This window comes from Rana temporaria, chromosome 9 (assembly GCF_905171775.1).
Source record: "Rana temporaria chromosome 9, aRanTem1.1, whole genome shotgun sequence".
Taxonomy (NCBI): domain Eukaryota; kingdom Metazoa; phylum Chordata; class Amphibia; order Anura; family Ranidae; genus Rana; species Rana temporaria.
The window spans coordinates 132272823-132333770 of NC_053497.1; the positions used below are offsets into that span (position 1 = coordinate 132272823).

The 60948-nt window shown below is 46.6% G+C and overlaps 1 protein-coding gene across 1 annotated transcript; it reads left to right on the forward strand.

The window, feature by feature from the left end:
* The first annotated feature begins 19088 nt into the window (after window positions 1-19088).
* On the forward strand, window positions 19089-42146 carry CDK20 (cyclin dependent kinase 20). The gene is made up of 8 exons (XM_040324553.1): window positions 19089-19253; window positions 24883-24996; window positions 29627-29815; window positions 29898-30019; window positions 35966-36028; window positions 36105-36228; window positions 36312-36467; window positions 41410-42146. The coding sequence occupies exons 1-8, from the start codon at window positions 19179-19181 to the stop codon at window positions 41587-41589; spliced, it is 1023 nt and encodes a 340-aa protein (XP_040180487.1). The 5' UTR covers window positions 19089-19178; the 3' UTR covers window positions 41590-42146.
* The last annotated feature ends 18802 nt before the right edge of the window (window positions 42147-60948 follow it).

Sequence of the window (60948 nt, forward strand, 5' to 3'; positions counted from 1 at the left end):
CAGTACATGCAACTCGTCATATGTTGTATATTTGCTATGGTGCCCATGCGGGTTATTATATGTTGGGAGGACTAAAAGACTTCTAAGAATCCGCATATCAGAACACCTAGCAAATATTAAAAAAGGCTTTGAGGAACATAGCGTTTCCATGCATTTTAAAAAGGTACATAACCAGGACCCCACGCTTGCTCAATTTTGTGGCATAGATGTGGTTTACCCATCTTGGAGGGGGTCACACAGAGTCCGTGACCTTTCACAGCGCGAAACTCACTGGATATTCTTGCTAAAATGTCTTTTTCCGCGGGGGTTGAATATAGAGGTAGACTTGAATTGCTTCATCAATAATTCTTAGACATTTATCATACCCACACCTTTCCCTCCGTGGGTTTAGTATTACCCTTTCTGTCATCTTTTCAGTATATGTACTCTTTTATTCATTTATCTGATATTTTGCTATTAATTAATCCCTTCTCCAGTGGTGGTGTTATCGGTGACCATTTGCGATCAGCTCAGCGATCACTAATTCACCACTTGTATTTAGTTCCAGTTTTAGATTGATTTTATCGAGTTTCATTTTTAATGCATTTCTTACATATTTTAGATATATTTTAATTATATATATTTAATCATTTATATGAATTTGCAATTAGCGTTTGATACTAATATGTACTAATGCAAAATGTTATTAATTTATTTTAACTGACTATTGCCTTCATCCAGTGACAAATGTTTTTATATGTATTTGTTGATATACTCCAGCGCATGATTGATATATATCAGCTGATGACTTAATTAGGAACTGTTGTATGGCTATTCAATATAAACACAGTGTAATGATTGTGCTGTAGATGTGATTCGTGGTCACGGGGACACCCGGAAATCGGCTTTTTTATTATTTTTTTTCCTCTCATTTCCGCCGCCCACGTCTGCCTATACAACAGCTGATTTGCCCCTGTTGTGTTGTTAGAAGCCATTCCCCGCGGCGAGCCTATCATGAGCAGCGTCTGCTCGACCTATCAGGTCGGCTTACCGCTGTGGCTGCTGGGTAAGACAGCCAGCCAATGGAGGAGGCGCTGACTTCCTCCTAGCTTTGGCTGCATAAGCGTTCTAGGCCCGCCCATCGTTGTAGGCGGAGCGGGATGCGCTGTGCAGCACGTGATTGGCTCAGACTGCTGCTGTTGGGGGATGTGATTAACATACTCTCTCACCTATTGGTATCTGGGGACTGGCGCCACGCCTATCGCACTGGCTGATTGATTTATACACCAGCCAGTGGTGGTGGATGATGCTGTCAGCCCACAGCAGTTTGGGATTATCGTTTACTTCCGCCCACAGTTTTGGAGGAAGTGGGAAAACGCCCAGGACTGATAGGCTGATTGATCTGACTACATCAGATATAAGGTAACCATTTATGACTGTGTGGTTAGTCCCATGAATAAGTTTTTATAACGAAACATGTCGGGGTATTGCCATACAGTCTAATTTTACTAGTGAGTGCTGCGTTTTTGGATGCAGAGTGCGTTTGAAGTTTTTTATTTAAGTGGATGTGCAGCCGCTTCTGACAGAAGTCCATGGCACCGTGAGTAGGAGAATTGGTTTCACTTTTTCTCGCTGATCGGGGGTCCGCCGTGACCGCTTCTCACCATTTTGACGTTTGAAGGAGTTTCTTGATGTGATATTCTGCTGTTTTACAAGATTTTGTTTGTGAGTGCACTGTTTGAAGTTTTATTTTGGTGTGCTATTAAACCTTTGATGGTATCACACTATTTGCACTTCTTTTGTCTCTCTCTGACATATATGTGGAACTGATTGGATGTCATATTTGGATTACATCTTTATTGACGGGAACAACTACATCTGATAAGGTTTTTTGTGCCAAAACACGAGAGTGTGAGGCATACCTATCCGGTGAGTGTCCATTTGATGGGGGAGGAGTCACTGAGCACTGTCGGGTGTGGTGGAAGTTTTTGAAAAAATTTGAAGATCGCAGGATCCTTATACACATGAACTTTGCTTTGTTTGGCCACGTTCTAAATTATTTTTAAAGACTGTCTCTTGCACTTTCAGTGCGTTCACTTCACGTTTAAGTCAATCACGGGTGTTTATTATTACAGTCACAGTTTAGTGTTTATTTCTTAAACTGGATATATTTTGTTTATTATCACTGTATATCATTACATATGGGTTGTAGTAATGTATTTTATATAGTCAAATATGCACAGTTATTTGATAGCGCTGTTTTAATTTGTTGACACTCCTTAGAGAGTTTCATCATCTTACATTCTTTTTGTTCACTTATTATCTTCTAAACAGCAGCTAGGCATCATCCACTCCTCCATAGGCGCAACGGTGGGCGACTTTTTAGGGCGCATTCTATAGATCACCCATTGTTACTAAATACACCAACACCTTTATGCAGGAGACTCTATTTTCTGCCCGAAAAACTATTGCTAAACTTTGGATGAGACAGGCTCCCCCTAGATTATCTGACTGGAAAACTGACATTAAAGCAGAGGTCCCACTTAAAAAAATATATTAAAAGCCAGCAGCTACAAACACTGTAGCTGCTGACTTTTAATACATGGACACTTACCTGTCCAGGGTGCCCACGATGTTGCGGCTTCAGGGTGCCCACGATGTTGCGGCTTCACTTCCCGGTTCCCTACTGCGCATGTAGCGAGTAGCGCTGCACGTCTTCACTGGTCCCCGCTGTTTTCTGGGAGCTGTGTGTCTCCCAGAACACTGCGGGGGCACAGAGTAGGCGCTTGAAGTAGCGTAGATCACAGAGGTTATTTATGCCAGGAAGTGGGAGAAAAAACCTGAAAGGTGCCAAATGTGATGCCGCGTACACACGATAATTTTTCGGCTTGTAAAAAACAACGTTTTCAGCATGTAGAAAAAACTAAGTTTTTTTCCAACTTCGTCATTAAAACGACTTTGCCCACACACGGTCGTTTTAAAAAAATGCTCTAGCAAAGCGCGGTGATGTACAACACGTACGACGGCACTATAAAGGGGAAGTTCCATTCGGATCACGTCACCCTTTAGCTGATTTTGTGTTAGTAAAAGACGATTCGCGCTTTTTTGTCTGTTACAGCGTGATGAATGTGCTTACTCCATTATGAACGGTAGTTTTACCAGAACGAGCGCTCCCGTCTCATAACTTGCTTCTGAGGGTTTTTAACGTCGTTTTAGCCCCCACACGATCATTTTTTACAACCCGAAAAAACGACATAGTTTAAAACGACGTTAAAAAATGCAGCATGTTCGAATTTTTTTTTTTTTTTCGTTTTTCAGAACCCGAAAAATGATGTGAAGCTCACACACGATCATTTTAAATGACATTTTTTTAAAACGTTTTTTACATGCCAAAAAATGATCGTGTGTACGCGGCATGACTCCGGAGAGGGAGAGAGTTCCAAAAAGTGGAAGTTCCATTTTTGGGTGGAACTCCATTTTAACATCACATTGCCTTATAAAAAAAATCATCTACATCAATAGGGGGTGTTCTGCAAAATATAACAATGGCTTAATGCATCTGACACATGTGTGTAGCACTGTAGAGCATGGGGCAGATTCAGGTACCTGCGCGCCTAGTTACGGCGGCGCAGCGTATTGTATTTACGCTACGCCGACGCAACTTACAGGAGCAAGTGCAGTATTCACAAAGCACTTGCTCCGTAAGTTGCGGCGGCGTAGCGTAAATGGGGCTGGCGTAAGCCCACGTAAAGTGATGACCTGACGTGATTGACGTGTTTTACGAACGGCGCATGCGCCGTCCGTGTACATATCCCAGTGTGCATTGCTCTCAAGTTTCCTGCAACGGATGGATCCTCTCGTGTGTACGGGGCCTAAGGCGGCAATACCAAGTATAATGATGCTGCATCAGAAAGCAGACACCAACTAGATTAAAGTGGAGCTTACCTAAAAGGGAAAGCTCCGTTTGTCTGCACCCCCCCCCCTCCACTGCCACATTTGGCACCTTTTGGGGGAGAAGGGGGAGTGGGTACCTGGTTTCCACAGGTACCCACTTCCACCTCTGGCTTAGTTTGCTGCAGCCAGCCATTTGGCCCCCCTCCCCCTTTCCTCGCAGCCAGCGCATGCGCAGTAGGGAGCCAGCTGCAGCACCCTACAGTCGATTGAAAAATTGGCTCGGGTAAGGACACTGGATTCCTGGACAGGTAAAATTAAAAATAATAATAAAAATTAAAAATCGGCCGCGATGTCCGCCGGGTACACGCGATCATCGGTAAGACAGCAGGGACGTGGAGCTCTGTGTGTAAACACAGAGCTCCACGTGCTGTCAGAGGAGAGGAGACCGATCTGTGTCCCTTGTACATAGGGACACAGCATCAGTCACCTCCCCCAGTCACCCCCCTCCCCCCACACAGTTAGAACACACCTAGGATACACATTTAACCCCTTCCTCATCCCCTAGTGTTAACCCCTTCACTGCCAGTCACATTTATACAGTAATTAGTGCATTTTTATAGCACTGATCGCTGTATAAATGTGAATGGTCCCAAATTTGTGTCAAAAGTGTCCGATACGTCCGTCGCAATATCGCAGTCCCAATAAAATTCTGTCCCCTATTTTGTAGGCGCTATGACTTTTGCGCAAACCAGTCGCTTATTGCGATAATAGTTTTTTTTTTTTTTTAAATTGGGATATTTATTATAGCAACAAGTAAAAAATATATATATTTTTTTTAAATTGTCGCTGTTTTTTTGTTTATAGCGCAAAAAATGAAAACCGCAGATGTGTTTAAATACCACCAAAATAAAGCTCTACTTGTGGAGAAAAAAGGACGTCAATTTTGTTTGGGAGCCACGTCGCACGACCACGCAAATGTCAGTTAAAGCGACGCAGTGCCGGAAGCTGAAATTTCGCCTGGGCACGAAGGGGGTTTATGTGCCCAGTAAGCAAGTGGTTAAAGCAGTGGTTCTCAATCTTTTAGTGCCGTGGCCCCTTAATACAATTTCCCAAGTTGTGGGGACCCCTAACAGTAAAATTTTCGTAGCGTGCGTTGTCAGCACCCAAGGCAAAAAAAGTAATTTGCACCCCTAACCCACGGAAATTTTGCCCCTTCACTCGTACAGTATTAAAACCTCATATGGTACACTTACCTCATCCTTCGATTTTGCTTTTAAATGTCCTTATTTCTTCTAAAAAATTCTCACTTTCTGTTCTTCTGTCTGTAACTCCACGCAGTAATGCAAGGCTTTCTCCCTGGTGTGGAGTGTCGTGCTCGCCTCCTCCCTTGGACTACTGGAGAGTCAGGACGCTCTCTACGTTGCAGATAGAGAACGGAGCTGTGTACAGGCTGCAGTCGACTGTAGTCGGCTTCCGCTGTGTTTGATGGGCACAGTGGCTGCGTTTGATGGGCACAGTGGCTGCGCTTGATGGGCACAGTGGCTGCGTTTGATGGGCACAGTGTCTGCGCTTGATGGGCACAGTGTCTGCGTTTGATGGGCACAGTGGCTGAGTTTGATGGGCACAGTGGCTGCGCTTGATGGGCACAGTGGCTGCGCTTGATGGGCACAGTGGCTGCGTTTGATGCGCACAGTGGCTGCGTTTGATGGGCACAGTGGCTGCGTTTGATGGGCACAGTGGCTGCGTTTTATGGGCACAGTGGCTGTGTTTGATGGGCACAGTGGCTGTGTTTGATGGGCACAGTGGCTGTGTTTGATGGGCACAGTGGCTGTGTTTGATGGGCACAGTGGCTGAGTTTGATGGGCACAGTGGCTGCGCTTGATGGGCACAGTGGCTGCGTTTGATGGGCACAGTGGCTGTGTTTGATGGGCACAGTGGCTGCAATTTATGTTTTTTTTTCATATGTTTACTACCCTACAAAAAAATTTGAACACCAGCCCCCACTGCACACGTCTCAGAAAATATTGTGGCCACTCTTCTTTTTCAACATTTTCAAGCTTTTTTTTCGTTTATATACTACAAAATAAAAAACCCAGTGGTAAACAAATACCACCAAAAGAAAGTTTTTTTTACCAGTTAAAGTAGCGCAATGCTAAAAAGCGAAAAATGGCTTGGTCATGAACATGGTACATCTTCTGGAACTGCGGTGGTTAAACAGGTGAGATTTCATCAAGCAGTGTTTGCACGCGACCCTTTGGAGACAATAGGACAATTGCATAGTATTAGATACTGTGTGTACTTGTAAACTATTACATAAAAAAGAACACACGTTAGCAATTGTTCCTATTATGTTACAGGAAAGATAAACAGCCACCGCTAGAAGCTCAGCCTTGGTTTCCAGACAAGAGCACATATCTTCAATGATTAGAGACGCTTTTCAGAACAATAGTTTGACCTTTGTCATCTGTCTATACATTTATACAAAGGAACAAGCTGAAGATTTAATTTCAGAAATATGAATTCCTAGGAAAATTTCAAAAGTAAACTTCCATTACAGTATCTACTCTCAGGAATGATAGACTATATTACCAAAAGTATTGGGACGCCTGCCTTTACATACACATGAACTTTAATGGCATCCCATTCTTAGTCCGTAGGGTTCAATATTGGGTTGGCTCACCCTTTGCAGCTATAACAGCTTCAACTCTTCTAGGAAGGATGTCCACAAGGTTTAGGAGTGTCTATGGGAATGTTTGACCATTCTTCCAGAAGAGTATTTGTGAGGTCAGGTAATTGAACGAAAACGCCTGGTTGGCAGTCTCCGCTCTAATTAGTCCCAAAGGTGTTCTATCGGATTAAGGTCAGGACTCTGTGCAAGGCAGTCAAGTTCCTCCACCCCAAACTCGCTCATCCATGACGCCTTAAGAGTTCCCTTCACTGGAAATAAGGGGCAAAGCCCAGCCCCTAAAAAAAAAACCCTCAACCAAATGATTTGGACCAGTGCACAAAGCAAGGACCATAAAGACATGGATGAGCGAGTTTGGGGTGGAGGAACTTGACTGGCCTGCACAGAGTCCTGACCTCAACCTGATAGAACACCTTTAGGATGAATTTGAGCGGAGACTGTGAGCCAGGCCTTCTCGAAAATTCGGAATTTGGAAATGCAAACATTTTCGAATTTTTCGAATTTCCGATTTTCAAATTTTCGAAATTTCAAATTGTCAAATTCTGAATTTTTTAATTTCCGTATCTTCGAGTTTCGGAAATTCAAATTCACGAAATTTTGAACTTCCGCAAGTTTCGAATTTCCAAAATTTTCGAACTTTCAAAAATTCGGAAATTCGAAAATGCAGAAATTCGAAAATTTAAAAATTCGAAAATTCAGGAATTTTGGAATTAACAAATTTTGAAAAATTTGTTAAGAAACTAATTCGGAACTAAACGAATTGCACATGTCTATTGCCCTCTCCCCATGATGATAATGCCAGGGTGGCTCCATTGCTCCCTTACCCAGAGTGGAGCCACCACAAGGCAGGGATTGTGTTACTGGTGAAAATAAATAGAAAAAAGCCTAAAAAAAAAGAAAACAAATGCAGCCACCACATTTAAGGGTTGGTAAGGTGCAATATATTACCTTTATGTTTGGATACGCTTTAAAGCCTAGAGCCAATTTTACTTTCTTTCACCAGACTTAGGACCTTGTCAGATGGGCGAGTTACAAAGGAGAGACAACCATTTCCCATAATGGAGTTGCTCTGCCGCTGGTCTGGAATGCGAGGGAGTGACGCCAGGGCTCAAGTCATGCGGGAACGTGTGGGAACGGAGTTCCTGCACTTTTTTCACAGCAGGAACGCAGTTCCCTTTGCAGGACTAGAGCAGCCGAGCCGCCCGAGCCAATCCTTCACTAAGCGGTGATGCCCAGCTCGAGTCACTGTCAGGGGCAGGCGAACCTTAGTAATCCTTTATGTTACTGCCCGCTTCCTGCAGGGGCGGACTGACAACTCATGGGGCCCCCGGGCAACAGGACATCATGGGGCCCCATGTATCCCTGCCCACACTCAAGCTACACCCACACACATCATGGGGGCACACAGCAGGGCCTAGGGGAATGGAGCGGGGCATGGGAGCAGATAGCCGGGCATGGGGCACAGAGCAGGGTGTGGGGCAGACATCAGGGCATGGGGGCACAGAGCGGGGCAAGGGGGCACACAGAATATGAGGCAAAGAGCAGGGCATGTGGGCACAGAGCAGGGCATGGGCAGACATCAGGGCATGGGGCATATATCAGGGCATGTGGCAGAGAGCAAAGTATTGGCAGATAACAGGGCATGGGGCAGAGAACAGGGTATGGGCAGATAGCAGGGTATGGGAGAGAGAGAGCGCAGGGCATGGGGCAGAGGGGGAGAGAGCAGGGCATGGGGCAGAGGGAGAGAGAGCAGGGTATGGGGCAGAGGGAGAGAGAGCAGGGCATGGGGCAGAGGGAGAGCAGGGTATGGGGCAGAGAGAGAGAGAGAGAGAGCAGGGTATGGGGCAGAGAGAGAGAGAGCAGGGTAAGGGGCAGAGAGAGAGAGAGAGAGAGCAGGGTAAGGGGCAGAGAGAGAGAGAGAGAGAGAGCAGGGTATGGGGCAGAGAGAGAGAGAGCAGGGTATGGGGCAGAGAGAGAGAGAGAGCAGGGTATGGGGCAGAGAGATAGAGAGAGAGAGAGAGAGAGAGAGAGAGAGCAGGGTATGGGGCAGAGAGAGAGCAGGGTATGGGGCATAGAGAGAGCAGGATATGGGGCAGAGAGAGAGAGAGAGCAGGGTATGGGGCAGAGAGAGAGAGAGAGAGCAGGGTATGGGGCAGAGAGAGAGAGAGAGAGAGCAGGGTATGGGGCAGAGAGATAGAGAGAGAGCAGGGTATGGGGCAGAGAGAGAGCAGGGTATGGGGCAGAGAGAGAGAGAGCAAGCAGGGTATGGGGCAGAGAGAGAGAGAGAGAGCAGGGTTGGGGCAGAGAGAGAGAGAGAACAGGGTATGGGGCAGAGAGAGAGAGAGCAGGGTATGGGGCAGAGAGAGAGAGAGAGCAGGGTATGGGGCAGAGAGAGAGAGAGCAGGGTATGGGGCAGAGAGAGAGAGCAGGGTATGGGGCAGAGAGAGAGAGAGAGAGAGAGAGAGAGAGCAAGGTATGGGGCAGAGAGAGAGAGCAAGGTATGGGGCAGAGAGAGAGAGAGCAGGGTATGGGGCAGAGAGAGAGAGCAGGTTATGGGGCAGTGTGAGAGGAGGGTATGGGGCAGTGTGAGAGCAGGGTATGGGGGCAGTGTGAGAGCAGGGTGTAACGGCTACCCGTATGGAGCAGTGTGAGAGCAGGGTATGGAGCAGTGTGAGAGCAGGGTATGGGGCAGTGTGAGAGGAGGGTATGGGGCAGTGTGAGAGGAGGGTATGGGGCAGTGTGAGAGGAGGGTATGGGGCAGTGTGAGAGCAGGGTATAGGGCAGTGTGAGAGCAGGGTATGGGGCAGTGTGAGAGCAGGGTATGGGGCAGTGTGAGAGGAGGGTATGGGGCAGTGTGAGAGGAGGGTATGGGGCAGTGTGAGAGCAGAGTATGGGGCAGTTTGAGAGCAGAGTATGGGGCAGTGTGAGAGCAGGGTATGGGGCAGTGTGAGAGCAGGGTATGGGGCAGTGTGAGAGCAGGGTATGGGGCAGTGTGAGAGCAGGGTATGGGGCAGTGTGAGAGGAGGGTATGGGGCAGTGTGGGAGCAGGGTATGGGGCAGTGTGAGAGCAGGGTATGGGGCAGTGTGAGAGCAGGGTATGGGGCAGTGTGAGAGCAGGGTATGGGGCAGTGCGAGAGGAGGGTATGGGGCAGTGCGAGAGGAGGGTATGGGGCAGTCTGGGAGCAGGGTATGGGGCAGTGTGAGAGGAGGGTATGGGGCAGTGTGAAAGGAGGGTATGGGGCAGTGTGGGAGCAGGGTATGGGGCAGTGTGAGAGGAGGGTATGGGCCAGTGTGAGAGCAGGGTATGGGCCAGTGTGAGAGCAGAGTATGGAGCAGTGTGAGAGGAGGGTATGGGGCAGTGTGAGAGCAGGGTATGGGGCAGTGTGAGAGGAGGGTATGGGGCAGTGTGAGAGCAGGGTATGGAGCAGTGAGAGAGCAGGGTATGGGGCAGTGTGAGAGGAGGGTATGGAGCAGTGTGGGAGCAGGGTATGGGGCAGTGTGAGAGGAGGGTATGGGGCAGTGTGGGAGCAGGGTATGGGGCAGTGAGAGAGCAGGGTATGGGGCAGTGTGAGAGCAGGGTATGGGGCAGTGTGAGAGCAGGGTATGGGGCAGTGTGAGAGGAGGGTATGTGGCAGTGTGGGAGCAGGGTATGGGGCAGTGTGAGAGCAGGGTATGGAGCAGTGTGAGAGCAGGGTATGGGGCAGTGTGAGGGCAGTGTGAGAGGAGGGTATGGGGCAGTGTGAGAGGAGGGTATGGGGCAGTGTGAGAGGAGGGTATGGGGCAGTGTGGGAGCAGGGTATGGGGCAGTGTGAGAGCAGGGTATGGGGCAGTGTGAGAGGAGGGTATGGGGCAGTGTGAGAGCAGGGTATGGGGCAGTGTGGGAGCAGGGTATGGGGCAGTGTGAGAGGAGGGTATGGGGCAGTGTGAGAGCAGGGTATGGAGCAGTGTGAGAGGAGGGTATGGGGCAGTGTGGGAGCAGGGTATGGGGCAGTGTGGGAGGAGGGTATGGGGCAGTGTGAGAGGAGGGTATGTGGCAGTGTGGGAGCAGGGTATGGAGCAGTGTGAGAGGAGGGTATGGGGCAGTGTGAGAGCAGGGTATGGGGCAGTGTTCAGGATGCTGGGCACATGTACAGGGACACAGCAGGTCAGGACAAGCTTTCCTTCAGTTCAGATGCAGAGTAGTGCGGGAAGCGGCTGTAAACATACCTCTCGTGATGCGCTCCTCCCCGCCGGCCCCTCCTCTCTTCTTGTCCGTCCGAGGTGATGACAAATAGAAGCACCTGGGGGTGGACGGAAGGGGAGGAGGGGCCGGCCAGAGGAGCGAATCACAAGAGGTCTGTTTACACTGCAGTCTTACCAGGACGCAGTGATTCAGGACCCGATCTACCTGTCAGCTAGTTGTGATTGACGGGTAGATCGAAGGGGAAGCTCAGCTGTCATGGGGCCCCCTACTGGTCACGGGCCCTCGGTCCGTGCCCGAACTGCCCTATGGTCAGTCCGCCCCTGGCTTCCTGTAGACATTGCGGCATCGAGGAAGTGACGGAATACCCGCACACTACCCGATGAATCCATATACAGGAAGTGGCCAGTAACATAAAGGATTACATGCTGTTTAGTAATTATGCATATTATCTCTTTTTTTTTTGGTGGGGGAGTGGATCTTGGGTGGGAGTTCCCACACTTTTTTCCCCAGGACATGACCCCTGAGCGACGCCATAGGAAAAGGTCATTGCTGGCCAGTCGCCTCGCCTGACATGGCTTCTACCTTTCCGCAGAGTACTTCTGAGAAGAGACAGAAGTGGGACGTTGTGAACATCAGGCCAGAGAGGAGTTACATTTCTCACCGTTGGTGTCAGGTGAACGCTTCATTCACACTTCGCCCTGAGTGGGATGTCTGTTCTCTCTGCTGACGTCCTGACATTAAATATTCTTAGTCTGTCGCTGCTTTTCTATTATATAATCCTTTCTCAAGCCTAACAGCTAAAGAAAACCCTGCCACATCTGACAGACACTGAAGATAAAATAAAAGGATAAAAGTGGGAACCCAGCGGCAGCTGTATGCGTCTTCCATTATCTTCCTGAGCACCCCCAGCTCCAATGCTTCCACCTCCAATGTCCGGACCCCCCTGTCATGTTCTCCTCTGTATTGCCTAGAGTGCATTGTACTGAGGGGTGCTCGGGCTCGGAGTAGGGACTTTAAAACAGTCCTTTTTTGATCCGTGATTACATGGACCATAAACAGACCTCAATATATCCCTATTAAAGGCTGGATGTAAACTGACATGTGTCCACCTATATCCTCCCACATCCGGGTCTGTAATGCCGCATACACACGTTTGGAAATTCCGACAAGAAAACCGTGGATTTTTTTCCGACTGAATTTTGGCTCAAACTTGTGTTGCATACACACAGTCACACAAATGTTGTCTGAAATTCTGACCGTCAAGAATGCGGTGCCTTACGACACTACGATAAGCCAAGAAAGATGATGCTCGATGATTCCGAGAATGCGTCAAATTGATTCTGAGCATGCGTAGGATTTTTGAGTGTCGAATTGCATACAGACAATCGGAATTTTCATCAGAAAAATTGAGAACCAGCTCTAAATTTTTTGCTGTCGGAAATTCCGACAGCAAAAGTCAGATGGGGCCTACACACGGTCGGAATTTCCGACCAAAAGCCTCACATCGAACTTTTGTTGTCAGAAATTCCGATTGTGTGTACACGGCATAAGCTTTATCAGAGCGAATGGAAAAAGTCTGAATCCAGGTCCACTTTTACTGACCTAACCGGATGTGTGCGGATATAGGCGAATGCGCATCTGTTTAAATTAGTCACCTTTAAGGATTATATGGGTCCCTTCCATTGCATGAAAACAGACACGAATGTCACATGTTCTTCTGTTCTGATCCAACCCAGCAGGGGATCAGTCCAGGATTCTCTGCTAAGAAGTAGTAGAGGTGTTAGAAGCACTAGTGCCAAACCAGCCGCCGCTCCTCCTGTCTCCTTCCTGGTTTTCGCTGCTCAGCCATTCTCCCTTCCAAGGTTGGGGCGTCCCTGTAGTGTTGCAAGGCCCCTTTTCCTATAGGCCAAGGGCACTCCCCTAAAGTGGTGGCTTTGTTGCTAATTCAACCTCTGGGTCTTGCACCTGTGTCTTGTATTGCTACTGTTTCTTTACCAATTGCCTGGACATAGATTATAGAGTCTCTGGTCCCAGTCGATGCCTCTTATGGGGAAACGCGTTGGGTGAAGAAGCATTCCTTGACATCATCACGTATTAGCCTAAAAAAAGAATAAAAAGAAAATAAATCAGCGCAAAAATGACAAATGAACCCCTGTACAGCAGCTTAACACCAGGGTCAATAATCACAAAATCCCTGTAGAGAAACAAATACAGATGGTGCAGCGCTCAAATAAAATAATAAAAGATGAATAGAAAGTCCATAAAATCACAAGTACACCTCCAGTGAGTGCCAATGTAGACAGACAGATGACTGTGTAGGTAACTTCACACGTGTTAGACACACATCCACCACCACATGAAATGGCCTCTCATCTCACCACCTGGACCCTTTGATTATGGAGGGTCAAATGCGCTTTATGTGTAAATATCAGCAAATCCAGCAGTAGTAGAGACGTCACAGAGAAACCGATAGGTCATCCCAGGTCATGTAATAAACAAATGCCAAAACATAGTGCTCTCCGTTTGGATAAACGATTTAATCTTAATAAAGTTAAAAAAACACTCACAATGAAGGCACCATGATCGGTGCCGATGTATACAGCGTGTATATTGAGCAAAGTGATAGCCGCGGGTGACGACACAAACCTCCCTCCGTACGCGTTACGTCCTCTATGGGCAGGGACTTCTTCAGCGGTGAAGGAGCATGCTGGCAAGATCTGCAGCTGTGTGTCACTTCAATAGTCTACCATTTTTTTAAATCTGAGTGCCTACATATTTTTTTTAAAAAAGCAACTTTGGAATACTACACTATGAAGCCTCTTCCTTGCATTATCCCATATGTCTGAGACAACCTAGAAAAGGATGATCCGTGTCCATGAAAGATCCATTTAATTAGACAGCCCATTTTACTGGAGAGTAAAAGTACTGTTTAGAGGAGTTAGAGGAGTGGATTAACTTTGTCGGTGAAGTTATCACTGGAAACATATAAACCATCACTAAAAAAATGCATTAAAATGAGTGGTGTGTATAAAACACTTTTACCGGAACCGTTGGACCCAAGTGTCAGCGACAACGGATCAATCAGACATGGGTGTTCCCAATCAGGGGGTGAACCGGATATCCAAAAGATCCAGAGGAAGTCAGAATATTCTCGGCAGGAATCTGGATTGAAAAAAACACGGAAGGGACCGATGGATTCAGTTGTTAACAACCAGTCCCCCGTGATGATGCCTTGGGCCTGGTACACCGTTCCCCATATTGCTTTAACTCTATACTAGTGATCACTTTATATTGTATGTTGGTTTTTGGTTTGACCTTCACCATTGGAAGCCCTTCCCTTTTTTCTCTCTTTCATGGTCTGTGGATGTGAGTTTTTGTGGGCCCTTCCATTTGGTCATTGTTACCCAAGTTGGGGGCTACTGTCAATAGGAACCATTTGAAATTCTTCCGGATGCATCTTGGATCCTTAGGGTTGTTTGGTCTTCCCTCACCTTGAATATCCACGTCCGACTGAGCACTGGTCGTTAACAACTGGATCCATCGGTCCCTTTCGTGGTTTCTTCGATCCAGATTCCTGCCGGGAATATTCTGAGTTCCTCTGGATCCCTTGGTTCACCCCCTGATTGGGAACACCCATGTCTGATTGGTTCCGGTAAGAGTGTTTTATACACACCACTCATTTGAAGGCATTTTTCCAGTGATGGTTTATGGTTTATATGTTTCCAGAGATAACTTCACCGTGAGGTTCTTCATCCATTAGAGATGGACATTGTTATTATATCAGTTCTTTTATGTGGACTTGTTTACTTCATATCACCATCCACTGGTTTTATGTTTCACTTTACCTAATGGGTTCATACTGTTAGTGATTCATATATGTTTCACTTTTTGTCACTTTTAGCGCTATATATTCATTCCCATTTACTTTTGAATTTTTGTCATATTCTTGCTTAGCTGCTTTTTCTTTCCTTCACTGTAGGATACTGCAATAATCACCTTTATTTAACTTTGTCGCCTGATATTTGTGTGAGCACTTACGATCTCTATAATCTTAGATCCAACTGATCTGGTAAGCGGCGCTGATTACATATGAAAAGAAGCACCGGGTACAACACTGTGTTCACTAACTATCTTGCATCCCTTGGAGCACTTGTTGGACTTTTATACGGTCACACAATTTGTGTCTTTATGGTTTCTATTTATTTCATGGAAATGTATTGATCTTGAATCTACACTTATAATTCTTTCCACTATAGTACTTTTAGCTTGCCTACTCTGACCATTGCCTCGATAATGGATATGCTATTGATCCCTCCCGTCTTGACTTTTACCTGGATAATGCATATGCTACTGATCATCACTGCCTGTTCTGACCCATGCCTGGATAACGAGTATGTTACTGATCCCCCCCTGTCCTGACCTTTTCCTTGGGTAACTGATATGCTGCTGATTGCGGCCTGCTCTGACCCTTGCTTGGAGAACAAATATGCTACTGATCCCCCTGTCTTGTCCTTTGGCTGGATAATACATATGTTACTACTGATTGATGTGTGTTCCCTCATGTCTTGACCTTTACCTGGATAATGCATATGCTACTGAGCGATGTCTGCTCTTCTGACCCATGCCTGGAAAACGAGTTTGCTACTGATCCCCCCTGTCCTGACCTTTTTCTTGGATAACAGATATGCTGCTGATTGCTGCCTGGATAAGAATATGCTACTACCCCCCCCCCCCCATTCGATCCTGACCTTTGCCTGGATAGTACATATGCTACTGATTGCTGCCTGCTCTGACCCTTACTTGGATAATTGATTACTTTATTGATTCCTGCCTGCCCTGACCCATGCCTGGATAATAGATGTGCTACTGATCCCCACCTGCCCTGACCCTTGCCTTGATAACAGATATGCTACTGAGTGCTGTCTACTTGCTTGGAAAACTTGACACGGAGTGCTGCCTGCTCTGACCCTTGTTTGGATCCTGAATAGGCTACTGAGCCCTACCTTCTCAAATCCTTGCTTGGATAACAGCTATGCTACTGATCACTGCCTTCTAAGACCCTTGCTTGAATAACTGACTTTGCCTCTCCCTGCTGGTAGCAAGCCCAGACCAGTGCACGCTTGGTGTCCAACCATCCCCTAGTCCTAGTTGCTCCTGCATAGTGATGTACCGAGTCTCCCGTGGGTCTGGTATGGATTTTAAGGGGAACCCCACGCCAAAATCCATACCAGACCCTTATCCGAGCATGCATCCCTGCAGGTCAGGAAAAGGAGGGGATGAGTGAGTGCCCCCCCTCCTTCTGAACCTTACTAGGCCACATGCCTTCAACATGGGGGGGGGTGAGTGCTTTGAGCAGGGGGGGCTCTGCCCCCCACCCTAAAGCACCTTGTCCCCTTGTCTGTGGTTGTCTGGGTTTGTGGGTGGGGGGCTTATTAGAATCTGGCCAGATCCTGGGCCCCCCCTCTATGTGAATGGGGTACATCGTCCTTTATTAAAAAGAAAAAAAAATAGTGTCCCTCGATGTAGATCCATCTGGACACCCGCGATTGCTCTTCACAGAGCAGGGACGTGGATCTGTGTGTGTAAACACACACAGATCCACCTCCTGTCAGGGGAGAGGAGAACTGGTCGTATGTTCCTTGTATATAGGAACAACGATCGGTCACCTCCTCTCATCAGTCCCCTCCCCCACAGTTAGAATCACTCCCTAGGACAAACAATTAACCCCTTGAGCGCCCCCTGGTGTTAACCCCTTCCCTGACAGTTACATTTATACAGTAATTAGTGCATTTTTATTTTAATTTATTGCCTCCTATCCCTGTTGATGCCTCGTTTGGAGAAACACAGCGTTGGGCGGAGCAATACAATCTGACGTCACCACGCCCCAGCTGACTGGCCGAGCCGCGGCTGGAAGATTGCATTTTTTTTTGTTTTTTTAAACTGTTTTGCTACAAAGCTTTTAACCACTTGAGACCCGCGCTATTGACAAAAGACGTCAACAGCGCGGCTCTCAAGTGCCAACTGGACGTCTTTGGACGTCATTTGAAAGCATTACCCGCGCGCATCACTGGGGGGCGTGCAGCGGGTAAACACTGTCCCGGCGCATCGCTCGGGAGCCGATGCGTGTACCTGGCGGCCGCAATGTCCGCCGGGTACACGCGATCGTCGGTAAGACAGCAGGGACGTGGAGCTCTGTGTGTAAACACAGAGCTCCACGTGCTGTCAGAGGAGAGGAGACCGATCTGTGTCCCTTGTACATAGGGACACAGCATCGGTCACCTCCCTCCCCCCACACAGTTAGAACACACCCAGGCTACACATTTAACCCCTTCCTCACCCCCTAGTGTTAACCCCTTCCCTGCCAGTCACATTTACTCAGTAATTAGTGCATTTTTATAGCACTGATCGCTGTATAAATGTGAATGGCGGCAAATTTGTGTCAAAAGTGTCTGATGTGTCCGCCATAACGTCGCAATCCCAATAAAAATCGCAGATCGCCGCCATTACTAGTAAAAAAAAAAATAATAAAAAAAAATCATAATTCTGTCCCCTATTTTATAGGCGCTATAACTTTTGCGCAAACCAGTCGCTTATTGCGATTTTTTTTTTTTTTTTTTTACAGAAACGTTGAAAAGTACGTATCTGCCTTAAAAATTGGGATATTTATTATAGCAACAAGTAAAATATATATATATTTTTTTTAAATTGTCGCTCTTTTTTTTGTTTATAGCGCAAAAAATAAAAACCGCAGAGGTGATCAAATACCACCAAAATAAAGCTCTATTTGTGGGGAAAAAAGGACGTCAATTTTGTTTGGGAGCCACGTCGCAGGACCGCGCAAATGTCAGTTAAAGCGACGCAGTGCCGTAAGCTGAAATTTCGCCTGGGAACGAAGGGGGTTTATGTGCCCAGTAAGCAAGTGGTTAATGATGTCGGTAACCCTGTATTTTGGAATAAAGGGACTTTATTATTTTTAAAGTACTACACCATGAAGCTTTTTATTTTCCTCTTTTAAATTATCCTCGTCCATCACGTTTTTTTTGTTGGGAGTGAATCCTGTCTATGGTAAGACCGGCTGCAGTTCTCAGACATTTGTTGGAGGAGAGGATCTGTTTGGAGACGTGACCGGCTGCCGTGGATTTCCTTGGGTGATCCCTTGGGTGCTGAGGTCTCATGATCTCCGTGATAGAGATCCAACAGATTCGGTAAGCGGCACCTCTGTATATTATTTTTCGTCTGCTTGGCTGAAACATTGGATGAAGATTTGGTCCTGTGCACCTCGGATTGCAGCAAGCTGGTTTACAGCTGTCTTGAATTGGACATTGTTTGGCATAAGTCATATTGAACTGGTTTAGGTCAATAATATTTTACCCGCTTGCACTTTATTTGCATCTATTACTGGTTGTGCATTTTTACCTATTTTTTAACACTTTCATTTTTAGCTGTTTATTCCAGCTATCTTGTAATTGCAGCACCTGTCATATTATCTATCAAGATTGAGTTATTTTTTCCTTTTTTTTATACATTTATTTAATTCATCAACTTTGCACTTTTATGCATCAGTTTTTATTTATACGCGCATTTTTGCACACATTGGCACTTTTTGCATATATTAGCACTTTTTGCACAGTGGGGGTAGCGCGGATTGTCCATGCTAAACAGGAAAGGCCGATAAACAGCACTTCCTGGTTACCATGTGATCACCTATGATTGGACATAATGCACGTATTGATTTTTGTTTGAAAATTTTACATTGGTTCTCTTTTCTAACACAGTCAAATCAGAAAGGGTGACAACATATTCAGACTTTTAAATGATTGTTTCTCTTAAAGGAAAGTTTCCCGGTGTTGTCACCAGCACAGGAAGTGAGCAGAAATCATGCATTGGGGACACAGGAACAATACAATAAAATAATGTTGTCAGAAACAATTAGAATGTGTGTCCCTGTCAGGGAGATTCTCCTCACTTCCTGTGCAGTCCCCAAACCAGGGAGCATGGCCATAAGCATCTGACAGAGGTTCTAGGTCTTCCTTGTCTTGTAACATAAATCCATTGAGGATCTCCTCAGACACACAGGACTCTATGTGGTGAGGGAGTCATGTGACCAGAAATAATCTGCACTGTTCTCACACATTTTACTCCAGCACTTCCCTACCCCCAACCCACGTGACGCTCCGGTATGTGGCAAAACAAAGGGGCGGTCCCAGCAGAGAAAGAGGCGTTGTTTATCGATAGCGGAGAGGCGGTCCCAACAGAGAAAGGGGCGGTGCTGTCCAGAGCGGAGGGGCGGCCCCAGCAGAGAATGAGGCGCTGTGGTCCACAGCGGAGGGGCGGTCCCAGTACAGAAAAGGGCGGTGCCACACCGGCTGGGCTCGCTGTCACCTGGAAGTGCTTTGTGTTGCTAGGTAACGCCGGGCAGCGTCTCGGGCCGGGAAGATGGAGCAGTACAGCCTGCTGGGCCGGATCGGGGAAGGAGCTCATGGGATCGTCTTCAAAGCCAAACACATCGAGGTGACCGGCTGGGGGAATAAGGAGGGCGGTGTTGGTCTCACTGGAGGATCATTGTGTGTGTTGTGTTGTATTCCAGCAGTGGCTGCATCATGCACCCTCCTTGTATACAGCCTCTCCCTTACCCCTTAGCTGTCCTAGGATCGCTGCCCCTCCTCCCTCTTCTCAGGTGTCCCCTGTGCCTTGTGGAGACACCCTCCCTCGTACCTTGCCAGGCTTCTTTCAGACAGGTGGTAAGCTTACCACCCTCTGAATGGCAATCCACAATGGATCTCTTTTCAGAGGGTGGTAGCAGCTGGCATTGTGGGACTGTGCCACAACTGTTTGTGGGGGTTGCAGCCCCATTGATCTCTGGTGGTGCGGCCTGTCATACTCTGCAGTGTGTATACAGATCTGTCTGTTAGAATGTTGTTTGTACCCCTGATGTGGGTGGACCTGGAGAATGCCCAGTCAGTGTTGCCAACCGTCCGTATTTTTACGGACAGTTCGTAAAAACAGGCACTTTTTTCCCCCGTTCGTAGATGTCCGTGGTTGCGGAAATGTGCCAGTAAAAATAGCCAAGATCGGTTCGGCTTGGAACTGCGCATGGAGATTGGAGGCAGGGGGTGATAGTGGCTGCGGTGGCACCGCAGAGGGGGATGGAGGCAGGGGGCAATGAAGGGAGGGGGTGATGGAGGCAGGGGCCAATGGAGGCAGGAGGTGTTAGTAGCAGGGGGTGTTGGTGGCACCGCAGAGGGGGATGGTGGCATCGCAGAGGGCGGGGGATGGAGACAGGGGTTGTTGGTGGCAACGCAGAGGGGGATGGAGGCAGGGGGCCTAGGGTAGTTTGGAGGCAGAGGGAGTTTGGAGGCAGGGGGAGACTGTGGCACCGCAGAGGGGGGTGGAGGCAGGGGGTGATGTGACTAAATAATTTGCCTTTTTTATATCGAAAATAACAAAAATATGTTTTTTTACCTTAATATTTACCTTAAATCACATTGCTATTTGCCTAGCGTACTTCTTTGTAGCCTAAATACTGAAATTTGCACCTAAAAAATGCCAGTAAAAACGTGGCTGCGCCAGTAAATTTCGGGTGTCGTGCCAGTAAATTTCAATCTGGTAGGTTGGCAACACTGTGCCCAGTGCTGTTCGCTGGATGAAGGATTTGTTAATAGTTTACTGACAAGTCCTCATGCACACACAGTTTAAAGCGGGGGTTCACCCTAAAAACGAATTTCTAACATTAGAGGCAGCATACTAAGGACTATTACTTTCCGCAGGTCATCTTTTTTTCCTCCGTACTTACCTTTATATTCTGATTTGGTCCAGGGCTTCCGCGTTCTGATGACTCCGGGACTGGGCGTTCCTATCCCTGCCTCAGGGTTCCGATGACTGCGGGACTGGGCGTTCCTATCCTTCGGTTCAATGATTTCCGGCTTGTGAAACAGGTCCCCTGTCGCACAACGCGCGTCACCAGATTTCCGGAAATAGCCAAGCTGCGAGTCGGCACTATATGGCGCCTGCGCCCGCCGTGTAGAGCTGACTGCGCAGGCGCCGAAATCTGGTGACGTGCGTTGTGCGACAGGGGACCTGTTTCACAAGCCGTCAATCATCGAACCGAAGGATAGGAACGCCCAGTCCCGCAGTCATCGGAACCCGGAAGCCCTGGACAAAATCAGAATATAAAGGTATGTATGGAGAAAAAAAAAAAATTACCTGCCCAAAGCAAATGTCCTTAGTATGCTTAGTAAGGATGAGCTCTGGCGTGTTTGCATAGAACACGTGCAGAGCCCGCCAGGAAGTGAGCACGGCGCTGTGCTAATCACAGCCAGGGAGACATTGTCCCGATGCTGTTATTAGCGCAGCGCCTTGCACACTTCCTGGCGAGCTCTGCACGTGTTCTATGCAAACAAGCCAGAGCTCATCCTTGGTGCTTAGTATGCTAGATGTAATGTTAAAAATTGTTTTTTTGGGGTGAACCCCCGCTTTAAAGCAGTAGTAACCCCTTGGTGCCGGCCGCAAGGAGAGCCAATAATGGGCAACTCTGTTTACATTGTGATCGACTGTGATTGGACACAGCTGATCACATGGTAAAGGTCTGCTGTGATTGGCCCTTTACCACAATCTGTGTTTAAAGGACACAAGGACCACAGATGGGTGACACCCAGGGCCGGCCGCTGGATTGCCTTCAGCGCTTACTACCGGACCACCTAGCAACCAATCACCTGCTGGTTAACTTGGAACGTTATCTCCGACAGCTCCCGCTGTCTATTCTGAGCTGCTGTTCTCTCTCCCTTTCTGCTCCCTGCTTCGCTCTCCCACTCTGCATGGACAAATAAGGTAGGAAGGGACATAGCTGCAGGGGGTGGGGGTGTGGTGTGTAATGTAAAGGGGTCCAGAGGAGCAGGGTGCTGTGTAATGTAAAGGGGTCCAGAGGTGCAGGGTGCTGTGTAATGTAAAGGGGTCCAGAGGTGCAGGGGCTGTGTAATGTAAAGGGGTCCAGAGGTGCAGGGGCTGTGTAATGTAAAGGGGTCCAGAGGCACAGAGGCTGTGTAATGTAAAGGGGTCCAGAGGTGCAGGGGCTGTGTAATGTAAAGGGGTCCAGAGGTGCAGAGCCTGTGTAATGTAAAGGGGTCCAGAGGTACAAAGGCTGTGTAATGTAAAGGGGTCCAGAGGTGCGGGGGCTCTGTAATGTAAAGGGGTCCAGAGGCGTGGGCGCTGTGTAATGTAAAGGGGTCCAGAGGTGCAGGGTGCTGTGTAATGTAAAGGAGGGGAAGGGGGCTGTGTGATGTAAAGGGGGTCTTCGTACATTTTACCCGCAGTTATAGCTGCAGTTCTATAGATTTCTATTAAAGCGGGGGTTCACCCGTACATGACACTTTTTCCCCTTAGATTGATGCTCGTTTTGTCTAGGGGAATCGGCTATTTGTTTTAAAATATGATCCGTACTTACCGTTTACGAGATGCATCTTCTCCGTCGCTTCCGGGTATGGGCTGCGGGAATGGGCGTTCCTATCTTGATTGACAGTCTTCCGAGAGGCTTCCGACGGTCGCATCCATCGCGTCACGATTTTCCGAAAGAAGCCGAACGTCGGTGCGCAGGCGCAGTATAGAGCCGCACCGACGTTCGGCTTCTTTCGGCTACGAGTGACGCGATGGATGCGACCGTCGGAAGCCTCTCGGAAGACTGACAATCAAGAAGGAACGCCCGCTCCCGAAGACCCATACCCGGAAGCGACGGAAGAAGATGCATCTCGAAAACGGTAAGTACGGCTCATATTTTAAAACAAATAGCCGATTCCCCTAGACAAAACGAGCAGGAATCTAAGGCTAAAATAGAAACAAAAACCGAATTGGGTGAACTCCCGCTTTAAGGTGCACATATTTTTTTCAAAAGTCCAGCATGCTGCATCTTTGGCGCACTTTTAGAAAACGGCAAAAACATTTTTTAATGTGGGGGGGGGGGGGGGGGGGGGGTTTGACTCCATATTTTACTGAACCAGGTGACACCAACCCTAGTGACGGCACTGGCAGTAGCACATAGTAAGTGTGCCACTACCTGTTACATGTATTTCTGTCTGGCGCCCGATAACTATCCTCGGGTCGGTTGGTGCCTTTTTGCAGAGACGAAGGAGGGGCCTGGCCGCCCGGGGGAGGAGGATTCTCCTAGGTTCCAGGCCGCAGTGCGCGGAGGCGCTACACGTGACGTCAGTACGCCACCTTCCCACCTGGGGGATGTCGGATTTAGGATCAGCCTGGGTGCCAAATGCTCTAGGTACGCCCCTGGGTGGGAGCGTGGATGGAGGAGGATTTCACCTAACATCAGCACAAGGGATACATCCTATACATCCTCATACCGATTTCTTGTGTTTATTTTAGCCGCACTTAGGCTTTAAGGATGTGGATTACAGAGCTGCATTATCTGTGTCTTGTATGTCTGCCTTCAGTTCAACTTTAGGAAGATTTTGTAAAGTGTCATACTGTCATATACCACTATGTGGCACTGTAGCTCCAAATGTGCAGGCAGCTTTTTGTGACTGTCCTGGGCAGTTCCTCTTGATGTCGCATGCAAGGGTTGCTAAACAGAGAAGTTTATCTGTCCAGAGGGGGCATATTCAGTGTGCGCCATTGCCGCTTTATTGTCGCGTTTCTTTTGATCAAGCAAATAATCACACACCCGGTATACATATATGTGACCTTTTTTCTTCTACATATTTGTAACTGTTCAGCCACTAATGTGAATGACAAAACCTTGTCATCTATACAGCCAAAGGGCCATGACTATTCAGGGTCTACACGTCTGCATCACCACTACTCACCTAGGCACCGCGGCGAGAAGACGGGGGAGGAGGGTGGGGTAGGGTAAGTATGAAATCTCCCCGCTAGTGCCCTAAAATCACAGCAAACACGACGGTAAAACGCTGATAAAAATAGCGGCGCTTTACTGCCAGCGCACCAAGCGCCTCAGTCCCTTTACTACAAGTTTCACTTTTAAATGTGTGTTGAGCTCAAATCATTCCCTTACCCTACCCTCCTCCGCCTGTCTCTCCAGTTTTGGATAGAGTGTGGAAGGATTAGAGCCCCTGCCATGTTTTTACTGAAGCCCCTGTCTGGTTTTTATACAGCGCAGCCATTTTTGTTCATGCAAATTGCGTTTCCTGCTTAGGAGTGCTGCAGAGAAGTATTCTCCTGTTCTCCTCTACTACGGATCTGACTGAATAAAAACAAAACGCTTTCAATGTGGCTTAGATTTTGTCTCAGCCGTTGCAGATCAGGGAGGCTGCATGAAATACAGTTACAGATAAGAGACTCTACACATCTCTGTAATGAAATATGGTACAGCAAACATGTAAAAATAGCTTTAGATAAAGATTATTAGCCAGATTCAGGTAGAGTTACGCCGGCGTATCAGTAGATACGCCGTCGTAACTCCGAATCTGCGCCGTCGTATATTTAAGCCTATTCTCAAATTGAGATACGCTTAAATGTTGCTAAGATACGACCGCCTGCGCCGTCGTATCTTAGCTGTCTATTTACGCTGGCCGCTAGGGGCGTGTATGCTGATTTACGCCTAGAATGTGTAAATCAGCGAGATACGCTTATTCACGAACGTACGCTTGCCCGTCGCAGTAAAGATGCGCCGTTTACGTAAGGCGTTAAGATAAACCACCAAAAAGATGGCGCAGCCAATGTTAAGTATGGACGTCGGAACCGCGTCAAATTTTTACATTTTTGCTAAGTTGTCCGTGAATGGGGCTGGCCGTAATTTACGTACACGTCGAAAGCAATGAGTCTTTGCGGCGTAATTTGGAGCATGCGCACTGGGTTGCGTCCACGGATGGCGCATGCCCCGTTCGTTAAAAACTTCATTTACGTAGGGTCATGCTTTGTTTGCATAAAACACGCCCACCTCTTCACAATTTGAATTAGGCGCGCTTATGCCGGCACATTTACGCTACGCCGCCGCAACTTACGGAGCAAGTGCTTTGTGAATACTGCACTTGCCTCTCTAACTTGCAGCGGTGTAACGTAAATGACATACGCTACGCCCGCACAAAGTTAAGCCGGCGTACGTGAATCTGGCTATATGGCAGTAACTTAACACGTGTGTGTGTGTTCCAGCTTTAGATTTTTTTTTGTTGTTGTTTTCCAGACGGGTGAAGCTGTTGCTCTGAAGAAGGTGGCACTGAGAAAACTGGAGGAGGGTATTCCCAATCAGGCCCTACGAGAGATTAAAGCTCTACGGGAGATAGAAGACAATCCATATGTGAGTGACCAGACAGAGTACTAACCTATAGCAGATGATCAAAACTTCATTTTTTGACTGCAGTAAACTGACATTTGAGTGAAATTTTGCACCTTGGACGAACTTCTTGCTCTGGTGAATTAGCCATGTTTTCAGTTTTGTAAAGTCCATTTCCATTTTTTTTTTTTACCTATAGCCCAGCCCTCAACATTTCCACTCGCATTAAGCAAGTGGAAATCGACTGAGAGTGAGTGTGGAGCAGGAGCGGACTGGGCTGGGGGGCAGGGAGGCAGTGCCCCCCCAGGCTGCTTTGATGCCCTGTAAAAAAAAAAAAAATGCATGTGGCAGAAGAAGCGCAACAATCAGCCAGCCAACTGTCGGGAGGAGAGCCGGCCGGATCACACAGAGAGAGGATCTCCCACTGTGACACAGCTTGGATCTGAAATGCCGGCCGCTGTCGAACAAAGTCCCGCCTCCTATGATAGACGGCACACTGGTCCAATGCCGGGAAACTTAATCAGTGTGCTGTCTACCATAAGAGGCGGGACTTTGTTTGGCATCGGCCGGCGTTTCAGATCCAAGCTGTTTTACAGCAGGTAATCTTTTCTCTGTGTGATCTGGCCAGCTCTCCTCCCGATTCCTCCCTGTGATCCCTATGCAGTGATGTGCTGCACTGATGGTCACTGATATGCTTCATGTTAATATTGTTAAAGTTGTTATTTTTTAACTTCTGAATAAAACCTTTAACAGTGTAATTTCATGACATCATTTACGAGGGTGTGTTTAGGGGCAGGGTAGGGTAGGTGTTGGGTGGTGCAACTGGTGGCAAGTAACTCTTAGGCCCCGTACACACGACCAAACATGTATGCTGAAACTGGTCCGCGGGCCAGTTTCAGCAGACATGTTTGGTCGTGTGTGGGCGCGAGCGGGCCGAATTCCAGCAAACATTTGCCCGCCGGGCCTTTTCCCAGCGGACAAATATTCCTGGACGTGTTTTAAAACCGTCCGCTGGAATCCTGCCCGCTCGGACATGTACGGTCGTCAGTACAGACCTACCGTACATGTCCAGGCGCCCGCCGTCCCTCGCATGCGTCGAATGACTTCGACGCATGCGTGGAAGCCTTTAAATGGCAGGCCCGCCCACGTCTCCGCGTCATCGCCGCGTCATCGCCGCGTCGACGACGCGGACACGCCCCGCGTATTGTTTACGCGCGGACTTCTGTACGATGGTGTGTACAACCATCGTACAGAAGCCCTCTGGCAGGCATGTACGGTGAAAACGGTCCGACGGACCGCTTTCACCGTACATGTTTGTCCGTGAGTACCCGGCCTTAAAGGGGTGGTTCACCCTAAAAACTACTTTTTTTTTATTACACTGGCCCCCCACATTACAATACGATTAAGGCTATTATTTTTTTTTTTTTTTATGCTGTACATACCTTTTGTACAGCATATTCACCCGTGCATCCGGGTTGCGAGTCCCGCGGGAGCCCAAAAACGAGCTCCCCCCGTCGCGTAAGCCGCGTCACGATTGGCAAAAGGAGCCGCACGGCGATGCGCATGCGCAGTATAGCGCCGACTCGCCGTTCGGCTACTTTCGCCAACCGTGACGCGGCTTACGCGACGGGGGGAGCTCGTTTTTGGGCAAAACGTCAATCACCAGCATGTGAGGAACGCCCACTCCCGCGGGACTCGCAACCCGGATGCACGGGTGAATATGCTGTACAAAGGTATGTACAGCATAAAAAAAAAAATAATAGCCTTAATCGTATTGTAATGTGGGGGGCCAGTGTAATAAAAAAAAGTAGTTTTTAGGGTGAACCTCCCCTTTAAGGCCTGGCTAGTAGCTCAGGACTTGATAACTTGAGCCCTGGAGTAATCCATCCCTTAGAGCCATTGGGCCAGATTCAGAAAGAGATACGACGGTGTATCTCCTGATACGCCGTCGTATCTCTGAGTGCGCTCGGTCGTATCTATGCGCCTGATTCAGAGAATCAATTGCGCATAGATATCCCTAAGATCCGACAGGTTTAAGTGTCTTACACCGTCGTATCTTAGGCTGCATTATCAGGCTGGCCGCTAGGTGGCGCTTCCGTTTGTTTACGCGAGGAATATGCAAATTACTATTTACGTCGATTCAGAAACGAACGACCGCCCGGCCCTTTTTTTTTTTTTTTACGTCGTTTGCGTTCGCCTTTTTCCGGCGTAAAGTTACCCCTGCTATATAAGGGGTATGTGCGGCGTATCCTATGTTAAGTATGGCCGTCGGTCCCGCGCCGAGTTTTGAAATTTTTACGTCGTTTGCGTAAGTCGTTCGCGAATACAGCTGGACGTAATTTACGTTCACGTCGAAAGCAATGACGTTTTGCGGCGGATTTTCGAGCATGCGCACTGGGATGTCTTCACGAACGGTGCATGCGCCGTTAAAAAAAAAACGTAAAATAAGCGGGGTCAAGACAAATTTTAATAAAACACGCCCCCAACATCCCCATTTGAATTAGGCGGGCTTACGCCGGCCCACATACGTTACACCGCCGTAACTTAGGGCGCAAGTTCTTTCTGAATAAGGAAATTGCGCCCAAAGTTACGGCAGCGTAACGTATCTAAGATACGTTACGCCGGCCTGACAGATACACCATTGTATCTGAATCCGGCCTATTGTGTTCTCCTGGCGGGGGGTGTTCACGGGGACCTGTCCCTGCCGGGAGAACACAATGGTTATTGCTAGTGGCTGTAGCTGAAAATCTGACATGCTGCCTGCCCATAGATAGATTGAATTTCGGCTGGTCCCTGGTAAATAGATCCATCTATTCCATCTATGACCGGCTATACTCTCTGCCTTTGATCACCGTTATTCCAGCTATCCCTGTAGACCTTAAAACTCTTCCACTCTTATGGAGAAGTGTAGGATAGGGCATGTTCTGTAGTTCTAACACCTTTCTTTCTAGTTTGACACTGCTGCTCATAAATAAATAAATACCATACATAGAGTGAGTGAGCATTCTAAGAGTCGGTTCACACAGGGGCGCCTTGGGATCCGACTTAAAGTCGCGCGACATGTCAAATTCTATTGAAGTGAATGGAGGTGTCTTAATGTACACTTCTGAAGTCGCTCCGACTTCAGAAAAGGTTCCTGTACTACTTCAATCCGACTTCTATCCGACTTGTACCCATAGATTTCAATGGAAGTCACCTCCAAGTCGGATCCCCTGTCTTAACTGAAGCAACTTTCCAGGAAGAGAAAATAGTTTTCTCGGCAAACCCCTCCCTCCCACAGAGCTGATTACTCTTTGATTGGCCACTGGCAAAGTCCCCTGTCCTGGAGGGGACTTCAAGTCGCGCTGTGGTTCACGCTCAAGTCGTGTTGAGGTCGCCTCGCAAAGTCGCGTTGCGCCTGTGTGAACCGGCTTTCACACTAGGACAGGAAGTGTATTGCAGGATCACCAGATGGAAATATAGGGAAGGGGCCGGGGGGGGGGCGAACTAATGCAGCCACCACATCTAATGCCACGTATACATGATCCGAAAATCGGACGACAGATCGTCGCAAGTAGAAATTGAATAGGTTGCTAAAGTCACGAAAATTCTCGTACGACAGAAAAAAAATCGGAAGTGATGTCGTGTTGTAATGTATTTGTGTTGTATTTTCGGACGACAACTAGGGGTGCAACGGATCGTCACCGATCCGTGCTCCGAACGGGTCACCCCGTTTGGATCGGCACACCACGCGATCCGCGGAGCGCTCCGGAGCCTCGGCCGTAGGAAAGTCCCCGGCTTAGGCCTAGCTCCGGAGCGGTGGCCATCTTGCTCCACCCCCGTGTGCTTGTCAGAGCACAGCGTGACACGCCTCCCCGCCTCGGCGCGCTCACTACAGACCCGGAACTGCCTGCAGACATGTGGAGACCACATCAGTGAGCTCTGCACCTGCAGGTAGGAGCTACACCATCACCTGGGGAGCATGTCTGTACACCAGGGTGGAGGGAGGTGACACCAGGGTGGAGAGGGATGGATAGTGATTAGGTGGGTGTAACAAGATTTTTTATTTTTTTAGTTTTTTTGCTGATCCGAAAATGATCCGATCCGTGACTCCTGACCTGAGGATCGATCCGATCCGTGATTTTTTTTGATCCGTTGCACCCCTAACGACAACTGTACTGACCAAACGAAAATCGTACGATCTGGTATCGTACAAGGAAAATTTGTCTGATAAAATAATATTGGATGAACCGTCATGATCGGCTCACAGAAGCCCTGTACCAACGATCCGATTATCGGACGATTCTTCCACCGACGTCATTTTTTCGTACAATATTTGGATCGTGTGTACGTGGCATTAGGACTGGCAATCTGCAATATATTACGATGGGGTTTAATTTACTAAAACTGGAGAGTGCAAAACCTGATGTAGCTGTGCATGGTAGCCAATCGGCTTCTAACTTCAGCTTGTTCAATTAGGCTTTAACAAAAATAACTGGAAGCTGATTGGTTTCTCTGCAGATCTGCACCTGATATTGCACTATCCGGTTTTAGTAAATCGGCCCCATTGTGTTTAAGGTGGAATTGGGCTTTCGGAAAATGACTGAGCTTATTACCCACAATGCCATCTACCAGTTTGTTTTTTAGTTACCTTCCACCCTCTATCCTATTTCAGGTAGTTAAACTGAGAGATATGTTTCCACATGGCACAGGGTTTGTGTTGGTCTTTGAGTACATGCTCTCCGACCTTTCTGAGGTCATCAGGAACTCTGACCAGCCGCTGACTGAGGCCCAGGTTAAAGGCTATATGATGATGCTGCTGAAAGGGGTCAAGTTCTGCCATGAGAATTCCATCATGCATCGGGTAGGTACTTATCAGCTTGTTTTATACATTAAATATTTCAGCGTTGTCTTACGCCTACTCAGCAGCTTCTGCTTCCTTTCAGGACCTAAAACCAGCAAATCTTCTGATCAGCTCCACCGGCATTCTGAAGATTGCCGACTTTGGCCTAGCCCGGGTTTTCTCCAATGACCGGGGACGCTTGTACAGTCATCAAGTAGCCACCCGGTCAGTAGAGATTTTTATCTGCATTTAATTATTCTACTCCTTGTGGTAAGTGTCTATTCCAGCGATCACGTCTGGCAGGAGGAACTGTTTAAAAATGTAAATTAACAATGGCATTCAGCGAGCTTTACTCCCAGTTCGGGGGCGTCTTAAAGTAACAACTTAAGGACCTTGCCTGTTTTTCAGATTTGGTGTTTACAAGATTAAAACAGTTCTTTTGCTAGAAATTTACTTAAAACCCCCCAAACATTATAAATGTTTTATTTCTAACACCCTAGAGAATAAAATGGCGGTCATTGCAATACTTTTTGTCACACCGTATTTGCGCAGCGGTCTTACAAGTGCACTTTTTTTGGAAAAAATTAACTTTTTTTCATTAAAAAATAAGACAACAGTAAAGTTAAACATTCCTTGTAATAGAAAAAAGCACGACAGGTCCCCTTAAATATGAGATCTGGGGTCAAAAATACCTCAGATCCCATGTTTAAAATGCAAAAAAAAAAAATCATTTGAAAAAATGACAACAAGAAAATGTCCCTTTAAGAAGCATGCGCCTTTGCCGCTGCCGACGGCTCCGGTAAGCGGCAGAGGGCTCGGGAGAGCGGCGGGAGGGGGGGGCCCTCTCCCGCCGCTGGTAACGGTGATCTTGCGGGGAATCTGCCACGGAGACCACTGTTCTCGTTTAGAGGACCGCTCACTGAAAAGATGGATATCTCGGTTGTGGCAGCAGCTGCTGCCGTTACCGAGATATCCATCTTTAAAAAAATGACGTGTATATACAGTGAGGGGTCCTTAAGTGGTTAAAGAGCAGCTTATCTGGTTTCTTTATAGTTTAAAGCTGATCTCCAGCCAAACGGATACAGCGCCTTGGAAAAGTGAAATTCTCCTTGTGTTGTCATAAATGTATTTTATTGGTATTTTATGCGATAGACACAAAGTGGCACATAATTGTGAAGTGGAAGGAAAATGATAAATGGTTTTCACATATTTATTTATAAACAAAACTGAAAAGTGTGGCTGCATTTGTATTCATCCCCCTTTACTCTGATTCCCCTAACTAAAAATCTAGTTCTAGTAGAACCAATTGCCTTCAGAAGTCACCTAATTAGTAAAAAGAGTCCACCTGTGTGTATTTAACCTCTTGACCACCGCCCCATGTCAAAAAGACGTCCTCTTTTTAAAGTTGAATATCTCGATAACGGCAGCAGCTGCTGCCACAACCGAGATATTCATCTTTTCAGGGGGCGGTGGTGTACACGATAACGGCGGTCTCCGCGGCGGATTCGCCGCGAGATCGCCGTTATCGGTGGCGGGAGAGGGGCCCCCCCCCTCCCGCCGCTCTCCCGCGCCCTCCGCCGCTTACCGGAGCCGTCGGTAGCGGCGGAGGGGATCGGATGTGTCCGGCAGCTGAGCGGGGACGGGACTGAAGGAGAAATCTCCTTCACCCGTCCTCATAGCTCTGCTGGGCGGAAGTGACGTCAAAACGTCAGTCCCGCCCAGCCTCTTAAAGAAACATTTTTTTTTTTGTCATTTGAAAAAATGACTTTTTTTTTTATTTATTTTTTTGCATTTAAGTCTAATTATGAGATCTGAGGTCTTTTTGACCCCAGATCTCATATTTAAGAGGACCTGTCATGCTTTTTTCTATTACAAGGGATGTTTACATTCCTTGTAATAGGAATAAAAGTGATCAATTTTTTTTTTTTTTTTTTTTTTTTCAGTGTAAAAAATTATAAAACTAAATAAAAATAAATAAGAAAACCAAAAAAATTTTTTTTAAAGCGCCCCGTCCCGACGAGCTCGCGCGCAGAAGCAAACGCATACGCGAGTAGCGCCCGCATATGAAAACGGTATTCAAACCACACAAGTGAGGTATCGCCGCGATCGTTAGAGTGAGAGCAATAATTCTAGCCCTAGACCTACTCTGCAACTCAAAAAATGCAACCTGTAGAATTTTTTAAACGTCGCCTATCGAGATTTTTAAGGGTAAAAGTTTGACGCCATGCCACGAGCGGGCGCAATTTTTAAGCGTGACATGTTGGGTATCATTTTACTCGGCGTAACATTATCTTTCACAATATATAAAATTTGGGCAAAATGTATTGTTGTCTTATTTTTTAATTCAAAAAAGTGATTTTTATCCAAAAAAAGTGCGCTTGTAAGACCGCTGCGCAAATACGGTGTGACAAAAAGTATTGCAATGACTGCCATTTTATTCCCTAGGATGTCTGCTAAAAAAAAATATATAATGTTTGGGGGTTCTGATTAATTTTCTAGCAAAAAAATTGTGATTTTCACATGAAGGAGAGAAGTGCCAGAATTCACCTGGTGGGCAAGTGGTTAATTTCAGTATAAATACAGCTGTTCTGTGAAGCCCTCATAGGTTTGTTAGAGAAACTTGGTGAACAAACAGAATCATGAAGGCCAAGGAACCCCTCAGACAGGTCAGGGATAAGGTTGTGGAGAAGTTAAAAGCAGGGTTAGGTTAAAAAAAAATATCCCAAGCTTTGAACATCTCACAAAGCACTGTTCAAACAGGGTCAGGCTCGGCAACTGTCGCGCTGACGTCCTGTACGCTCAGGACGTCAGTGAGAGAGGCGCCGAGACCGCCCGAAGATTCACGAGTGTACTGCGCTCGGTATATGCCGGCGCAGTATTCAAACTCGTGGCGGGTATCGGCGTATATCGCGCACCCACGATTTTGCCCTGATTTTCAGGGCAAAATAGTGCGCGGTATACGCCGATAAATACGGTATATCATAGTTCCCTTTTTTTTTTTTTTTTTTTTTACATTCTTCTATTTTCATCTGATGATTCAGCCAGTGCGTCTGTTGTTTTGCAAAAGAACAAGCTCCCCAGCAGAATGCATCAGTTTACAGGGACGCGCCAAGCAGGGCCAGCCTTAGATGTTCAGGCGCCCTGTGCAAGCTAATTCTGTGGCGCCCCCCATCGCCCCCAAGACATTGTGCTGCCTGGTACCAAGAATGAAATGCTGCCCCCCCCTCCAAAAAAAAATCACGCCCACCAAAATGCCTCAACATCCAGATAGAGGCTGCGGATACGATTGTGTCCTCCTCACCCCCTTACAGTGGCCTCCTCCTCTGTCCACCATCAGGGCAGCTCTGACCTGTGGAGAGGTGAAAGGGGCATAGGAGGAGGACACAGCATACTGATGATGTGGAGGAGAAGTTATATGATGGTGGACTGTGGACAGAGCACATCAGTCTCTGTCCCTCCCCTGCATGCCATGGCCAGTTTACCCTCCAGGCTCCCAGTCCCAGCGCAGTCTATCTCTCACTTCATATCCCCCCCAGTTTTACTCGCCGCCTCCTCCTCCTCCTCACCCCTGCTCGGCCGAGTCCTTCTATGGCGAGTGCACTACACGAGACACTGTCCCGATCATCTATTCAAAAATGGCGGCGGGCGGCGCCATTACGTTACTGCGCATGTGCCGCCCGGCCGAGCGCATACAAGTTTTCCCGCGCCCGGCCGGCGCATGCGCAGTTGCATGGTCGGCTCGCAGCCATCTTTTTACGGACTTTCACGGACGGTTGGCAACACTGCCAGCAATTTGCCGGCTCAGTGGAGAAGGCGGAACGGGATGGCGGGCGGACCGCAATTTGCCGCCCCCCTGAAAGTGCCGCCTGGTACATTGGTACCATCGGGTTCCATGTGGTCGTTTGAGTTGCTCACTGCGACTCACATTCTGCGAGCTGTGATGGCCACATGGCGCCCCTGTTGCCCATGGTGCCCTGTGCTGCCGCACAGCTCGCACACCCCAAAGGCTGGCCCTGGCGCCAAGCCATTTACCACTGTCAGGGGTGCTTACATTAGTCAGCTTTTATTTATGTAAAACCTTTATCCCAAAAGGAAAAAAACAAACAGTTTTCTCTGTAACTGCCTATAAATTGTGATCTGGATTTGGCTTCAATTTTTTTAATGTATCATCTGCTAGTCCAGCTAAAACTCCTCTCCACCCAGACTGACAATGCTGCTGTCCAAATAAGCCCCTGTGCTTCTTCATCCAGAGTGAGGGCACAGGAGGTTTGTTACTGGCCAGATCATCATGTGAAAACCGAGAGGAGAAAGAGGCCTAAAAAAGGAAAACGAATGCAGCCAACACGTGTGATGATTGGTATGATGCAATATAGTATATTTTGGGTTTAATACGGCTTTAAACAATATTTGCAAACAAAAAAGGCAAAAAATTGGCCAATTGTATTGTTATCTAGAGAACATTGTAACTATCAAACTCTACTACTTTTTTGATGCATTTCATATATTCCAATACTGGCAGACTTGGCACACTTTTCACAGTGCTTTGGGGCTGGACTGCAGCCTCTTGTAATATAATGGTGTGCTGTACCTCCATCCCTTTCTGCCAATCAGCTAGCCCTTGCTATATGCATATACAGCTTACCTATTGTGGGGCGGGTACACTTGTGGTTCTGGATTGGCTCTGTTTATCAAGAGAGAACTACAAGGACTGTCACTGCCTCCTAATGAAAATGCCAATTGCCTGGCTATTATGCTGACTTTCTGTTTTTGATCTTGTGACAGATCTTTTACCTGCTTGCCGCCCGCCCACCGTCAAATGACAGTGGAGCGGTGCGGCTTTCGTTCTGGGTGGACGCCATATGACGTCGCTCCAGAACGTCCACTCTCGCGCGCCCACGCTGTGTTGCTAGGACACGGCACGACCCCCGATCTCTGTAAAGAGCTGCATCCGCGGCTCTTCTACCATATGATCAGCTGTGTCCAATCACAGCCGGTCACATGTAAACACGGAGATGCCGGTAATTGGCTCTCCTCGCCTCACACTGGCAGAGTGTGCGGCGAGGAGAGCTGATCAGTGGCATCTCCTCACAGGGGGACATGTAGGAATGTAATCGGGGGGGAATGATCATCAGTGCCCTGATTACAGTATAAAAATTTGTCACGAATCGGTGCCCACCATTGCTTACCAGTGGCAGTAATCGGTGGCACCAATCAGTGCCCACCACTGCTCACAAGTGCCACCAATCAGTACCCATTAGCAATGCCAGTCAGCTCTGGCTATCGGTGACGCCTATCAATGCTACCCATCAATGCCCAGCACTGCTGTCAATCAATGCCCATCAGTGCCACCCATCAATGGCCATCAGTGCCCATCAGTACTGCCTATCCATGCCACCTATTAGTGCCCATAAGTGCCGCCTCATCAGTGCCCATAAGTGCAACCTCATCAATGCCCACCAGCTCAGCCTATCAGTGCCGCCTCATCAGCTCACATCAGTGAAGGCGGAAAATTACTTAGTTACAAAATTTACTGACAACCCACTCCTCGCCCCCTTACATGCCACATTTGGCATGTAATTTTTTGGGGGGGGAGTGGGGGCTTCAGGAGAAGGGGACTTCCTGTCCCACTTCCTCCTTCCGCCGAGGGGCTGGACAGGCTTAATCGCCTTTTCACAGCCCCTCCCTGTAGGCGAGCGCCTGTCCAATCGGACGGCGCCACGCCACTCGCGCATGCGCACTGCCGCTCGCGCATGCGCACTGCCGCTCGCGCATGCGCAGTGGGTGCCCGGCCGTGAAGCCGAAAGCTGTCACTGCCGGGTGCCCACACTAAGAATGAAGACGCCGGCCGGCGAGGGGGGGGCGAGGAGTGGAGCCCCGGCCGGCGCGTCGCTGGAGCCGTGGAGCAGGTGAGTGTCTGTTTATTAAAAGCCAGCAGCTACACTTTTTGTAGCTGCTGACTTTTAATAAACTTAAAAAAAAAAGGTGGAAAACCCCTTTAAATACCACCCAAAGAAAGCTCTATTTGTGTAAAGAAAATGATAAAAAATGTGTCATTCAAAGTGTGACAGCGCTGAAAGCTGAAAAGTGTGTGTCTTGGGCAGGAATGCGTGGAAAGTGCCTGGTAGGCAAGTGGTTAATCGGGGTCCTGGTGCGATTTATGTCTCCCTACAGATGGTACAGAGCCCCTGAACTGCTATATGGAGCCCGCAAGTACGAGGAAGGAGTGGACTTATGGTGAGTGTTCTCTTTCTTCATCCAGAGATCAAGGCTCTGATGCCTACAAGTCTAATAACATTGTCCTTCCTATCAGGGCGGTCGGCTGCATATTTGGGGAGCTCCTGAATGGCTCTCCTCTCTTCCCCGGAGAGAATGACATTGAACAGTTGTGTTGCGTCCTGCGGACTTTGGGGACACCCACCGCTAAAACCTGGCCTGTGAGTAAAATGTCAGTGTTTCTTCTTCACACCTTCCTGCTTTTCCTCCGCTAATTTGTTTTGTAATTTATTTATTTTTTTAGGAAATTACCGAACTGCCAGATTATAACAAGATCTCATTCAAGGAACACCGGCCTCTTCCTCCTGAGCGGATCGTACCGGACACTTCCCCCGAAGCCCTGCAGCTTCTCATGCGATTCCTGGTGTATCCGTCCAGCCACCGGATCCGAGCGACTGAGGTGAGTCCTGCCGGGAGGAACCCGAGAATACAAACAAATGGCCACGGCCCTCACCTAGAACTGGCCTTTGCATCAACCTTCCATGTTCTCCTTAACGCATGTAAAACAAAAACCAAAGAAAATTCCCAGGTCAACTTACCGACCAGCCTGCAACCAACCCAATTGTCCTGTCTAAGGCTGGATTCACACCTATGTATTTTTAGTGCTGTTTGCATTTTGCAGATTTGGACTACAGTCCAATTAAAGTGGAGTTCCACCCAGGAAAAAAATATTTGCCCAAAAATCATTAAAAAAAATGTGAAAAAAAAAAAAAAATTATACTCACCCGAAATACCTGTTGCTATGTGGAAGTTCGTAATCTGCCTCTTCCGTAGCCGCGGTCTGTCTTCTTCTTCATCTTCTCCTAGTGAATGGGGCGCGCTGCTTTCTGGGAACTGTGTGTGTTCTCAGAGAGCAGCTGCCCATTCACAAGTCGGCGCGAGACTCGCGCATGCGTGATAGGAAATGGGCAGTGAAGCCGTAAGGCTTTACTGCCTGTTTCCCCTAGTGTGAATGGCGGCGTGGGACCTGCATCGATCGTGGGATCGGCATCGGGGGGGGCCATCAGCGCGGGCAAGTAGGACAGGTAAGTGTCCTTATTAAAAGTCAGCAGCTACACTGTTAGTAGCTGCTGACTTTTCAAAAAAAAATTGCGGGTGTAATCCCGCTTTAACATGGTTTTCTTATGGAACACGTTCTGTAGTGCAAATATGCAAAATGCAAAAAGCACTAAAAATGCATAGGTGTGAATCCAGGCCTTACAGTATGCGTTAAAAACAGGGGTTTGGGTTGGGTTCACACTTATGCCAATTGGATGTGGGTTTTCCTTGCATCTAATTCGCATGTCAGGAGAGTGTGAACGGCTCACAATGGAGCTGGTTCACGCATCTCCGGGGGGCGGCTGCGGAGCAAATTGCACAGGTGTCCTGTGTGTCTTTGGCTCTGCTTCAGGTCCAAATTCAGGAAAAAATTGGGGCCCAATTCGTCCCTGAAACAGAGAACAGGGACACACCGGACCCCTGCTGTGTGCCTGTCTTGGGCATGGCTTGACGAATTTGCTTGGAATTTAGGAGCCAGCTAAAAAATTAGGAGCCAGGAACGCGCCCCGTGCCGCCCCACCGAGCTCGCATGCAGAAGCGAACGCATACATGAGTAGCGCCCGCATATGAAAGCGGTGTTCAAACCACACGTGAGGAATTCTAGCTCTAGACCTCCTCTGTAACTAAAAACATGCAACTTGTAGAATTTTTTAAACGTCGCCTATGGAGATTTTAAAGGGTAAAAGTTTGTCGCCATTCCATGAGTGGACACAATTTTGAAGCGTGACATGGGTATCAATTTACTTGGCGTATTGTTGTTTTTCACAATATAAAAAAAATTGGGCTAACTTTACTGTTGTCTTATTTTTTTAATTAAAAAAAGTGTATTTTCTCCCAAAAAAGTGCGCTTATAAGACCGCTGCGCAAATACGGTGTGACAGAGTATTGCAACGACTGACAATTTATTCTCTAGGGTGTTGGAATAAAAAAAAATATATATATATATTTTTGGGGGTTCTAGGAGAAGTAGATTGTCGGGCAATGAAAACGGGCAGGGAAGCTCCATTAGCATTGCTGGTTGTCTTGTCATACCAATGGCCACCGCAAGAGGGTGCCAGATTCCAGAAAGAAGCATAGTGCTGCAGAAGGCAGCAAATCCACGGCCTCAATTAGCATCCGGTGCGGCCCGTCGCGATCGGGGGGGGGGGTGTGCCCACGGAGACAAGGTACCCCAGCTGTGCCGCCCCAGGTCGCTAATTCTAGTCGCAATTGCGAACTGGCGCCCGGGGTTTGTCGAGCCCTGGTCTTAGGTGTGGACCCAGCCTTAGTTTGCACACATTTGCAAATACATGCGTAAGCTACAGGCCCCATTAAGGCACCCCAGTATCTGTAGTCCTAACTCATAGTCCTAATGCATATTCTTCCACTGTGGAGGCTCTCAGGATTTAGAGTTGGGACTACAGAAAATGGGGTGCCTTGATGGGGCTCTGTAGCTTACGCATATGTGTGCAAACTAAACTCTTGTTTTTTTAACTCCTATTGTTAGACAGGACAATTTGGTTGGTTGGTAAGTTGGGCCAAAAAACATTTAGAAGGGAAATCGAAGGAAAAGGTAAGTGAACCAACAATGTACTAACTTAAAGGAACCTATTTAGAAAATAAAAAACAAACCTTTACAACCCCTTTAAGAAAGGCCTGGACTCTTTCCTAAATGTACATAATATAGATGAGTACTGACATTTATAGGTAAAATTAATCCAGGGAAAATCCAATTGCCTCTCGGGGGATCAGGAAGGAATTGTTTCCTGCTGTAGCAAATTGAATCATGCTCTGCTGGGGTTTTTGCCTTCCTCTGGATCAACTGAGGGTGAAGGATTGTATATATGGGATTGTATTTATTTATTTTTTGGTTGAACTAGATGGACGTGTGTCTTTTTTCAACCTAACTATGTAACTATGTCTGTTGCTCAAAAAAGTACATGAGCTACTTTTCAGGCAGAATTTGGCACTTTTGTCTCCATAGACTTTAATGAAAACACCTGAAAGGCGTAACAAGCGTGAGTTTTTTTTTTTTCAGGTGTTTTGTTGTGCGTTTTCCGTCTAACCTCTTTACTACCGCCCGCCGTCAATAGGTGATAGTGCTTTCGTTCTGAGATGACGTCATATGACGTCCTCGCCTTGCCGAGCCACCAGGGGGCGCACCCGCCACGTTACTGGGAACACGATGCGCATGCCCGGTGGTCGCGATGTCCGCCGGGAACCTGCGATTTCCCAGTAACTGAGCAGGACCGTGGATCTGTGTGTGTAAACACAGAGTTCCACGTCCTGTCAGGGAGAGTAGACAGATGCTGTGTCCCTTGTACATAGGGACACAGATCGGTCACCTCCCCCAGTCAGTCCCCTCCCCCTACAGTTAGAATCACTCACTAGGCTACACATTTAACCCCTTGATCGCCCCCTAGTGTTAACCTCTTCCCTGCCAGTCACATTTACACAGTAATCAGTGCATATTTATAGCACTGTTCGCTGTATAATTGTGAATGGTCCCAAAATTGTTTCAAAAGTGTCCGATGTGTCCGCCACAATATCGCAGTCACGATAAAAATCAGTGATCGCCGCCATTACTAGTAAAAAAGAAAAAAAATGCTATAAATCTATCCCCTATTTTGTAGCCGCTATAACTTTAGCGCAAACCAATCAATATATGCTTTTATTGCGTTTTTTTTTTTTTTAACAAAAATAAGTAGAAGAATAGGTGTCGGCCAAAACTGAGGAAAAAATTGTTTTTTTTATATATTTTTGGGGATATTTATTATAGCAAAAAGTGATAAAATGTAGCTTATTTCTCAAAATTGTCGCTCTTCTTTTGTTTATAGCGAAAAATATAAAAACCGCAGAGGTGATCAAATACCACCAAAAGTAAGCTCTATTTGTGGGAAAAAAAATTATAAACATTTCATTTGGGTAAAGTGTTGCATTACCGCGCAATTTTCATGCAAATTGTGACAGCTGAAAGCTTAAAAATGGCTTGTGCAGGAAGGGGGTGAAAGTGCCCGGTATTGAGGTGGTTAAACGGCACCTCTCTGGCCATTTTATCAGCAACATTTCACACTTTTTAGTTGAAAAACACCAAAAAAAAAAAAACTCTCAAAAGCTGCAAAAACATGCAATTCTGCTTCAAAATGTTTAAAAAATGCTTATAAAAGACACTTGAAAACGTGACACTTAGTGGGGCTGAGCAAATAGCTTTCCTATATATTTCTAGCTGCTGGATTTGTGATCAGCAGATGTTGGCATAAATTGGCAATTCCTTTTGGAGTGGGACAAGAGCCAACCTAACTGGTTTCATGATTAATGAGCATACACATAACTTATTAGCTGAGTTTATGGTTATATGGGGTCCATGAATCCAATATATTTCACCTCATGTGGAGTCCTCATCAAGGCCGGGACAAGGGGTGGGCAGGAGGGACGGTTGCCCCTGGTGCAATGGTTTATTGCAGGGGTGGGGGGCACCTTAACCCTAAGGGAAAGGACGGGGGCACAGTTTGGCACCTTTGCCCTGGGCGCTGGATGACCTTGTCCTGGCACTGGTCCCTCATCCATGTCGTCTTGTCTTTCCTCTTTCTTATCCTTTTATTTTTTTTCCGGTTTTGTACCTTCCTGTGAAATTTGTTGTACTATGGTTGAAATAATTGTGCTATAAGCTACGGATATTCTTCGATCGTGTCTTGGACATCACCAGGTGGTGCCTTGGTCTGAGAAATGTGGTGGTGTTGGAGATCATAAGGTCTAGTTTTCCCTTTTGGGCTTTTCATGTTAACTGTTGAAATTTTGAGGTCAGAGAACTACAGAGACCACTCCGCTGGGTGTTAGGAAAGCGATTATACATTCATTTTCTCAACACTGAACCACCACTCCGCCAATCAGGTGCTCGGGTCTGTTACCAGGCGCTGTGATTGGACACCTATCAGGCGTCCAATCATAGCAGAGAACGGGATAAGACATCGAGGAGTGCAGAGGACACCGCCGCCGCGACCCGCTGCCCCACCGAGACAGGTAAGTGGCGGGCAGGGGATGCACAGTGGCTGCGTTTGATGGGCACAGTGGCTGCAATTGATGGGTTTATTTGTTTTTTTAGTTTGTTTGCGCCCCCCCCCCCCCCCCCCCCAAAAAAAAAAATATTTGAGCACCAGCCACCACTGGACTTGTCACGCTACTTTTCAGTCCTTAGTCTGACTTGCTCAGCAAGTTGGCAGACAGGAGTCCTCTGTATTAACTGCATTGTATGTAATGGCTGGCAGAAGTCCACCAGCTCACCTGACATTGCCATGTTACTGATTCTTTGTTTTTCTTCCATACAGGCCCTCGTTCACCCATATTTCTTCCTTGAACCCCTTCCCGCACACCATTCTGAGTTGCCCATCCCCCAGAGAGGTGGCAGAAGAAACCGGCAGCTCCAGAGGGAGTTTCATACAGAACAGCCTGTGGGTGACAGTTTGCTGGACCCCGCACTGGTCAGTGATTACCTCCAAGGACTCTGACCTATGGTGGCCACACAAGCCTTTTATAGTATGGACCAACCCGAGACTGACATTCATTGTAAATGACTCAGAAGACTTGTTGTGTTGGCCGTACTCCATGATCTGAGTCTTCCAGAACTCGTGGCACCAGCACACAACAAAACATGTTATCATTTTATCACACAACTGTGTATATGTATATATTTCTTAGAGGGGGTTGTTGATCTACAAGTATGTTCTTCAATGTAATGGGTCGGATCTACTGAGATTTGTGCTCACCTTAATGTACACCCTTCAGGGGAAAATGATGGAGGCTGCCATTGCTAACCTGCCCTCTGAGAATGCTAGTTGCCTGTCCTAGAGATACTTTGTATACTTTTCTGTCACACTGCATGGTTGCTCGGGATCAAGTTTTGAAGCCAGAGCCATGCAATTATCATTTTTTGTTTTAAGGTGGCCCTTGTACTCCTCACATGACAGGTAGGGAGAGAATATAGTAGATGCAATTGCTGCCCTCTTTAAAGCGGAGTTCCGCCGTAAAAAAAAAAGTGTTTTAAGTCAGCAACTACAAATACTGCAGCAGTCAGGGCTCAAGTCCTGCGGGAACGTGTGGGAATGGAGTTCCTGCACTTTTTTCACAGCAGGAACTCAGTTCCCTTTGCAGGACTAGAGCAGCCGAGAGCAGCCGAGCCACCCGAGCCGATCCTTCACTAAGTGGCGATGCCCAGCTCGAGTCACTGTCAGGGGCAGGCGAACCTTAGTAATCCTTTGTTATTGGCCGCTTCCTGTATATGGATTCATCGGGTAGTGTGCGGGTATTCCGTCACTTCCTCAATGCCGCAATGTCTCCTGGGAGCTTTTGTCATTGTTCCCAGGAGACATTGCGGAGGTCTGCCGCGAGTTATCGCGGGATTTAGAAAAAACATGCGTTTAGTAATTATGCATATGAGCGTATCATTTATTTATTTTTTGGTGTGGGAGTGGATCTTGGGTGGGAGTTCCCACACTTTTTTCCCCAGGACTTGACCCCTGCTGCAGCTACTGACTTTCAATATTAGGACACTTACCTGTCCAGGGCGCCCACGATGTCCTCGGCTCTCGGGTGGAGGCACCGGCATCTTTAGTAAGGGAACCAGGAAGTGCCTGGTTCCCTACATGCGCGAGTCGCGCTGCACAATCTCACTGGTCTCTGCTGTCTTCTGGGACCTGTGTGTCTCCCAGAAGACATCGGGGGGAGGAGGGGCCAGACATAGCGTAGGTCACCGCGGAATCTGCTGCGATCTATTGCCGGAAGTGGGAGCAAATATCTGGATTAAAAATGTATCCCCCCCCCCCCCCCGAAAGGTGCCAAATGTGATGAAGAGGGGGAGGAACCCGGAAAAGCGGAAGTTCCATTTTTGGGTGAAAGTGTTAAGTAAATGGTAGCTGCCTGGCTGTTAAAGCATATGTAAACCCTCGCCTTGTAGAACAACCCATTCAGTTTGAAATAGAAATGAAAGGCAAAACATTTGTGCTTCTATACGCTTTCACTCATTTGTGCTTCTATCTATATATATATATATATATATATATATATATATATATATATATATATATATATATATATATATATATATACATATACATACATACACATTTCCCCCCCCCCACCCCTTTTTTTTTTTTATTATCGCTTAACCACTTGCCCACCAGGTTAATTCTGGCACTTCTCTCCTTCATGTGAAAATCACAATTTTTTTGCTAGAAAATTAATCAGAACCCCCAAACATTATATATTTTTTTTAGCAGACATCCTAGGGAATAAAATGGCAGTCATTGCAATACTTTTTGTCACACCGTATTTGCGCAGCGGTCTTACAAGCGCACTTTTTTTGGATAAAAATCACTTTTTTGAATTAAAAAATAAGACAACAATACATTTTGCCCAATTTTTTTATATATTGTGAAAGATAATGTTACGCCGAGTAAAATGATACCCAACATGTCACGCTTAAAAATTGCGCCCGCTCGTGGCATGGCGTCAAACTTTTACCCTTAAAAATCTCGAAAGGCGACGTTTAAAAAATTCTACAGGTTGCATTTTTTGAGTTGCAGAGTAGGTCTAGGGCTAGAATTATTGCTCTCACTCTAACGATCGCGGCGATACCTCACTTGTGTGGTTTGAATACCGTTTTCATATGCGGGCGCTACTCGCGTATGCGTTTGCTTCTGCGCGCGAGCTCGTCGGGACGGGGCGCTTTAAAAAATTTTTTTGGGGTTTTCTTATTTATTTTTATTTAGTTTTATAATTTTTTACACTGAAAAAAAATTAAATAAAATTGATCACTTTTATTCCTATTACAAGGAATGTAAACATCCCTTGTAATAGAAAAAAGCATGACAGGTCCTCTTAAATATGAGATCTGGGATCAAAAAGACCTCCGATCTCATAATTAGACTTAAATGCAAAAAAAAAAAAAAATGTCATTTTTTCAAATGACAAAAAAAAAAATGTTTCTTTAAGGCCCCATACTCACGACCAAACATGTCTGCTGAAACTGGTCCGCGGGCCAGTTTCAGCAGACATGTTCGGTCGTGTGTGTGCGCGAGCGGGCCGAATTCCAGCAAACATTTGCCCGCCGGGCCTTTTCCCAGCAGACAAATATTCCTGGACTTGTTTTAAAACAGCCCGCTGGAATTCTGCCCGCTCGGACATGTACGGTCGTCAGTACAGACCTACCGTACATGTCCAGGCGCCCACGTCGCTGCGTCATTGTCGCGGCGACACCGCGTCATCGACGCGGCGACACCGCGGACACGCCCCGCGTATTGTTTACGCGCGGACTTCTGTACGATGGTGTGTACAACCATCGTACAGAAGCCCTCTGGCAGACATGTATGGTGAAAACGGTCCGACGGACCGCTTTCACCATACATGTTTGGTCGTGAGTACCCGGCCTGAGAGGCTGGGCGGGACTGACGTTTTGACGTCACTTCCGCCCAGCAGAGCTATGAGGACGGGTGAAGGAGATTTCTCCTTCAGTCCCGTCCCCGCTCAGCTGCCGGACACATCCGATCCCCTCCGCCGCTACCGACGGCTCCGGTAAGCGGCGGAGGGCGCGGGAGAGCGGCGGGAGGGGGGGGGCCCCTCTCCCGCCACCGATAGCGGTGAATCCGCTGCGGAGACCGCCGTTATCGTGTACACCACCGCCCCCTGAAAAGATGAATATCTCGGTTGTGGCAGCAGCTGCTGCCGTTATCGAGATATTCAACTTTAAAAAGAGGACGTCTTTTTGACATGGGGCGGTGGTCAAGAGGATAATCTCTGTTCTCAGCTGCATAGGAAGCTGGGGGAGAAACAGCAGCACACTGGTTTTAGGCTGCATTCACACCTGAGCGTAGCGGTTTGCAGCGTTTTTTACCGCGACAAAACGCTGCGTTTTTTTGTGCGATTTGCCGCGACAAAACGCGGCGTTTTTTACCGCAATCTTTTACAGGTCTAGGGTCACCAATGTCAAACGCCCAAATTCGAGCGACAAAAAAGGGTCCAGAACTTTTTTGGGCTTCAGGCGTTCGGCGTCGGGCGTTTTATAGTGGAGATGTGAACCATCTCTATAGGGAATAATGTATTTTTCCCCTCTAGCGTTTTGGGGCGTTGCGCTTCAGGCGACAAAACGCTCAGGTGTGAATGCAGCCTTAGTGAGTGGCTGTGCAGGGGAGGTCAGGACAAGTCTGAGCATTGGAGGAAAGCAGGCACAGCTAGAGAACTGACCATGATGGGTTCTCAACAGTAACTCCAGGGATTTCACACAAACGTAGCAATACAAAGAGAACAGGATATTTTTTATATAAGTACATGGTACAGACAGGAATATGAAATGTTGGGTTTACATAATCTTTGAGCACCTTTTTTCATGCGTTTTATTTTTCTTAACAAACTGTGTATAGCTGGTTGTGAAGGAGTGGGCCCGGAAGCCGACTGCTGAATCCTTATCAACTGATGAGTCGTCAGCTGGCTTTCCCACTGACGGCTGAATGTTAACCCCTTCCATACAAGGCATTTTCACCCCCTTCCTGCCCAGACCAATTTTCAGTTTTCAGCACTGTTCGACTTTGAATGACAATTGCGCGGTCATGCAACACTGTACCCAAATGAAATCTTTGTTTTTTCCCCCCACAAATAGAGCTTTTGTTTGGTGGTATTTGATAATCTCTGCAGTTTTTTTTTTTTTTTGCACTATAAACAAAAGAAGAGCGACAATTAAAAAAAAAAAACAATTTTTTAATTTAATAAATACCACATTTTTTTCCTCAGTTTAGACCGATACGCATTCTTCTACATATTTTTGTTAAAAAAATTGCAATAAGCGTATATTGATTGGTTTGCGCAAAAGTTATAGCGTCTACAAAAAAGGGGATAGATTTCTGGCATTTTTATTTATTATTTTTTTTATTGTGACCGTGACGTTGCGGTGGACACATCGGACACTTTTTTGGGACCATTCACATTTATATAGTGATTAGTGCTATACAACTGCACTGATTACTGTGTAAATGTGGCTGGCAGGGAAGGGGTTAACACTAGGGGGCACTGAAGGGGTTAATATGTTCCCTAAAGTGTGTTCTAACTGTAGGGGGAGGGGACTCACAAGGGGAGGAGACCGATGTGTGTTCCTCTGTACTGGGAACACAGAATCGGTCTCCTCACCTCTGATAGGAGGTGGATCTGTGTGTTTACACACATCACGGCCGCCAGGCACGCGCGCCGGGTCACGGGCAGTGCCGCGGGTGCGCACGTGCGCCCCCTAGATTGCTGGGAAGGAAGGACGTCATATGACGTCCACCCGAATCGAGGAAGGGTTCCTGCCGGCGTCATTTTACAATGGCCGGTAAGGAAGAGGTTAAAAACAAGCATTGCCGGCAATAAAAAAAATAAATAAAAAAAAAATGGCGTAGGATTGACCCCCCTCCCCCCCCCAATCCATACCAGGCCCTTATGGTTTCGGAGTGGAACCCCACGCCAAAATGTAAAAAAAATATAGTGCCCCCCCCCCCCCAAAATCCATACCAGACCCTTCTCTGAGCATGCAGTCTGACAGGTCAGAGAAGGGGGGGGACAAGTGAGTTACCCCCCCCCCCCAAAAACTATCAGGCCACATGCCCTCAACATTGGATGTGCCTTGGGGCAGAGGTGGAACGAACCCCACACTGTTTTGTTTGCCGTTTTTTTTTTTCTATTGCTAGCAATGTTTTTTTTTACATTCAGCTGTCGGCGGGAAAACCTGCAGACAGCTGATAAGTTGTTAACGCAGGGGTCCTGCGTGACCCCGAAAACGTTGCACTTTTGTGATTTAATTTTTCTGCAGTAAAACTTTTTTGGACGTAGTTGAACAATCCGAGGTGTGCTGGCGAATATGTTCGATTGTCAGTTGTTAAGGACGCAGCGGCCAGCTTCCCAGCTAGCCAACAACAATCTATGCACAGTGTGCTACGGAGAAAAAAGAAAGAAATTGCATTTAAAAACGCAACACTTGCGGTCCATAGACGTCTATTACACACAAAATGCAATCTGCTGTGGGGGAAAAAGTCCCTGACCCTTTCCAAAAATGCATCGGCTGAAAAAACTCATAGATGTGAACGTGTCCCATAGGAAACCATGTTAAATGGACTGTAGTGCGTTTCCGCAAAATGCTTTAAACGCATAGGTGTAAACCGAGCCTAAATGCATCTGGTTGTCTATGGTCAACTAAGGCCGTCCATAAATGGAACGAAACTCGGCTGGTTCAGCGGGGACAAGCCAAATTTCGATCCATGTATGGACTAGCTGATTGTACACAAGTTTGTCTATTGAACGACTGTCATGTTTTTCCTGAGCAATCAGTGCGGGGAAAGCTCCCTGCGGGCAGAATGCATCTTATTGGGAGTGATTCCCCTATCCACATCAAGTGTGTGAATGGGGGAATTGGTTCATTTTTTGGTTCACGGGCTGAATGTCGGGAGACAACGGCCGGTTACAAAAAAAAAACGTCTGACATTCGACCCGTGTGTTTGTTGGATGTGCATGCTGAAAACCAGCTGACGACTGACTCCTGATCAGCATTTTCAGCCATTGGCAGAGAACACTGATCGGAATATTCTGGTGGGGGGGCTGTCCCCCTCTCAGAACACAACAGCTCAGCGGGGGGAGATTGCTGTACTAACCTTGCATAGTTAGTACAACGTTTTCGACCGGAGCTGTCAGTTTTTTTTTTTCATGCAACCTGCTGGGTTGCACGAAAAAAATCGGTAGTGTCTTCCAGGCTTTAAGCCGGCCATAGACCGTTTAAAAATGCTGAACCGGATGAGATTCGAACCATATATGAGGCAATCGATCGACCTGGGTACAACCAGCCTGTTGGATTTTGCATGCGCTTATTGCCAGCAGCTATTATAGCCACTAGCCGTAATCACGGTTTGCACGAAATAAAATCGCTTCATCTATGACTGGGTTCACACTTGTGCGATCGCTTCGCTGTGCCGATCACAGGCAATGTCTGTGAGATGCAGATTCAGCCACACAAACTGGCTACAATCGCATCACATTTGCACCAAAACAGTGCAGGACCCTTAACCACTTCAGCCCCGGACCATATTGCTGGTCAATGACCGGGCCACTTTTTGCGATTCGGCACTGCGTCGCTTTAACTGACAATTGCGCAGTCGTGCAACATGGCTCCAAAACAAAATTGGCATTCTTTTTTTCCCACAAATAGAGCTTTCTTTTGGTGGTATTTGATCACCTCTGCATTTTTTTTTTTTTTTTTTTTTGCGCTATAAACAAAAATAGAGCAACAATTTTGAAAAAAAATAAATATTTTTTACTTTTTGCTGTAATAAATATCCCCCAAAAATATATAAAAAAAAAAATTTTTCCTCAGTTTAGGCCGATACGTATTCTTCTACATATTTTTCGTAAAAAAAAAATTGCAATAAGCGATTATTGATTGGTTTGCGCAAAAGTTATAGCGTTTACAAAATAGGGGATAGTTTTATGGCATTTTTATTAATTTTTATTGATTTTTTTACTAGTAATGGCGGCGATCAGCAATTTTTTTATTTTTTTTTATTTTTTTCGGTACTGCGACATTATGGCGGACACTTTTGACACATTTTTGGGACCATTGGCATTTTTATAGCGATCAGTGCTATAAAAATGCATTGGATTACTATAAAAAAATGGCAGGGAAGGGGTTAACACTAGGGGGCGGGGAAGGGGTTAAGTATGTTCCCTGGGGGTGTTCTAACTGTAGGGGGGGTGGCCTCACTAGAGGAAATGACTGATCGCTGTTCATACATTGTATGAACAGAAGATCAGGCATTTCTCCCCTGACAGGACCAGGAGCTGTGTTTTTACACACACAGCTCCCGGTCCTCACTCTGTAACGAGCGATTGCGGTTGCCCGGCGACGATCGGGCACGCGCGCCGGGATCAGGGACGATCGGGCACGCGCGCCGGGATCAGGGACGAGCGGGTGCGCACGCGCGCCCCTATTGGCTGCTGGGAGAGATGACATATACCTACGTGATCTCGCCCAGCAGAGCCGACCTGCCGCCGTATAACTGCGACGGCTGGTCGGCAAGCAGTTAATTTTGGTCCACACTGGAATGGGATCACATATATGTTCACACCCAAGCGATCTGATTTCTGTACCATTTGACACTTTCTGATCTTAGGCTGTCACTAACTGTACATTGACACCTGCAGCGGTTCGCTGATGTCCGTGTGAACGGCCTGCGATTCAGGTGCATTGTGGGAACCCGCACATGAATCGCAGGGTTTCCTGCATTACACTGGTGGGAACCCAGACTATGACCAGCATTAGTCAAGCAGTCAGCTCAGACTGCCGAAACACAATTCAGTGTCTATATGGCTTATCTTGTGTTTTATCTCAGCAGTTCCATGGCAATCTGCAGCAGCCCTGTCTGCCATTCAGATAACTTCTATAAATCTTTTATGTATGAATCCTGGTCACATTGTACCAAGATAAGGACGTATTCCTGCGTCAGTCAGCTGTGACTTGTAACAGACATTCCCTACGAATGGATATTGCCACCTTCTAATCCTCTGTAACGTATTTCTTCCATTTGCAGTTCTAGCTTTCTCTTAAAGGAAATGATATTTTCTTGTAGTGGATGTACTGGCGTGCTTTGTGCAGGCCCCCTGTCCTTTCCATGGTGATGTAGAGAGTCAGCACTGGTGAGTGGGATGGGACTGGGACGGGTGCAGCACAGTGGGTTATCTGGGTGCCAGAGATAAGGACTGCTAGTCAGTCACTCTGGGCCCAGGGGTGTGTGGGGAGCTTCATGTCTCAGCACTTTGTGTGACAGCTGGAGACTTGACAGGGAGCAGGGACGGAGCAGCTTTGGTTAACCCCTGCCCTGCCAGAGACAGCCGTGAAGAACCTTCACCCCCCCCCCCTCCCCAAAACGACTCCACAAACCAGTGTAATGGAACAAGAGAACCCGTCTTTCTGATTCTTACAGTGCCTTGAAAAAGTATTCATACCCCTTGAAATGTTCTACATTTTGTCATGTTATAACCAAAGATGTTAATGTACTATATTGGGATTTTATGTGATAGACCAACACAAAGTGGCACATTGGGAAATGGAAGATAAATGGTTTCCCCCTTTTTTCTTTTTTTTTTTACAAATAAATATCTGAAAAGTGTGGCGTGCATTTCTATTCAGCCCCCTCTGATACCCCTAACTAAAATCTAGTGGAACCAATTGCCTTCAGAAGTCACCTAATTGGTAAATAGAGTCCACCTGTGTGTAATTTATTCCCAGTATAAATACAGCTGTTCTGTGAAGCCCTCATAGGTTTGTAAGAGAACCTTAGTGAACAAACGGCATCACGAAGGCCAAAAAACACACCAGACAGGTCAGGGATATAGTTTGTAGAGAAGTTTAAAGCAGGGTTAGGTTATAAAAATATATATATATATATATATCCCAAGCTTTGAACATCTCATGGATTCAATCCATCTTCTGAAAATGGAAAGACTATGGCACAACTGCAAACCTACCAAGACATGGCCGCCCACCCAAACTGACAGGCTGGGCAAGAAGAGCAATAATCAGAGAAGCAGCCAGGAGGCCCATGGTAACTCTGGAGGAGCTGCACAACTCGGGTGGGAGAATCTGTCCACAGGACAACAAAAGCCCCATACACACCATCAGATTATCTGCAGATTTTTGTCTTCAGATTTACCAAAACCATGTAGTACAAGGGCCTGCCTGATTGCATACAAATTGAAACTCTTAAGGTTTGACCTCATATTAGATGGTTTTGGTAAATCTGCAGAAAAAAATCTGCAGATAATCTGATGGTGTGTATGGGGCTTAATAGTCGTGCACTCCACAAATCTAGCCTTTATAGAAGAGTGGCAAGAAGAAAGCCATAAGACGTCCTGTTTAAAGTTTGTGAGAAGCCATGTTGAATAAGGTGCTCTGGACAGATGAGACCAAGATTTACCTTTTTGGCCTAAAAACAAAACGCTATGTCCGGCAGAAAATAAACACTGAACATCGCTAGTTTGCCACAAACACACCATCCCCACCGTGAAACATGGTGGTGGCAGCATCATGTTGTGGGGCTGCTTTTCTTCAGCAGGGACAGGGAAGCTGGTCAGAGTTGATGGGAAGATGGATGGAGCCAAATACAGGGCAATCTTAAAAGAAAATCTGCAGAAGACTTGAGACTGGGGTGAAGGTTCACCTTCCAGCAGGACAACGACCCTATACATACAGCCAGAGATACAATGGAATGATTTAGATCAAAGCATATTCATGTGTTAGAATGGCCTAGCCAAAGTCCAGACCTAAATCCAATTAAGAATCTGTGGCAAGACTTGAAAATTGCTGTTCACAGACGCTCTCCATCCAATCTGACAGAGCTTGAGCTATTTTGCAAAAGAAGAATGGGCAAAAATGTCACTCTCTAGATGTGCAAAGCTGGTAGAATTGACGTCCTTTTTCCCCACAAATAGAGCTTTCTTTTGGTGGTACTTGATCACCTCTGTAGTTTTTATTTTTTGCGCTTTTAACAACAAAAAAAAGGGAAAGAGATAGAGAAAAGGAAATAGAAAGGGTCCTGAGTCTATTGTTCCCAGGTGTTGGCGCTCACCACCACAGCAGAGAGTAAAGGCAGGATCGTTACTCATGAGGAATCTTCACGCTTATGCCAAGGCCCACAAACAGCATTGTGTTGATTGACTGTGTTGGTGAGGCGGGCTGTCGGTAACTCAATAATCTCCACATCCTAGCATATAATTCTATAGGGGACGGGGGTATTTGATTTTTCCAGTGGAGAGCCACCAAACACTTAGCTGCCGTTAATATTTGTTGTGCTAATATTTTATCAAGCTTAGATAATCTGGGTGGAAGTAACCCTAGTAGGGCAGAGTGGCAAAGTCAGATCCAATAAACTTTGTAGGAGGTCCTGTACTGACTTCCAGTAGGGGTGTAGTGATGGGCACGACCAATAAATGTGGAACAAGGTGCCAAGATCTTTGCGGCATCGCCAGCTGCGATCAGATGCTAAACGATGTATAGATTTAAGGTGGGAGGGGGTCATGTACCAAAAATAAAGTACTTTGTATGTATTTTCTTTATAAAGTTTGCATAATGAACTCTTGGCAGCTTGGGAGCAAATAACCTGCCACTGGGGCATGGATAATTCCTCACTGATGGTCTGTTCCCATCTAAGCTTATGAGAGTGTTTACCTAGGGTTTCCATAGGGTATGCATTCAGTAGTTTCTAAATGTCAGATATTAAACCTTTTTGGGATGAGCCCCCAAGGACAAGTCTTTCAAACGGGAATATATTGGAAAATTGGAAGTTAGGTGCAAAAGACAAGACGTAATGATGAATCTGAAGATAGCCGTAAAAGGCCTTTTGTGGGAGATCATGGCTTTCGTGAGGATCCTGCGAGGAATGCAATATTCGTGTGACAGGATTCACTAAGTGTCTAAAATTAAATACATTTTTCTTTTTTTTTTTCTATCTTTTTTTTGTTTTTTTAAAGTGTATTTTGTGTGTGTACTAGTTGCTCACGAATATTCGTATTGCGAATATTCGGCTCGAATATGGCATATTCGAGTATTCGCGAATATCTCGAATTTCGCGGTCAATATTCGCTATTCCGAATATTCTGATTTTTTCAATTTTATTTTTAGAACAGATCACATCCTAGTGATCTCCATCGACGTCTAAAAGCATTGCTGGTATGATTAGAGACCTTGGGCCGAGTAGCTGAAGCGATCATTTTATATTGCCGAATATTCGCAATGCGAATATTCGGCAATAGGAATATTGCGCGATTATTTTCTCCGCCCTTCTTTTGCATCAGAGTTCTCCTACCGCAGTTGTCGAAATTCCGCAATAAATATCGCATTCGCATTTTGCGAAATTTCGATAAAATATCACAAATATTCTGAGCCAATCAGAGGGCTCCTACCGCAGTTGTCGAAATTCCGCAATAAATATCGCATTCGCATTTTGCGAAATTTCGATAAAATATCACAAATATTCTGAGCCAATCAGAGTGCTCCTACCGCAGTTGTCGAAATTTCGCAATTATTTTCGCATTCGCAATAGCGAAATTTCGCAAACATTTCATTTCGATAAAATATCACGAATATTCGAATTTAGCGGCTATATATTCGTGATATATCGCGAAATCGAATATGGCGTATTCTGCTCAACACTAGTGTGTACTTGAGAGAGGAGCCGGACTGCAGGAGTTGGGAGTAGGCAGGCCTCCCCCAGAGGCAATCTGCCACCTTTCTCAATGCCCCGGGTGGCAATGGCGGGTGTGTGAGGGGGTCCTTCCACACAGCCCGCCCTACCTGCTCCGCTTTGAGGCCCAACGGGGCAGAGGGACTCCCTATAAGGGAGTGAGAGGATCTAGCCCGCTCAAACAGCCCCGTTAGTCCTTCGCCTCTCTTTTTAGAGACCGCGTGGTCAAAGTGCGTGCATGTTAACCCAATTTCGAGTGCGTGTAAGTGTGGTGTTTTTTTGTGGGAGGGGGGTGGGCATACGAAGCGCAGGCTTACCTCGCATAGCACACCCACCGGGAGCCGGGCTGAGACCACCAAACTCAATTCACATGTAGCCGAGACCGGGATCCGAACCCCTAGCTGCAGAGGTGAATGGCGCAGTGCCAATCTCGTTGAGCCACCGCAGCTCCCTTTAAATACATTTTTCGATAGCCAGGGAGAAATCATCTGCAAAGTGAGGCTATCTGGCAATCTAGGGTTGTATAAAAAAGCCCTCACCAAAGATACTTCAGATGGAAGGAAGTGTTTGTGTCTCAACTGTCTCCAAATAGTACGTGTTAACACCATGGTGTGACGTAAGGAGGCATGGGACACATCCGCATTCCAGAGCAGATTTTTGGATGGATCGGGGCCAGCCATAATTTGTCTGTCTCAGTCCAGTGAATATATGCCGACAGAGGCACCCAGGGTGCAATAGCCTTCAGTTGGGTGACATAACACCGCAGGAGGTTGGGAAAAGCCAAGCCTCCATCATTCTTAGAAGCAAAGAGCACCGAGTTACTTATTCTATGGCATTTATAGTTCCACGTGAAGTTTAGAAGATCTGCCTGTAGGTGTTTGAGATGGGATGTGGGGACCAGAATTGGGAGGGTTGTAATGTAATATAAAATCTTAGGCAAAGCTACCATTTTAACCGACACCATCCGGCCCAGCCAGGAAATTCCTAATGGAGGGGCTTAAAGTTTGCTTCGTAGAGGGAGTCATATCGCGGGGTGATGTTCAGCCCCAGATACCTAATAGCTGTTGTTTTCCAGGCGTAAGAAAAAGACTCTGCCTGATATTGTACCTCCAGGAGAGGTATGTTGAGCGGTAAGGCTTCGGATTTGGAAGAGTAAACTTTATAGCCGAACAAGGTCCTGAGCTCTTCTAGGAGCTTATGTAAATTGGGAAGAGTTACCCGTGGTTGCGTCAGCATAAGAAGGACGTTGTCTGCAAACAAGGAAATTTTAACTCCCGAATCCTGAGCGGGATTTAGAATACAACGAATCTGGGCAGCGAGAGGTTCTATACACAGAGTGAACAACAAAGGAGAAAGAGGACAGCCCTGCCTCGTTCCATTAAATATTGGAAAGAGAGAAGTGGTGAATGGAGTTTTATTGAGGATGACGGGGCTTTGTATAGATGTTTGATGCCTATCAACAGGGTCGGACTGGCCTACTGGGATACCAGGAAATTTCCCGGTAGGCCACCAGCCCTGGGGCCGCTTTGAGCTGTGGCTGCAGCGCTCCCCTCTCTCCCTCCCTCTCTCCTTCTCCTTCTCCTCCTCCTCCTGTGTATCACGGAGCTGGGTCTGTGTTTGGCGGCCTCGCTGTAACAAGGTCCCACCCCCCTAGATCGGCTCGTGTGATAGTAGATTGAATCGGTGTTCCGCCATATCACACAAGCCGGTCTTGGGGGGGTGGGACTTTGTTCCAGCATGGCTGCCAAACACAGACCCAGCTCTGTGTGTTACCAGGCGATGGTGAGTCTGTATTAATTTGCACAGTGAGGCTGCAATGGTGGGCACAGTGAGACTGTATTCACGGGCACAGAGAGGCTGCAATGATGGGTACAGTGATGTCGCATTCATGGGCACTTTCATGCTGCTTGCCCCAGTGTGAAAGCACTCAGCTACAGGTGCTATTTTTAGCGCTAAAACGCATGAAAACTGCCTCAGTGTGAAAGGAGTCTTAGTCCTAAGTCAATGATCCCCCAAAAAGTATAGAAATAAGGAATTCCTTTTTCCCGAATGCTTGTTTGGGTCAGTGGTTAAGAACTTTAGAAGCTGTTCAAGTGGTTCTAAAGGCAGCAGGTTAAAAAAAAACTTCTGTGTGTAGCAGCCCCCATCAGCTCCCCTAATACTTACCTGAGCCCATCGCGATCCAGCGATATTGCAGGAGACACTCGGCTGGCCAGTACTCTCTCTTCTAATTGGCTGAGACACACAGCGAGCGCCATTGGCTCACACTGATGTCAATCAAAGTCAGCGAGCCAATGAGAAGAGGAGGGGGGTGGGGCCAAGCCGCAGCTCCGTGTCTAAATGAACACACAGAGCAGAAGGCTCAGCTCTGGTGCGTCCATAGAAAGTGGCTTGCTGTGGGGGCACATGGCAGGAGGGAGGGGTCAGCATTTACTGAGGTCAGCCATCATATTTCTCTCATGCCAGGTGTACTTTTTTTATTATTATTATTTTTATTGTAGGTTTTCGAGTTAACAGTACATAACAGAGCCTATTGGACAAATCCAGGCTCGAAATTCCAGGTGTAGTTTAAAGTGTATCTAGGGTCAAAGACTAAAATTATATATTAATTTCCACATTGTATTTCAATTATTTCTAGCATACTCCTATGAAGGTCCCCACACATTTGCTTCCTTGAATTCTGTGACCCATAGTCACTATGTCCTGTGAGTAGCACTGCTGTGTCACACAATTCACAGAGCCTGTCTTCTGATCTACAGAGGTGCTGATAGGAGGAGCTTCAAGAGGAGATTCAGTAAAGAAAGCACTGCTTGCAGGAAGCAGGGTACCATGGGATATGTAGTCCTTAGAAAAGGAAATTAAACAGCAGAGGAGAAGCTACAAAGCATGCAAGGAATCCAGGAAGTTGTGGGAAGAGATATCAGCAGACCGGCAGAACTCACAACATGAAAGGAGATTTTTCATGTAATCTTATATTGGATTGTGAAATAACTTTTATTTGTATTACCATTACAATGCTGATTTTTATCCATTTGAAAGTGTATTCTGTGACCATAGAATTCATTTAAGTTATCTGTATATTCTTCACCTACGTTGTGCGTTATTAGTTTTCTTTTGTAAAGGAGCGATAGCTCTAAATTTCATGTGTCGCAAGCCTTGAGTAACACTGTGTTCCATGACAACATAGGGACTGGGTATGTAGTACATACTGTATATTGGTACAGACCAGGGTTTTTCAACCTTTTTTACCTTTGAGGAATCCTTGGCAAAAGGTTTGAGATCTCAAGGAACCCCCCAGCTGTTAATATAACAGCAACTATTTTTATAAATAGCATTAAATATTAGAATCAATAATAAAAACGTACCTATTTAATGTAAAACGCGTGCTTCCTTTTTTCTGCTCAATTCTGAATCCAACTTGAGATAAACAGTGTACAGAGGGGAAGCAGGGCACACTACATGGAGGGAGCAGGGTACATTACATGGGGGCAGGGGACGTTATGGGGAATACAGCAGTGCACATTACATTACTGGTTCAATTTATATGCAGAGCAACGCAGGGAATTGTGCTTTGGACTTTGGACCCGGCTGATCACAGATCGGGGTAAAGAGCCAATCACAGTAGCCCTTTACCACGTGATCACTTGTGTCCAATGACAGCTGATCACGGAAGTAAACACAAGCCAGTTATTGGCTTTTCTTTCCTTGTGCTGGCAGCATGATGAGAGAAAAAGAGAGCCATTAACCGGCTTGTGTTAAAGAGATATGGGCACTGATTATCAGTACAGTCCCAGCAGTGCCTATCAGTGCCACCAATCAGTGCTACCTACCAGTGTCACCTATCAGTGCTGCCTACCAGTGTTCATCAGTGCTGCCTACCAGTGTTCATCAGTGCCACCTACCAGTGTTCATCAGTGCAGCCTCATAAGTGCACATCAGTGAAGAAGAAAAATGATCTGTTTGCAAAAAAAAAAATTTTTTTTTTCAATTATTATTGTTCTTTTTTTTTTTTGTTTGTTTAGAAAAAAAAAAAAAACTCCAGTGGTTATGACATACCACCTAAAGAAAGCTATATTTGTGTGCATCCGGAAAGTATTCACAGCTCTTCACTTTTCCCACATGTTGTTATGTTAAAACCTTATTCAAAAATTTATTAAATTCATTATTTTCATTAAAATTCTACAAACAATCCCCCATAATGACGTGAAAGAAGTTTGTTTAAAATCTTTGCAAATTTATTAAAAATCAAAAACAGAAAAAATCCCATGTACATAAGTATTCACAGCCTTTGCTCAATCCTTTGTTGAAACAGGACCTCTCAAACTCCATCAGGTTGGATGGGTGGCATGGTGGTCAGTAATTGCGGGCTCGCCCCCGTGATACAGCGAGCGGCCATAGCGACGCTTCTTAAAGGGACATTTTCTTGTTGTCATATTTTTTCAAATGACAATTTTTTATTTATTTTTTGCATTTAAGTCTAAATATGAGATCTGAGGTCTTTTTGACCCCAGATCTCATATTTAAGAGGACCTGTCATGCTTTTTTCTATTACAAGGGATGTTTACATTCCTTGTAATAGAAATAAAAGTGACCCATTTTTTTTTTCAGTGTAAAAATTAATAAAATAAATAAAAATAAATAAGAAAACAAAATATTTTTGTTTAAAGCACCCCGTCCCGACGAGCTCGCGCGCAGAAGCGAACGCATACGTGAGTAGCGCCCGCCTATGAAAACGTTGTTCAAACCACAAAAGTGAGGTATCACCGCGATCGTTAGAGCGAGAGCAATAATTCTAGCCCTAGACCTCCTCTGTAACTCAAAAGATGCAACCTATAGAATTTTTTAAACGTCGCCTATGGAGATTTTTAAGTGTAAAAGTTTGGCGACATTCCACGAGCGGGCGCAATTTTGAAGCGTGACATGTTGGGTATAATTTTACTCGGCTAACTTTACTTTAACCACCTCAATACTGGGCACTTTCAACCCCTTTCTGCCCAAGCCATTTTTCAGCTTTTAGCGCTGTCACACTTTAAATGACAATTGTGCGGTCGTATAACACTGTACCCTAATGAAATTTTAATAATTTTTTCCCCACAAATAGAGCTTTCTTTTGGTGGTATTTGATCACCTCTGCAGTTTTTATTTTTTGCACTATAAACAAAAGAAGAGTGACAATTTTGAAAAAAAAAGCTATATTTTAAACTTTTTGCTATAATAAATATCCCCAAAAAATATATATATAAAAAAAAATGTTTTCTCAGTTCTGGCCAATACGTATTCTTCTACATATTTTTGGTAATTTTTTTTGCAATAATTGTATATTGATTGGTTTGCGCAAAAGTTATAGCGGCTACAAAATAGGGGATAGATTTATAGCACTATTTTGGGACCATTCACATTTATACAGGAAACAGTGCTATAAATATGCACTGATTACTGTGTAAATGTGACTGGCAGGGAAGGGGCTAACACTAGGGGGCGATCAAGGGGTTAAATGTGTACCCTAGTGAGTGATTCTAACTGTAGGGGGAGGGGACTGACTGGGGGAGGTGACCGATCGGTGTCCCTATGTACAAGGGACACATTGTCAGTCTCCTCTCCCTCATGAACATATTCGCCAGCACACCATGGATCGTATATGACGTCCAAAAATGTATTGCAAAGGAAGCATCACAAGAAGTGCAACGTTTCAAAGCCACGCAGGACCTCTTCGTCAGGCGAGTGGTGACGAAGAGGTCCTGCGTGGCCTCAAAACGTTGCAATTCTTGTGATGCTTCCTTTGCAATACATTTTTGCACGTCATATACGATCCATGGTGTGCTGGCGAATATGTTCATGTGGTTGATTGTTCCAGTGCCCACCCAGCTGGTGATCGCTTCAGCACCCACCTTTTACCTATGAGCCGTCTCTCCAAGAACGTGTGCGATTGGATTATTGACTAGACCAGGCATGTCCATAGTCAGGCCCGGGGGCCGAATGTGGCCCCCCTGTTGATTTAATATGACCCCCCTGGGGATTTGGATATATATATTGTTTGTGGCCCCCAGGGCCACAAAAGATATATACTGTATTCATTGGCGCTGCCTTGGAGGGGACAGGGAGGGGGCAGGACGAGTTCCGTCAGATTACATGAAGAGAATCTCCTGTTTACTCAGCAGCGTCTCTATTGGAAGTCCCGTCTCCTGGGATGCCATTGGACGACTGTTCTGTCTATCATAGGAGGCGGGACTTTGTATTAAAGAGGCCACAGGGTAAACAAGACATTCTCCTTTTTGTAATCTGTTGGCACTCGTCCCGCCCCCTCCCTCTGCCCTCCGAGGCTGCAGATGGGCATCGTTCAGGCTGAACTGATGGTAAGTCTGCATTTATGGCACATGTGAGGCTGCATTTATGGCACATGTGAGGCTGCATTTATGGCACATGTGAGGCTGCATTTGTTGCAATGGTAAGGCTGCATTAGTTGCAATGGTAAGGCTGCATTCATGGCAATTGTAAGGCTGCATTCATGGCAATGGTGAGGCTGCATTCATGGCAATGGTAAGCCTGTGCGTGTTATACGCCAATAAATACGGTATATCCAAATAACACACCCAAGCTCATCCTTAGTCCTGAGCAGCGCTCTGGGATTCGTTAGGGCCACAAATAAAATATATACAGTATATCCAAATAACACGCCCAAGCTCATCTCTTCACCACACACAGCCACAAAGGCAAGAGAATTATTTTTGGGCAGTGTATTAGTGCTCAGACGAACACACACTTAGACCGAATTGTAATGGTTCAAAGAATGTCAGGCAAAAATGGTCGGCCCTCACGCATGTTCACTTAATCAAATCTGGCCCTCTTTGAAAAAAGTTTGGACACCCCTGGACTAGACAGTCTCCTCTCCCTGACAGGACGTGGATCTGTGTGTTTACACATAGATCCACGGTTCTGCTCAGTTACTGGGCACGCACATTGGGTTCCCAGTGACGCGGCGGGTGTGCGCGTGCCCCCTAGTGGCTTGTGAAGAATGAGAGGCTTAATGTCCCGCCGTCATTTGACAGCGGGGAGGTAGCCTAGCGCTTAAATATCAGTAGCCTTGCGTAGGTTTCTGCATTCTCTCTACAATTCTCTCTAGGACCTCCCTACTAATAAGGGACAGTTGGCCATTCTAGTAAGTGGACATAGGGGTCCTCCAAGCCAGCACTACATTTAAAGGGGTTGTAAAGGTTTGTTTTTTATTTTCTGAATAGGTTTCTTTAAGCTAGTGCATTGTTGGTTCACTTACCTTTTCCTTTAATTTCCCTTCTAAATGTTTTATTTCTTTGTTTTCTTTGTCTGAATTTCTCACTTCCTGTTCCTCCTCAGTAAGCTGTTCTGGCTGACTAACCCCCCAGCCAAAACGGCTCGGATGATGGGGGCAAGCTTACTGAGGAGAAACAGGAAGTGAGAAATTCAGACAAAGAAAAAAAAACATTTAGAAGGAAAATCGAAGGAAAAGGTAAGTGAACCAACCAGGGGTGGACTGACAACTCATGGGGCCCCCGGGCAATAGAAGATTATGGGGCCCCCAGGCTTACAGATGGCCACCACGCCAGGACTTTCACATCAAAAGCATGTCGGTTTCAGACATATCAG

Excerpts from the sequence above, each read along its gene's own strand:
- CDK20 (XM_040324553.1), top strand. The coding sequence starts at position 19,179 with ATGGAGCAGTACAGCCTGCTGGGCCGGATCGGGGAAGGAGCTCATGGG. Across the intron at positions 36,229-36,311 it reads CCACCGCTAAAACCTGGCCT|GAAATTACCGAACTGCCAGA; the intron begins GTGAGTAAAATG and ends TTATTTTTTTAG. Across the intron at positions 36,468-41,409 it reads ACCGGATCCGAGCGACTGAG|GCCCTCGTTCACCCATATTT; the intron begins GTGAGTCCTGCC and ends TCTTCCATACAG.